Source organism: Artemia sp. Qi Xiang Cuo, chromosome 20, assembly GCF_049724085.1.
Source record: "Artemia sp. Qi Xiang Cuo chromosome 20, ASM4972408v1, whole genome shotgun sequence".
Taxonomy (NCBI): Eukaryota; Metazoa; Arthropoda; class Branchiopoda; order Anostraca; family Artemiidae; genus Artemia; species Artemia sp. Qi Xiang Cuo.
In genome coordinates this window covers 13,513,135-13,565,493 of record NC_142813.1, presented here as the reverse complement: position 1 = coordinate 13,565,493, position 52,359 = coordinate 13,513,135, and the positions used below count along the sequence as shown (strand labels likewise).

Sequence of the window (52,359 nt, the reverse complement as noted above, 5' to 3'; positions counted from 1 at the left end):
TTATTATCCCATGTACACTAAAATTTATATCACAAATATCGCAATAAATAAATGAATATAATTTTTTATATTCTACAAGCTATGTTTAAAGTATCAAGGACAATGAAAATTTAATCTGATTATCGGAATTGGCTAAGCGAAAACTTAACAACCATATATGTCTTAAAATTTAGAGTAAATTCTGAATTTAATTTTTAATGAAAAAGATATACAGTTTATGGTTGTAGAGGTTGCTAAATTAAAAAACAAACAAACAAAAAGGCTGAGAAAAACAGATGGCAACCAAGAGCTTAAGAAGGTGTCGCTGTTCTTTGAAGGTTTAATTTTCTTAAATGACCAGTAGATTGTCAATATTTGAATTTTTACGGACAAAAAAGTGATGTCAAATTTAATCAATTACTTTGGCTTATTTATGTTCACGGTTCAACGTGACAATGCGGATAAAAATATGATTCTAATAGCTTCATAATTTTGAAGCAACCAAAAGAAGATCGTAGGGGATCCTGGTTTTAAGGTATGAACAGACCTAAGATGGGACCAGGGACATACATTTTTTATTTTGATGTCCTTGGTATTTGAAAAAAAAATTTCTAAATTGTGAATCATAATTTGTGATTTAATTATTTAAAGATGAAGTTTCTGTGCGAGCATCTTGCATGAAACCTTTCAAGTTGTTTTTGTGAATTTGAAATTTTGTTATACCTTTCAATTTTGCAATATTATATTATTTTTTTTTTAGCTATATTGAGTTCCTAGCTATAGCGTACCAAGGAGGGGTTTAACCAACCCCCCTCAGTACTTATGCATGATATGGTACACAACGCTATATACTGTATAGGGAAATGCTACAGGAAACCAGTCAAACGGGTATTTGCAGTAGATAAATGGATCGCAAAGCCATTTCATTTCATTTACATTTACATTTCATTTACATGTCATTTCATTTACAATGAAATTTAAACTATTGTTTTTGGGGTTTAGGGGGAAAAAGGTACCTAGGTTAGGTTAGAATTGCTTTTTCAAAGTTCTTTTTTCAATAGATTGGAGTTATCTGTGATATAAACCTTGGGAATATAATAATATAATAATAATATATATTGAAAACCCGTCGTATACAATAAATGTACAATGACAGAGTACACAAAAATACGAAAAGAGGAAACAAAACGAAAATAATAACAACAAAAGCAACAACTTCTTAAATAGTATACAAAAAAGTACAAAAAGTGGAAGCTGAAAGATAGCATACTCAAAGATTACAACAGAAACAACAACTTCTTCTAAAACAGCAACAAAGACAACAACTTTTGAAAGGAGAAAAAAAATAAAAAAAAATAAAAAGGGAAACAAGAGGGAAAATTAAACAAGCAAACTTGCCCACTTGTGCTTTAGAATTGCTGGTTTTGTTTTTTGCCGGCTAATAAGTGTTTCAACAGCTAGATTTGGGTCCGCTAGGTTGTAGCGCTGAATCAGAAAACTATTTTTTGTCCAAGGATGCAATTTTAGTAGGTACTTTGCAAAACGGAAAAATATAGAGCGGATTTTAGACTTTTCACGGTTTGCCAATAAATTCCAGAAAGGGATCACATATAATATATGTGGCAGAGCGGTAGCGTTGTGAATACTTGCCAGTAGTGGACGGTTAAAGCTCAGAGTGGATTTAACGATAAAAGCATAGGAGCTGGATATTCGCCGTTCAAGATGTGAGATCAGGAGGGAACGGGTATACTGTAATGAGGAACCTATTGCAAGCCCCAGATATACTATTTTATCAACTGGTTTTACTGAGCAATCACCTAGTGTGATATTAGTAAGAGGGTCATTCTTCCAATTATAAAGCAAAACCGACTTTTGGGAGTTAAATCTCAGACCGACTTTCTCGTAGTTGGACTGCAGACATGAGAATATTTCTGAAAGGCGGTTAAGCGTCCGGCTGAGATTCAGCGTGTCATCGGCATAGCATACTAGGGAGATGTCAATGGAACTGAGAATGCATGATGAAGGACAGCTGTCTTGAGGTTCAATAATGTAGTTATTGAAGAAATTGGGGGATAAAACTGCTCCCTGACGGGCACCTTTACGGACTGGTATCAAAGCTGACCGTGGGGCTGGCGGAAGGCCTTTATCGGGAGGAAGCTTGAGTCGCACGCGAAGGTGAGAATAAATATCACGGAAAGCCCGGATGATATTTGAGTTCACTCCTCTTTTAGCTGAGTTTAGCAACATACGTGCATGAATCAATGAATCAAACGCTCTCTGCAGGTCTAAGCCCCCGATCGCAAGACTTTCTCCTGATTTGTGTGCATCCAGGAGTGCATATGCTACGACATGGAGCGCTTCTGCACAACCAATGCCGCGTTGGAAACCGAATTGTCTTGGTGGACTACAACACAGTTTTCCAAACTCATATACGAATAAAAGTTCAAATAACTTGCAGAGAGAGGTAGCAACCGTGATTGGACGGAAAGAGGAGCATTGCATGGTAACTTTTCCTTTTTAGGAACTGGCGTAAGATCTCCAATTGAGAAAGTGGTTGGGACAATACCCTGAATGAGGATAATCTGTATTAGGAGGGTTACATGACTAATGAGAGCGGGCCCACCACTTTTTAGATGGAGTGCACTGATCCCGTCAATCCCCAAAGGAATGTTTAGGTTTTAGGTGAGAGATGGCCCTACATACAGCTCCCTCCGTTACAAGATAATCACTCCGAGGACAACTATCTAAGAAGTCGTCCAACTCAGCTTCGTATCTTTCGTTGAGGGCTGGGTCAGGAGGCGAAAATTCTGACCCACAATATGCGTACCATTCGGAATCAGGGATAGCAGATGCGGATAAAGACTCATCTCTTTTAGAGGAAAGAAAACGCCAAAGGAGAGAAGGATTAATTTTGGCCCGTGTAGATTCGATATCAATCATCTTTTTTCTGTGAGCTTTTAGCTCCTATGCGAAGTTTCTTTTTGTGAGCAGGCGGATTGAATTGACTACCCCCGAACGGGGACGTCCACAAGAAACCCAAAGTTGAAGCCAAAATTTAGACTTAGAATGGATATCCACTAACTCTGGATTTTCAGACCAGCCTGGAAGGGTATGATGACGGGGTCTACTTAGAGGGACGGCAGATCTTTCAGCACAGCGAAGGGCATGGCCAATTTCTGCGCAATAAAAGTCAACTGATAGTTGTGTTTCCTCCCTTGAAAGAGCAGTTAATCCAGAGAGAAGATGGAAAGGGACACGGATCTTACTAAGGACTCTGGCGGCTTCTTCTTGAAATAAAACCGGGGTAATTTTACGCCAATCACGGCGAGACCTAGGAGGTGTTCCTTGAAGTAGATACAACACTATCTGCATTCAAAATTTCTTGCGTCTCTTCGTTATTATATAAATGAAATATATTATATGAATTGTGTAATTTGTTACAGTAATTATTCACCTTTGTAACTCAGACGTTGTCATTAGTCAAGCAAAATCAAGCCAATGCTTTGCCTGTTGAAGAGGTAGAGGTAAAAGCTCAATCCTTCGGTAGTAGAAAGCTCCCTATTTGTTTCCAAAAAAGTCATGGTAGCCACATGCGGTAAAAATCCACACCTCTTTACCTCTCTTGATGGCCCAGTTTGACTCCCTCCCCCCTACACACACAAGGTGAGGGGGGAAAGGGGGGTGATTCCACTTTACCATGTAAAATCAAAGTTACTGTATGCACAATGTGGCAGCTTCTAAGTCTAAATCCTTTAGAGAAACAATGGGAATTTCCATCTATCCCTTCTTTCCTAGTAAAGGTATCAATATCAAGGACAGAAATTTGGTCATTGTGGGTATTAGTAACATAAATTTCCACGTATAATGAAGTAATTGTCCTAAAAATCTTATGCAAGGGCGGCGCAGATCTTACCCGCATATAGGGAAGAGGAAACAAAGACAATCCCAAGAAAAACGGTTTGATCCTTCTTTTTCGTAAATTTATTAGGTCTCTTCTTCTTCTTCTCTAGGTCCCAGAGGATCCATTCACATCTTCTTCTTCTCTCAAATTCTAGCACTGATTACTTGCTGTCCTTATTTAGGTTAAGATGGTATCTACAAGTATAAAAACTACGATGCTAGTAACGAAGGCGCTTTAGGATCTTTATCATTAAGCTGTATAATTTTGCTTCCTAATAGAGGGGTAGAAAACAGCTAATGAGGGCATCAAATGATACAGGGTTATTCAGCTGATGGCTGAAATTTCCCAGTCTTTCAGAATCCTGATCCAATGGATTACAATCAAAGAAAAGGTCTGAGTGATTTTCAGAAGTCTCGAAAATTCGAGCTCCTGTCAGTTCTTGGACTAGGGAGATCTACTGCCTTGTATGCTAGAGTACCAGCGACTCCATTATATTTAATTCCCTTGTCGCCAGGGATGTGAAGAAACTGAAGTGAATTACTGCTTGAAATTGAAAAAAAAAACTTTTTTGGTATATCTTTGGGGTTATAGTCATCAACATGGTAATTTATTTTGTTTAATAGATGAATAAGAACATTTGAAAACGATGAATAAGAACACTTGTTCAATATTTGAATAAGACAGCGAATCTTATTGAAATAAGATATTCTTTACAGATGTCTCAAGATATTTGTTGCCAGTCATACTGGAAATAATCCTACAGAGTGCAGTTGAATTGCTTGAAAGGGGGGGGGGGAGGGGCAAAAACTTTCATGTGTAGACCAGAAATACAGGTCGCGGGACCACATTGTGAATCTGTAACAGAACCTTGAATATAAACACGCATATGAATAGGGAAAGTATTATTAACGTAATTTTCAAAGATTGAGATTTTCAAAGATTGCGTTTGGATGAGGGGAAGTCTTGATATATACATTTTTGCAAGTACACTATACGATATCAAAAGATAAGAAAATCCCCCCTCCCCGCGGAAAAGTTCTGCTCCATGGAAAATTTGCGCTTTCTGCGTAGCTACCATCTCGTAACCTGAAATTAGCCGTCGAATGCAGCGAAATAAAAAGAAAGTAATTTCCAGGGAAATTTCCCCTGCGGACCCCTCCCTCCCAGCGTATTTTTCAATCTAAATATATATGAAAATTTTCCCCGCAGACAATTCATTCCCTCTAGAAAACTCCACAGAAATCCCCCCCCCTCACAATTTACCCCAGGAAAATCTTCAACACCGGTAAAATAACGATCATATTTTTTTAACTTAAAGATTTTTGAAAAATTAGGTAAGGACTAATAACTTATCAGTCGGGCATTGTTGGATAATTAATATTCAGAAAATGTATATAATACGAATGGAACCAACTGTCAAGCATTTATGTTCAGGGGTCTTTAATTTCAGTCAGTGCTAAAATCATTAATAGATCCTTGGGGAGGGGGGATTTTATGCTAAAACTTTCGCAAGAGCTTACTCGACAACTTTTTAAAGTTTCTTAGCGATCGGATGAACAGTGTAGTAATGTGTGCCGGACACACAGGCAGACATAAATTCTCGATTATATATATATATATATATATATATATATATATATATATATATATATATATATATATATATATCATTTTCTTAATTTTTATTTATGTTGTTGACAACCTCAAAGAAAAGATGCAAATGTTCCTACGAAACCTTTTAAAGAACATTTTCTAAATATAAAATAATGACAAGATTGATGACAAGATGATTACTAGTTTGACACTTCTGACAATAGCCAATTATGACGGCACTTTTTTCCATTCTTTCAGTGATGGTCTCAATCAAGATGTTGATCTACTCATCGATTAGCTTTAAAAAAATCCCAAATTCGATAATAATGAAAGCGAAGAAGAAGAGACGATGCAATTCTTGATGACAATGTACAAAAAAAAAAACAATAATATTGGTGTCATCTTTAATTAGTCAAACTAGGCGTTTTGACCATCTTTTTGGAATCAAATTCATCTGAAAGCTAGCATTTTGTTAAAGTTACCTAAGTCTTACCAAACGAGCAATAATTATATATTCATTTATTTATCTGCAATTTTTTTCAAAATCAACAATATATTTTTTCCCCTTAAATTGACATACTATCATTTTCGAGAGTGAAAAAAACTATCTTGGTTAGTCACGACTTTGGGAAAATTCGTTTAAGGCCTTAATTTAAAAAAAAAATCATGTGAATGATTTCAGAATTGTGCCCCCAACCACGTATTGCACTCCCGACCAAAGGCAGAGAATTAGGAGATCGGTACCTGCTCTACGCAGACTATTGGTCAACATACGAAAAAGATGGTGTTAAAAATACTCAAATGTCCAATACCCTAATGGTTTTAATTTCTAAAGGGAATACAATAAGATGAATTACGAAAGTTGTTTTACGAAAGAAATTAAAATAAATCGTGTTTCTTTCACCGAGTGACGCTGGGTCCCCTGGTACCAAACCTGGAAATTATAAACTTAATCTATGCGAAGGATAAGCAGGCAGTCCTACGACCTATAAAACTGAATTTATATTAATCCTACGACCAATAAAACTGAATTTATATTAATAAAAAGATAAAAATGGACACGATAAACAAAATAATCGATAAACTGTTACTTCTTTTTTCGATCAGCTGAACACTTGGGGCAGAACCATTTCCCTTTCGGCTTTGTAAAAAGACCCACACAAGCAAAATGAAACCATTCAATGGGGCACTATGGAATAAAAAGAAAATATTAGTAATTAAATAAGTAATATTAATATAATAAAATATCAATCAGTAAAAAATATTAGTAAAATATAAAAAGACAATATTATTGGATTCAACATCCAATAATGGCACAACTAAAACAGAAGATTTTTTTAAAATGCTCGTTTTGTCATCGGTTTTCAAGAATGTATTTAACCCCTGTTCACATGTGTGCTTAGCAAGACAAGTGCCTAAACGCCACTGCTTTAGATCAATCGGGGTGCGCTTATAAAAGACGAAGTAAATTATGAAGATAAAAATGATTACGCTTAAACATTGATGTCTAGCTAAGCACTCGTGTGAAGTAAACTTTAACCACTGTGGTCTAAAAACTATTTATGTGCTATTACCTATTACTATCTACTTGTCATCAACTATGGCATCGCATCCAATAATTAAATAAATTGTATTAAGACAAAACGTGAAATTCTGTGTGATGTTAGATTTTGGAAAAGTATGACACACCTTTAATAATAATAATAATATATAAAAAAAAATTATTCCCCTTTTAAAGTTTATTTGTACGTTCGACCCCAGATAGAGCTGTCTTCAAGCGTCATTGCGTCAACAGATAGGAAGCTTATGGTTTTAAGCAATAAAGAAAAAGAAAAAAAGACGAAATTTTCTTTTTCAAAATGTTGGAAACATGCAAGATCCTCTTATATTACATGAGATAAGCAGTAGATCCAGGGGAAGGGTTTTTAGGTCTGTAAAGTTTTTGACAATCTTGAAATTTCGAGATTTGCCAAAAATTTTGACAATTTCCCCAATAAGTTCCCATATTTTTCAGATATTTCGGCTGCTTGCACGCTTTAAAAAATTCTCTTACAGCACAGATATAAATTTCTGAAAACAAGCTTGATGTAGAATTACATCGCTGATAATGCTGCTTTGATAGCAGAGACAAACTAGAGTTTGACCCCAAACAAATTGCAACACAAATGATTTTTACACCATGTTGTACAAAAAAAGCTGAACAACAAATACAAAGTTGCACATTCTAGGTCGACGCAAAATTATTTTTTTTTTTTTTGCGTATCGTATAAGTTTTCTCACTTTCCTAACAAAAAATTAAGTTCTGGTAATTGTTCGTTTTCTTGAACTGAATTATTATTCCGATGTAAAAAGACGAGATGAGTGCAAAAATGAAGTCAAACTTAACGTACGGTATAAGTTTCATAATCATCAATATGAGATTTATACGCTTCTCGTTGTCCTGACCCCCTTTTTTACCAGACCATCTTTCGCTGGCTAAATTGTCGGTTTTGAGATCTAATAATTAGTTAGCCTGAATCTTACCGCCCCTGGCTCCATCACCTGATGGGTCGGCCTAAAAAAAAGTGATTGCAAGATCTTTATTGAAACATTAAAAATATTAGAAAAGGGAAATCATCTATGAAACTAGTTTTCAGCGGCCGAAAATATTTGCCTGTCTTTTAAACTCATACATTTTCAGGGAAATAAGTAAATAAAAATAACTATAATGCAGAAGATATTCGTTCTCAGACGGGGTTTGAAATTGAAAAAAGAGATTATTCCAAAAGGGGATCTTACAATTGGAAGACCTTTATTGTCATTAAATAAAAAATAACAAGTTTTTTCAACCGAAAGTAAGGAGCAACATTAAAATTTGCTAAAACATGCTTTTCTATGTACTAGTAAAAAAGCATAATATGTAGCTACGGAAGATTTCCGTTGAATTACCGTGTGAACAGGGATAAGCTGAACCTTGAACTCATAGAACTTTTTTGTAGATAGGGCCTTGAAACCTCTGTTGCAAACGTTTCTGATATGCTGAATTTGAAGTTTCATTGAAATCGCTCCCCTGCGTGGGGTGGACAGCTAAACGAAAAAGTTGTAGAAATGGCAATTGCCTCGTACAGTGACCAAATATACGTATGAAATGATCTAGTCTAAGAAACAGATTTCAACTACTTTGATAAGGTTATAGCCCTATGCTTTTAAGGAGGGAATCATAAATGCAACTTGTGTAAGGTTAGAAGTGGCGAACACAGACAGAGCAGTACAAAAGAAATAACAATAGAAGTATGTTTCATAGCTACCCTACCAACACACCTGCTAGTAGAAACAGACATTGGGGACATAGGAAACCTCCTATTACTAAAGGCAACATCAATAACGAAAACATATATTATATATTATAGTTGAACCACTTTCAAAGTCTGGTAACTACAATTTTTGCATACTATAAAAGTAGGAACTGTTTTCAAGCAAATTTCCTCTTCAATAGCCCCAATTTTTGGCTTAAACTAAATATATATTTACAAGTTTGGACAGCCTAACGTTAAGGGTCATCTATTAGCACAAGATGCATTTCAAGGCGCGATTATCTTCTTAGTAGATGTCTGTGAAAAGAAAAAATATAAACCAGTACTTTGATATAAATTTTCAAGAGTTTTACTACGTACGATTGGATACATTAGCTTACCATTTCAGACTGTAGATCTTTGGCTGAAATGATGACGCAACCAAAATGATCTCTTACCTTCAAATATCAAGTAAATGGGAAAGGAGAACATTCGCAGTGAAACTTTTTTAGCTTTTTAGTGGCCGATATAGCAAATGACTTTTTGTATCTATAGATGGCAAGATATCAAACACTGGCATTAACTTGACTTAATATATGATTACTCGGGGTAATTTCCAGTTGTGACTTTTTAGCTTACGGCTTTATCCGATATATCATTTGGAAAAAGCGTGGGACGAAACGTTGATATAATTTATAGTGTCGGGCGATATCGAATATCGATATCGAATATCAAAACGTAAATATCGATATCGAAAACGATATTACTGTGGCTTTTTCTGTTATCTACCTGAGAAGGTCCAGCAGAAATGATCCAACATTGAAAATTGTTTCGCAAATGGCCGAGAAGAAAAATAACCTATTCAACATAGTGACTCATACATGAAAATACACAGCATGCACAACTGTATCCATAAGATGGCATAGCCCGTTCTCAAACTAAATTTAGTGAGGGTGAGCTCTCAAATATTGCTGAGAACTTCCAAAAGACTTGGCTAGATAAAATACCTTCTAAGTTTATAGGCCTTGTTCAGATCATACTCTTCACGATTGCCGCATACCTCAATCCGCGTTTCTAGAAATTGTATATTACCCTGACGATCTTCTCCAAGTTGAGAGTGAAATAGCTAAATACATGGATTGGGCCTTACTGGAATCTGTATCAGTAGATACAAGTGCAGAATCAAGAATCGAGCCGGTTTTTTGGGGATCTCATGATGAAGTTTTAGTAGTCAATGCAAGACAAGCTTCTTCAGCAGCTGCATCTGTCAGAGCTCTCTAGATTTTCAGTAGGGAGTCTTTAGTTCCAAGAAAAAATGAGCCACTCAAGCCGAGGAAGTTTTGTAATATGGGTCTCAGAAATACCTGTACAAAGTCGTATTCTGAGAGTGGATTCCAAGCCTGATTAACTAATCAAATAGTTCGTGGTAACATGCTGTGAGTAAAGAGCAACTCGGCCAAATAGCAGCCGAAACTGTAAAACACGGGATTTTTATAATAATAGATATATCAACTTGATTGGATTTTTATGTCGACTCCAGATATATAAAATTCATCTAGTTTTATGCACCCATCAAAAGCTACGAGCCTGAGAAAATTTCTATGATTTTTGAAAAAGGGCGGGAATTCCCCTGAAAAGACAATACATCTTAATAAAAGTCACACATTCGGCATATCAGGGAACCATACTGTAAGGGTTTCTAGCTTCCATCTGAAAATATGTGACATTTTGTAAGTTTTACCGGAAGAAAGATCACGGATGCGTGTTTATTTGTTCTGTTTTTTTTTTTTTTTTTTTTTTTTTTTTTTTTTGCAAGGATGATCATATCGAACTAATAGTCATATAAAACCAGAAGAGGGCTCGCTCGAACGGAAATTACAGTTCTTGCCCCACATTCCGTGACCACACCGATTGGAGGGCAACTAGATTCCCCCTTCCTCCCATGCTCCTTTTTTTACCAAAGTCATCTGGTCAAAATTTTGAGATAGCCATTTTGATTAGCATAGGCCTAGTTGAAAGGTGAAGTATAGTTTTTATTATTCGGAAGTAAACAGAAATTTTTGGGGGAGAGTGAATTTAATGTGGGGGGTATCTTACAAGGGAGAATTTTTCATGGGGAGGGAAGTTTCCGAGGAAGAACTTTCAAAGGGAAACTGTACACAAGAGAATTTGCCAGGATCCTTATACAAAATTCTTTTAATTTATCTATTTTCTCTTTGCAAACTTAATTTTACATATGCAGATATTCCGGGAAAATTGCCCAGGGAAAACTTTCAAAGGAGTTACGATTGTTCGAGAGATTTTTCCATGAGGGGGGGGGGATTTTCCGCGGGAGAGATTCTCCATGGGGGAATTTCACGGGGACAAACTTTCCATTGAGACATTGGGTGGGGAAAATTTCCAGTAAAAATTTTCCACGGAGGGAAAATTTCCGGCATGTTTTGAAAAACGGTTAGAGATTAGAAGAAAAACAAGTCTTTTTTCAAACGAAAGTAGGCAAAAAATAATTTTCTTGGCGGAATTGTCTGCAAGAAGTTTTTTGGGTGAGCTTTCAGCAGGGATGGAATTGTCTGGGGGATGAGAGGATCTTACGCAAGAGTAACTTTCCAAGGAGGAATATTCTTGGGGGGGGGGGAGAGATTTTCCATGAACAGAAACGGCGAATTTTCTAGAATTATTTGATAACGATTTGAAATGAAATAAAAAACTAATTTTTCAACTAAACCTAAGGCGTAATATTTAAACTTACAACGAACAAAAATTATCTCGTATATGAGGACAAATTCCCCTCGCTCATCGCTCCTTATGCTAATTTTTACTTTTTGCCCCAATTGTTTAAAAAGAACTCCTGAAACACAAGAGCCATCTAATTAAGAGTAAGGAGATTGTTAAAATACAAAAAGAAAATTTGACGTGAAGAGCAAGGTATTGAGGAGGGGTTATACCCCTCATAAACAGAACAATTTCTGTTCTTTTCAGTTTTAGTGCTGCTCGTTACTTTCAGTTGAAAAAAAAAACGATTTTTCTTTATTTAATCACTAAAAGGCTGAACCAATTGTCAGAGGAAAATATTGACACGTTGCTGATTTGAATAGCCAGGGACTTCTTTTTCTTTATCCTGAGCCGAGGAATTCCAAATCAGGATTTTGTAACATTCGTTTACGTAATAAAAGTTTTTCTGTATTTTATTAAAAATTTCGAAAAAAATGTAAAATGCTCTTTTTGTCATTGAATTTTGCCAGACCCTAAAGTTAATCTGAGCAAAAAAAAAGTGATAAGAAATATCAAAATCGATATATCGATTATCGATAGTAAAAATATCAATATATCGATGTATCGTTCAATCAAATTATCGCCCAACACTAATAATTTATTGCGTACGAAGGTAATGGAAGTGGTGAAGCTGCCTTCTGTGCGTTAACCAGCAAAAAAATTTATCAGCCCACTTATTATTTTTTTTACCAACAATCGACGAATTGATGGACAGCTAAGTGCTAAAAGAAACATGTCAAATGAAAATAAAAAAGTGCACACTGATGAATGTGAAAATCAGGTTAATTTGAATTTTGGGCTTAGCTCATCACTTTATGTCAGAATAGTTGCATTCTGATAGAATTGTTAGAAATAGGTCACAACGATGTGAAGTGTAAAATCCCAAATTGCTAACTAGGAAACTTTTCTCTAGTGCTTTGTACACAAGACTTGCTTTTATTATGGGGCTCAGTTCTTCAGTTAACATTGGAACGGTACTTCATATACAGAAAAACAAACATTTACCGACAGTTCATTTTTTTTAGAAAAAAAACTGAAAAAATTGACACGAAAAGCGTCGACCTAGAATGTGCAACTTTGGATATATTGTTGAGCTTTTTTCTTCTCTACAAAAGTGTAAAAAAGTTATCTTTGTTGAAATTTTATCTGTGTCAACACTTATTTTTGGCTAGTTTGCCTGTACTATGACTGGTTGACCCATCCCACTAATTAATATGAATATGAATTAATTAATTAATTACTAATAATAATAATAATATTTATCCATCACACCCGTCAATTAATAATAATAATTAATACGGAACAAAATGCGTCAGAATTTAAAAACTTTGCCGTCGATACATCTGAACCGGATCAAAAAGACTTTTCAATCCACAAACAATTCAATCTCATCTATGTGCTTCAGTTAACCACGAAACGCATTAATGTGCTTCAGAAGAAAGGAAATAAAAAAAATATATTAAAGGCTATATTCATTTCTATAGGTTTCAATCTTTTCTTTATTGGAAACATGTCGCCCCCTCAGAGAAATACAAAGTAAAAAAGGAGAAATATAAGATAAGAACATGTTAGGCCAACTAAAAAAGGAAGACACTCACGTCAGGGTTGTCACACCCAATCATTTCTCCATACGAAACCTGGTGACATAAACAATACGTTGGCTCATTTGGATCAACAGGCATATCCAAAACATCTGCAGGATGAGCAAGTGAAAGCGCCATCCCATCTACTGCAGCAGCTGCAGCCCCGCCTTTCTTCCCCTTCTTCTTTTGACTTATTGGTATCAATTCCTCATCCTCTGACATGGCTTCTGCTCTACTAACACGACCTTTCTTCTTTTTCTCCTTATCCGCAGTTTTCTTACGGCCTTCTAAAAAATTAATAAGTATCTTTTAACAGTAATGAGATGTAAAAACAAAAAATAATTCAATAGAACTAACAATACTCGCATGGCGTGGGTTTGGCGACCCTTTCTTAAAAAGTCGCCAGTGAACAACTACTAACACACGTTTACAAAATATTCACTTTCTGGAGTGTCTCATTTTGGAATATTTCAGTTTTGCAATATCTCACTTAGCCAGCGTTGAGCTTATAGCACAGAGATGGCCAAGCTTCACAAAATGTGTGGCTGAATTCCAACAACCTCTCGTTACGAGAACCAACATAAAAAAAAAGTAAATCTATACCAGAAATCAGAGTAGGAAAGGAACCAATTAGAAATATTGCAAATGATAAGAAGTATTAATAAATTATACAATTTAGAATATTATATGTATTTTTTCCAATTTCAAGGAATTATTAACATCATTTAATTTCTTCGTTTTATTTAGTCAATAAAAATTCATTTTCAGTCAATAAGAACACTGGAAAAGTTCCCATCGGAAACACTGAAAACACATGAAAGCCTGGAAACTCAGCTGACACAAAAAACTAAACACATGTATTATTCCCAACTTTATTACAATTTTAATGAATTATTAAACGTCATTTAATTTCTTCGTTTCATTCAGTTAATAAGAACACAGGAAATATTTCCAGTCTGAGAAATATTTCCAATATAACAGCCTGGAAACTCTCACTCAGCATAAAAAACTAGACAAATAACAAACCTTTTTAAGTAACCAAAACAGAAAGAGAAGAATGACTGAACACATTAAATGTAATTTTTTTTGTCACTAAATGGATTGCCAAAAATAAAATATTCTTTACAGGTTACTTCAAACGGATATTTGTTTTCTTTTTCACTGAAGACAGGTTAGCAGCAGTCTCTGCCGAAATACTTTGCTTTATTTTGTCCGGCTGAAAATCATCCACGTTTGGTTTTTGCCTTTTTCTTAATTAATTTTTGTTTCCGTTCTAATTGCCCATAAATCTGATACAAGGGCGCAAATTCAACCACTCAAGAGGGCCAGGGTGGTATCAGGAAGTGTTAATGATTGTTTCCCAATAAATAATATAAATATTTTATTGGACAATAGTCAATACTTACAAATCATTGGTATTGGAAACTGAAACATCTATGAAAATTTAATTTATGATTGTATGAGCCAACAGAGCTTGATTCCAGGAATAACTATCAAAGCTGCTGACTTCAAATGGCAGGAATATCAATCAGATGCACAAAGTGATTACGTCTTAGATCCAAAGCTATATTTGACTTATTTTTCAAGTCTTAGTTTCAGGCTCAGGTGAGTAGGTAATTGCAAATATTTACCACCGCCAAACAATATCGATTTTCGATTTCTTACTGATAGAACAGCTCTTACGCCTTTAGTTACAAGACCAAAAGCTTAAGAAAAAAAAAACATGAATTCCATAAATTTTAACTTCAATTATTACTTGATGAGAAAACCTATCAGTTCATAATTGAAGTCGAATTCAGCATATCAAAGAGTGGTAGATTACTAAATTGTCATACAAAGGAGGATACCGAGCAAATCCCTTTATTTATAGCACTTTTACCGAGCTTAAAATTAAATTCTAGTTAAAAAATTGTATAAAATAGTTTTAACTTTTAAGTTATTATATAATTTACTGAGACATGTTTGCAGTTAGGCGAAGGAAGATGCCTTTGAGCCCATTCCCCTCCCCTAAATTTGGGATTTGACATAATTTGGTCCGTTTTTCTGGAGGTATTTTTGAATTCAGCCCCCCCCCCCACTCTCTCCCTGGAAATAACAATTACATATGCATATAAATGAATTTACCACAGATTAATGTTCTTCATACAAGTTTCAAGTTTAAAATTCAACACAGGAGGAGCCGAAAAAGAATCTGAAAAATTTCATGTGGCGATATGAATTTGAGGAAGAAGAAACATATATTCTGACAATGTTAAATCTCAGAAGAAAAGTTCCATTCCTCCTATATAATGCCACATGCAATTGTTATTTGGTTTGCTTTTGAACCTTTTCAGATTATAACGCCTTTTCATTACCATTTTTATTCCTCGTTTCCCAATTTGAATTTTCGAATTTTCTTTTATTTTAATAATACTTTTTTCCTAATTTGTATAATGCAATGGAATCCTTTGAAAAGCTTTATTACTTGAACTGTATAAATAAACTGTTTTTCTTTTATTTTCCATTGATGAACACAAAACATTTTGACACGAACTCCATATATCACAAATTCATTGATAAATTACTTTATAAAAGCTCTATTCATAAATCGTATCTAAGTCCACTAATTAAATTTCGGGAATATGTGACTATTAAATGATAGTGGAAAACAGTGCTATCTATTAAAAAAAGGATTCATTATAGATGGCATCAATATTCAACTCACAGACAATGTTTAATATAGTTTGGGAATATAAGCAAGGAGATTAAAATTAAGAGCTTAACATAAAACTCATTTTCTGAAATACGTTTTTTTTTGAACTAGTGAATAAGCAAGAACAAGCATTAAAAAACTCATACTTTAACAAAGATGTTCAGGTTAAGACTTGAGGAGGGCCGAAGCTAAGAGGGCATTGAATAAACTGAATTTTGAGGGACCTTTGACACTACTCCAACATTAAAAAGCTTCAGCATCACATTGGGTCACACTGGGACGCTACTGCCTTTGCAGTGATAGTAACTGATACAAATCCTTCTCTGTTTTTTTTTTAAAGAAACTTATTAGACGGTGGACATGGTTAAATCCTATATCAAGTTGCAGGGTCAAACTGCAAGATCTTGTTGACGGTGTTTACAGCAAACGGGATGTCAGACCATATGACCATGGCAAGCAGAAATTCAAAATTCAACTCGTAATTAGCAATTGAGCCGTCCTAACCGAATGGTTACCGCTCCACACTAGAAATCCTGAGCTCAGGGGTTCGAGTCCTGGCGCCACTGGTGATTCGGTTTGGAACGGGGGTCAATGGTGTGGCTCAGTAAGCTCAGCCAGAGTCAACCCAGTTCTAAATGTATACCTGAAGTAATTTGGGAGGAAAACACGGGAAGCGTCTGATGATTTGCCCCCAACCACGCACTGCACTCCCGGCCAAAGGCATTGAATCAGGAGATCGGTACCTGCGCAACGCAGACCATTGGTCAGCATGCGAAAAAGTTTAATTGAAAGTAATTAGAAAGACTGGCAACTTCACTACGCAATTGGGATTGCTAGATGTCTCAGCCATGGTTAATAAAGCCTCATGAAGGTTTCTTGTTTGGTAGCCAACTGCTCTTACGCTCTCAATTCGGCACTCCCATCTTGTATCCGATAATTACTTTGCAGTAAGATAGTGAACGTGCTGATGTAATATCTTCCATCTACTTGTGCAACCAGAAAATATACAATAAATCCTCTGCAGCGTGCCAAAAAACGTAATCCTTTGACCAGTCCAGAGGACCAAGTCCTCAAAAACACAATTTAGGTTATGAAACCCACATTGATGTGTAGAAAGCCTTTGGATTGATCTCTAAAGTTTTGGCTTACACACCTTGGTTTTTCCCTTTCTTATGGACACCATTGTCATAACCTAGACCTCTACAGTTTCTAATGACTAGTCAATGATTTGGCAATGCTCCCAGGAAAGTATCTTTCAATCCTTTTCTAGTCGTATCTTCAGCATTGAATGTTTTTTAACTCCAAAATTTTTATCAGTAGTATCAACAAATCGGATAACCGGTCTAATCTGTTCCTTACGGCTGATATCAGGTGCACAATCAAGGATAACTGTAAAATACTTGGACTGATTTATCGTCTCAATGATCGGTTTTCTAAGTGACCAGGTCAAGATCTAAAGATAAGGTAAAAATAAAAAAAAAAAAAAAAAACCAAACGCCTCTGTTTGAAAACCGAGGTTCAGAGTGAAAATCAAAAGAAAAATTCAATAATTAGTATGAACTTCCTTTTCACAGAAATAGAGCTATTTGATTTTCCAGAAAATCCTTTACACCAATACTTAATCTGGAACTAATTTAGAATTCACTGCGATGACGGGAATGACATATGGTTGGCACCAGTTGGCCCTGTGACAAGGGATACTAGCAAGGCCATGTATAGGGAGGGATTAATGGGTTTGAGCCCCCCCCACAAAAAAAGGTCTTACTAGGTTATATACAGAGCCATCTATTTTATATACAGAGTTATTGTAGCTGAGTTTGCATATTTGCCTTTAATGGGATAAAGCTTCTGCATTACTTTGAGGGTATTTCCAAACTGATTTCTACACTCTAATTATAGATTTTTAGTTGAGTAGTATTTGAGGGACCTTCTATAATTCTTATTATAGGTCTTTCTCTCTGTTTATTCTCACCAGCACCATCTTCTTTTTTCATATAGACTGGCACGCCATCTATTGTGCTATTTTCATATAGCGCCATCTTTGTTGCCACCCGTGTATCTGTTTCTTCTGAATAAGTGAAGTCACATAGTTGCCAAATACAGCATAGCTGCCAAATACAGCATAGCTGCCAAATTTAGACAGTATATTTTGCCATTTTCGGCGATATAATTCAGGTTACATTTTTGCAGAGACAGCCTGTACAGAAGTGAGCAACAACGAATATTTAAGAGGCCACACAGTGCTAGCGGAATTTTTTATCCTTAAACTGCTGGAATAAGGTGATTCGTGTGTTGCACTTCCCACGGGTCTTATCTACCGCTAAATCTTTAAAGCTTGTAACGCTGGTGTTGCCAAATTAAACTGAAGGTTTGCTGACAAAATAACATTAATATGGTAGAACTCTGCCTACGTTGCAAGAAAAATGTAACAAGGGCTCAAGGAGGAATTCAGTGCCAAGACTCCTTAAAATGGCTCCACTTTGGTTGCGCAGGTCTTGTGTATACTAAGGAAGCTGCTGACAAACTCCGAGGACAATGGCAATGCTATAGTTGCAAATCTTCTAGCAACGACCAATATAAAGCAACTCCTCCACCAAAAGTACAAAATACTAGAGGGACTCCGAGAGAAGAATCCACCAAAAGCCAAGGTCCCTCGGTAAGCCAGCCTACGAAGCCCAAAGAGATTCCTTTGGGCACTAGTTTCCCAGATAACAACACAGAATGCAGCTACTGTCACAAAAATGTCGACATTACCACCTCTTTCCTCTGCTTTTTCTGCAACGAGTGGGAACATGCCTCTTGCCGAGGTATAAATGCAGATCTCGCGCTGGTCATGAAGAGAGAAGACAGCGAGTGTCTTCTGTTTAAATACGAATGCCTCTCCTGCTCCAAGCGTAAAGTAGCACTTCTACAGCTTCAAGTGTGACAGCTAATATAAGCTCAACCTCATAGACCTCATGAGGCAACACCTTCGAATCATAGTGAAAAACCCTCACCTCATGATTTCCAGCCGACAATAAATGCAATTATTCAGGTAGAAGTAGAAAAGGAATTGAGAGAACAGAAAAAGATGAATTTTGTGGTCATGGGGCTGTCTGAATCTACTGCTGTCAAAGACATTACACAGGTTGTCAAATTGACTCAAGAAAACAAGCTCGGGGTAAATATCACTGAAGGGGAGATACCAGAAACTGCCCGGATTGGAAGACCAAAAGAAGATGGTACTCCACGCACTTTGTTAATTAAGCTAAAAAAAATCCAGAGAGATTGAGATGAAAAGGCAAAAAATCCTGAAGACAGCTCCAAATCTTAAGAAAATTCTCAAATAAAGAAACTCTTAACAAAGTATACATAAAGCCACATCTCACGTCCATGCAGAGACAAATGCTCGCCATGAAGAGACGACAGAAGAGGAATGCTCGTACCCAGTGCGATCATTAAGTGGAGATGCAGAGCCATTGGAGGCGAGGTAAAAGACTCCAACAAAGAGCAACGGCAAACATGAAGTAGAATGACCAAAGCCAAACAAATGCCACCATCCTTCAAGCCTAACAAAAATGCTACTAAAGTAAAAATACTAAAGATATTATATTTAAATGCTGATTCACTACCAAACAAATTATCAGACTTAAAAGTAGAAATTGCAGCAAAGAACCCAGACATAGCAGCAGTGGTCGAAGCTAAGCCTAAACCCTGTCAATATATCCCAACTTTACCAGAGTTGGCCATCAACGGCTACAAAAGCCACACCTTGAACATAGATCAAGAAGAAGGTCGGGGAATTATTTGCTACGTCTTAGACAATTTATCAGCCCAGAAAGTGTCATAAAAAACAAATAGACAGGAAATTATTTGGCTTCAGATATCAAACACAAATCAAGCAACTCTAAATTTGCTGTAGTATATAGAAGTCCAAATAGCACAGCCGTGAATGACCAAGTACTCTTTAAAGATATTCACGCTATATGTCAAAGATTAACAGAACCAAATCTCATAATTGGAGATTTCAATTACCCTAGCATAGATGGGGACCTTCCTCGCGTCCTAGAGCATAGCGGGTCACCCTCACAGAGAGAATTTCTTAAGGTAGTGATCGATAATTACCTAAAACAGCTTATTAAACAACCAAAAAGAATCTAAGGAAGCGACAAGCTAAAACAACAGGACCTATTCATATGCAGTAATACAGAACTAATAAAAAAATTTACTATAGGTCCTCCTGTTGGAAAAACGGACCACGCTAATATTTACTTAGAGGTGATAATAAGTTGTGAAACTATGAGAAAAAAGAGAAGTGGATGTATTCAAAAGGTGATTACAATACCATGCGAACGGAGCTAGAAGTTTTCAACTGGACTGAAATACTAAATAACACATATCTAGTAGAGGGCATGTACATAAATTTTGCATCCGTAATAATAGACCTCACAAAGAAGTATTTACCAATAGTAAAAATATTTAAACGACCGCCTCTAAAACGAGACATCCTTGACCTAATAAAAACCAAGCGGCAAGCCTGGGAGACGCTCAAGCAGACTGATGCCGAAAGTAGTCGTAGAAATTATCGCAAAATCACCAACAAAGTCAGGAAAGCCAGAAGACAAGAAGCAAGCGAAAAGGAGAGGAAAGTAGCCGAAAACTCAAAGATCAACCCCAAGGCGTTTTGGAACTTCGTGAACTCAAAAAGAAAAGAACAGCCGGTTATTCCCGATCTTAGAAACTCAGCAACAGATTTAACAATCAGTGACCCAATAGCTAAAGTCAACCTACTAAATCAGCAGTTTTTCACAGTTTTCACAACAGAGATGGACAAAGATGAAAGTCAAGAGGAATGTCAGCCACTAGACGCAGGCAAATTTGAAGAAATAGAACTGACAATACAAATGGTCTACAAAAAACTAAAAAATCTAAATCCTTACAAATCAGAAGGTCCAGATGGCCTACATCCTAGAGTGCTCAAAGAGCTGGCACAAGAAATTGCAGCGCCATTGCGCTACATTTTTGTCAAGTCGCTACAAACAGGGAACCTGCCTGATACATGGAAGCAAGCAACAGTGATACCCTCTTCAAAAAAGGAAGCAAATCAGATCCAAGTAATTACAGACCTATCAGTTTAACCTGTATCACATGCAAAATACTAGAATCTTTACTCCACGATAATATATTACAGTACCTACTCGAAAGGAGCCTCATTTCATCCGCACAGTTTGGATTCCTCAAGAAAAGATCAGCAGAAAGCCAGCTACTTGTCGCTACAAACGCCTGGAGAAAATATATGGATAGTGGGATGCAGGTAGATATTTTATGCTTAGATCTCAGAAAAGCCTTTAATAAAGTCTCACAAAGTCAACTTCTTCGAAAACTAGTCTATCGGTGTTGGCGATACTATTCTAAAGTGGGTTCTCAACTTTCTGAAAGGAAGATCTCAGCGAGTGAAACTGGAGGGATAGCTTAGCAGCAATGAGACAAAAGTCACAAGTGGAGTGGTTCAAGGTATTGTTCTGGGGCCTTTACTATTCAATATGTACATAAATGATCTCCCAAATAACATAGATTCAGAGATACTGCTTTATGCAGATGACACGAAAATCTTTCGCGCAATAACAAGCCTTGAAGGTACAGAAATACTACATCAAGACTTAAACAAAATAGCAGAATGGATGAAAAAATGGAGCATGGAAGTGAATACAGAAAAAAGTTGTCATATTCGGCTAGGCCCAAAACACATTTCTCGGCACTACTGCTTTGAAGGACAAAAGATACCTATACAAGAAGAAGCTCAAGACCTGGGAGTAACAAATGACAGCGAGATGACTTTTATCAAGCACTACGAATCAATAATCTCTAATTCATCGCAAGTCTTGGGAATTATTCAAAGAAATTTCTCTCTTACTGACTCAACACTGTTTTCTATACTCTTCAAATCGTTAGTGAGACCAATGATCGAACACGGTCATACAACAACCAGACCATTTTTTCAAAAAGACAGCAATGCAATAGAAAAAATCCAAAGAAGGGATACTAAATTTGTTCCATCACTTAGAGAATTATCATACCAAGACTGTTTGAAAAAATTGTCGCTCCAAAGTCTCTCATACCGATTTTTGAGAGGAGATCTTATTGAAGTATATAAAATATGCAACAGATACTACGACAACATCCCTCCAGAAGAGAGAATAACATTAAAGAATAATAACCTGAGAGGTCATGAGTTTAAGCTAACCGAAGAACGTTTCAGAAGAGATGTTGGGAGATGGGCATTCAGCAACCGCATTGCCTCCGATTGGAACACACTGCCATCAGACACTGTTAACTCAGATTCAATCCATACATTTAAGAACAAGATTGACAATCATTATAGTGATAAAGCATTTGATTATTTAAATTTTTGTAGATAGAGGCGCAAGCCTGTTTTCGCAATACATTATTATTATTATTAAAACATAAAAAAAACATATAATTTTTTTTATGCGATTTCTAATTTTGTTGTACCCTCCCCCTCCCCCCCTCCAAAAAAAGAATAAAACTACCCCCTCCAAACAAAAATCCTGGATACAACCTTGGATACTAGGTACCTTTACACATCCAACCATCGTGACGCTAAACTAGAAGAGATTGAATAAGAATATTCTTTATTAATGGGTCTTATTACAGGCATTATAACTGGATACATAACTCATGGGATCATACATTTTATAGTTAAAAGTAACCAGTGAAAAACTTCGAGTTAAAATTCAAAACTCATCAAATCAGATAAACACCTTCTGTAGATGTCTTATTCATTCCGACTGACTAACACAAACAGGATATAAAATGGAGTGGAAGCGTATGACTTATGCATTGAATCTAATGGATAAAAATTTGAGTGATAAATAGATAGATTGCGGCGAAGGCCAGCCAACATTTTTCTCTTTTTTTCAACTGAGAACATTTTTATAAGCCAAAAACTTAAACTTATTAATAATTAAACTTACAAGCAAGTTTAACCTGAAACTAGGATTGCTGGATCATAAGCCAGGCCCCGTTCTATATTACAATTTAAAGAGAACTATGCGTAGGGCCCTCAAAATAGCGGGGCCTAGGGTGGTCGTCCTTTTTCACCACTCCCTAGCGCCGGTCCTGGACTTCAGTGTTCTGGAAGCATTTAATCTATTTTATACCCTATTTTAAACAAGGAAATTGGTTTAAGCATCAATCTAGAAAAAGACCAAACTTCAGGAAAAATATATATGTCTTTGAAGTAAAGCCCTTAGAAGCTCTCGTCATTTTAATTATTAGACTATTATTCTTTATCAGAACAGATGGACGTCCGAGTATTTTTGACATCATCCCTATGAAAAATCTTTATACAAAATTAATTATGACCCTAAACGAATTTTCCCAAAGTTGTGACCTATCTAGATTGTTTTTCCACGCTGGAAAACGAACAGTGATCTTATTACAAACAATCTTACCAAACGAACAATAATCACTGAACAAGGCTCAGTCTCATGTTATTCAAATTATATTGTAATTTTCCGGCCGCAAAGCATAGCATTCAATGGGAGGCAATCAAGAATCCGAGATTCCCTTCGCAGCTAACAAGCAGGAGTGTATTTCTCTAAAAATTTGAAATCAACTGATTTGTCAACAAATAAATTGCATTTTGAAAACCCTCCTACTTATGCTCAAAGCTTTCAACCTTCAAGGGTCTCTAACTTCAGTCAGCAAACAATTTATGAAAAATATTTAGGGGGTTAAGAGGGAAAACGAATTTTTGCAAATATCTAATTTGTTTTTTTGTTTTTTCACACAAGAAAATGGTAACATATCAATTTTCAATGAAAATTATAACACAATTTTGTAAAAACATTACAAATACATGTAAACAATTGCCCGTTTAATAAAATACACATGGGAATGTGTTCATACATAGGCTATGCGTAGGATGCGTAGGATGATATCCTTTTGAAAAAAAAATAGAGGGAAGAAATCGAGAGAATATAGAACTCAAAGGTACTTCGTTAGGAACTAAAAGGCACATGCTAGTTCTTGTTTTATTCTATATAGATGTCTGTTGAAATTCCTTTTAACCAGATACCAAAGGCCTGACAAAGGGTACGGGGGAATAGTACTGTCGAAAAAGCAATCCAGGACAACATGCCTCAAAGGTAATAAAACAATAGGTGTCTTGCACCCTTTTAAAACATAAGACAGAGGTACCCCTCTCAGAAGGAGCATCCCGAGCCTCAGTTCATAGGGAGGGGAGGGGGGAAATCTTTGTAAACTTTACATTGGAGGGGGTGCCCCCCCCTGTCGGGACGCCCCTGCCTCTCAGACCCTGGACTTCAATCTAGATGAGCTTACCCTTAAGCCTAGAAAATTAAATTAAATTTTCAAAATTAAATAAAAAGTTATACAAAATTAAATAAAAAAATAATTAAATATTCAAAAAATATATGACTTACTCTGTGTTACTGGGACCTCTTCCTCTTTTTTATTTGCTTTGGCACGATCTTTAATTTCGGATTCAAATCGAGCTAAGTCTGAATCGAGCTTACGTATATGTTTGTCAACCTGAAAGACAACAAACGATGAGTGGAAATCCAAAAAACATTAGAAAGTATGATAACATTTTTACACAGCAAATTTCCTGATTACCCAACAAACATACGTGAAATATATGGCAACAATGGCCAGGAAAGGTTTGGTAACTTTCTATATGTACGAATGTCATTAGCCGAAAAACCCGTTCAAATCAAGTATTTCTGTGTTTAAATTACGAAAGTGAAATTTTAACGTAAGAGGCATCTAAATAAAATATTATTAACACTTTTTCAGAAATCACTTTTTTTTAGCAGAACTATCGAAGCAGCTTTTGAAGTTACATTTTGGGTATCCCAGTTTTAAAAAGCAATTTTTCTTAGCAAATAATTGAAGGTTACTGCATTATAAATAGATACTTTAAAAAGGTATTTTCGATGAGCTCATATCCCTTTGATAGCACTTAGTTGTTTTGGTTATTAACATCTATTGGCATGAATATGAATTTGAGAAAGGCTTAGAAACAGAGTAACATAGGAGAGCATTCCCTCCCCTAAAAAAATTGAACAACAACTAAAAAAAGAATGTGTTCTCACCTTTTGAGCTCTGTTCTTTAGACTGTACTGTACAAAAAAACGAGACAGTACTTCAGACCCCCCTTCCAAGTTTTCTTACAATGTCCTCACATTTTCATTTAGATCAGATAAAAAAAAACTGTCAAAACAAAGAAGATTATGGTTTATTAGGGTCAAAATTAGGATATTTCCTTGATAGAAAAGGACAAAGAAAACTACAGATAAAATATTGTAGTAACTTTTTCATTTTTTTGAAGGCCAGGAGTGAACCCTAAGCATTGATAAATAATCCCAAGAGCTATATTTACTCAAAGTAGAAACTCCAAAATTAATAGGAAAGTAAAATTCGATCCAAATTTAGCATATTTAGATTGTTGCTTCGGATGGAAGGGGGGCATTAATCACCTGAATTCTAGGATCACAACGTCTTTTCAAAGAAACACTAAAATCAAATAAATAAACAGAATCACAATTTTTTTTCAATTATTTCTAAATTTGTATCAAGTAGCAGTTTTTATGAAACAGAAATAAATTTTTCAGTTCTTCTATCTACTGTCAAATAATTCCTTAAATGCATTACTTCCTCTCTAGATCAATTCCTATTTATTTATAAATGATTATAAATAATTATAAATAAGTAAATTATTATCATAAATAAATACCCATCAGAACTAGACAAATTCAAAACGATTCTTATTTTAGTTTCTTAAAATATGGATTTTAATTAAAGGTCTATGTTTCTTTCGACTCAGCCTGAAATATACTGTACGTAGGTTAATTTTTCAGTTTTATTTTTAGAGTTTAAATAAGAATAAATCCCATTTTGAATAGACCAGTAATAAATACATAATATTGTTTATTCCAAATTAGCAAAGGGAGAGGTGCAAAAAATCTGAATTTTTGGGGTTGGGTACCTAGTAGACTACACACCAAAGAAAGGTTTAAGCAAAAAGTGAGAAAGATAAAAGCAAAAAGTGAGAAAGATAAAAGCAAAAAGAGATAAAGAAAAACGGCAAATATCCTTCTCATAGATTTTTGTGTTTTTCTTTACACTTTTTCATGGGAGACCCTTCTAGCTCTTCTTTGGTAGTCCTATCCTCCAGCCTCACAGTAGTGAAGATCTGCAGTGTTACTAAAAGAGCCTTTTATTTATGATTAAGTAAAATAATTTTTTCAACTGAAAGTAAGGAGCAACAATAAAACTAAAAACGAACAGAAATTATTCTGTATTTGAGGGGGCTGCCCCTCCCCCCTCTTTATGCTAAAGTCTTGAAGTTTATTAAAAATAATTCTGATTCAAGTTCAATGGCCCTTGTGTTTCAGGAGTCGTTCTTAAAGAATTGTGACAAAAAGTCAAAATTTAGCTTAAACAGTGAGGAATTGAGGAGTCAAATTAAACCGTGAACCCCCCCCCTTTCTCCGTGTAAAATCCCCCCCCCAAACTTTCATTCACATGGGAAGTTTTCCCCGTGGAGCCCCCCCCCCCACAAAAAATTCCCCGTAGAAAATTTCCGTACATTTCCCAATAACAAATATTATTTGTAAACAATGGACAAATGCCATAGTTTAAAACAATTTCCCCAAGGGGCTGTGGGGGTCATGTCATTCCCAGAGGCATAGTTATGGGACCATTCAACTATGCTAAACCAAATTGCTCTCAAAACATCTATTGGATGTCTTTGGGAGAAAAGAGGCGTGGGGGGGGGGAGCTTTAGTTATCCTCTAATGTTTTGGGTCACTTAAAAATGGCCTTTGTGCTTTTAATTTCTGAACGAATATGCCCTCTCCCAATCTTCAAGGACCATTTGTTTGACGCAATCAACCTAGAAAAAAAAACTTCTGGCAAAAAAAAATTAAAATTTTTCGTAGATTAGAGTTTGAAACCTCTACAGTAGGGTTCATTCATAAGCTGAATCTAATGGTGTAATTTTCCTTAGTATCACTTTTCGAAAGTATTTTCCCCTTTTTTCCAAAATCAGGCAAATTTTCTCATGATCTTAGCTTTTTAAAGGTAATAATAAACTTAATAAATTTAATACATTTGAAATCAGTATAAAAAGATCTTTTGAAGTATCAATTGTTATCAAAATTAATTATTTTTAGTCTTAGCCACTATTTGGCCCAGTTGTTCCTTACAGTTCATTACCACAACTTTTTAATTTCTTTCAAATGAGCCCTTAAACTTCTCTCTATGTTGTTTCAGCAGTCTGCCAGTGGCGACAGAAAAAAAAATAAAGGAGGACATTACTGTATCCTATGTGACAGAGTGACTTTCCTTGTTGCTCAAGATTTAATTCTCCCAAAAGGGGCTTTTGGCTATGGTGATTTCAATTTGGTGCCGTTTTCATCAGGGTACTATACCATTCTTTTAAGGTTTTTCAGGTTCTTTTTCTATTTTTTCAACATTTTCATAAATTTACTTTCGAAACGAACTTGTATAATTGAGATTAATCGATATGACAGCTACCATTCTTGAATCAGCTTGAAATGGCGATCCTTACTCACTTGACAGTTTGTTCTTGATACACGTTTTTAAACTTTGGATTACTATGGGCTAGAGTAGGCAACCAGAATTTTAGTCTATTCATTGATTTTCGATTGTCATGCTGATGAAAATTTCATTCCAGGTTCGCTGGATTTTGTTGATCTATACTGAATTTAATGTAGATACCGGTTCCTATTTTAACTGATAACACTTCTGAGTGTTAAACTTTTTCAAGTTCAGCCTTGTAGATTCTAATCTCAATTAAGAAGATAAATTAGAGCTACACTTGCTCACCAATCAGTGCTAATTTGCATAAGAAGACTCCTTCATTCTTGCCTTGCTTACTTATGGAATGTTTGGTGTTAATTGTTCACCCAGTTTCATAGTCATAAATGGTAACTATGACTATCTGCTAAAAGCCAAATTATGCACCAAACATTAACTTAGCATGACATTGGGCTTTCACCATCACATTCTTCCTCCTCAATATAGACAATTTGTAAACAAAATATCATACAAACTAGACTAACTACACCAGTGGGCTTTTACTTCAAGAAAATTTCACTTAGAAATTCCTCAGGTTCTGGAAAATTCTTCCAATTTGCAAACTAAATACTATACGGAATCGACTAAAAAGAAAGGCTGTGAGCAGATTTTTCCTTCAAAACAATTTCATTTTAAAATACTGGAATTTATATATTGGCCAATTCCCCAAAATTAGGCTATTTTCATTTGGCACCATACTAATTAGACTAACTAGAAAGGCTACCAGTAGACTTTTACTTCAACACAATTTCAATTTGAAATTTTGGAATTAGAATTCTAATAATTGGAATTCACTTTTCTCCAATATTGACATGCTTCTATTAGCTTATTACTGTAGTGAATAAATATACTCTATATGTAACAAAAAATTATCAAACCCAAGAGGCTCAGGTTCATGAAAATTTAGGGGGAATAATTTTTTCCATAAGAAATGAAGACACACAATTTTTTTTTTCAAAATTTTCATGCGAGTAGGGGGCGTGGAACATTTTGAATTTTTATGTTTAATTTTTTTTGTAAAATGCAGGAGGTGACAACTGCCTCCCCCTCTCCCCCTCAATCAACACCCCTCTCTGACATAAATGCAATAGCCTTGGTACCCAGTTCTGGGTTCAGCCTAAAGTTAGTTACTATACTTCTTTTCTTTGTATTTTTCTAATGCAAGCTTTTCCCAATGACATGAAATAACCAATTGGGCTTATTGCCAATAATCATTTTCCAGTAAATCTTTATGATGATGATGATGATGAGGGTCAATACTTTACCACACCTGTTGAACTCAGGATGGTGATAAATTTGTATTTTCCTCCAATGCTACAAACCACATGAAGAATAAAAAAAAAAAAATCATCAAAATACAGTTACCAAATTAAATCATCAATGAATAATAAATAGCAAATTGCTACTGTAAATAATTGTTAGCAACAAACAAGGTCACAGAAGTTACCATAGCATAAAATTGCATTTTTGTTGAGTAAGACTATAGCAAAGATTCAGAATTATAGAGAGTGGGTGTGTAAAATTATAGCCTAGAATGTGACATTTGTATTTTTTACTTACTCCCTCCATGATTGCATCTCCAAAAAGCTGCCTAGAGAAATCTGGGGAGGGTAAAGAGGAAGGATGAATGAAAGCAAAAGATGGTTGGCTCCCAACCACCTTTACACCTCCTAGCAGAATGGCTGCAAAACAGAGGTCAGTGCCTGTTTTGAACGTCAGGTCTGGTGCGATATCCTTTCCCTGGTTGAAGAGAAATGATCTTTTCAGAGAACAGCATTTTGAATCACAAGTGGCACCAAAAACCAGACAAATTACAAGCAAAAGACAGGTGTCTAAGCCAATTATTTATTTGTATAAAAAGAGAAAAATAAACTAAAAAATTAAATACTAATAAAATAGCTAATAATTCACAAATAAAACAACTTACCAACTCGTAAGTTTGTATAGCAAGTTGAACTTTATCATCACCCAATTCTCTTGCTTTTCCATACTGCTTCTGAATCTTCTCAACTGTCTCTTTTTTCTTATCACCAGGGATATTTAAAGAATTTTTAATAAACTCATTTGACATTTCATCTATGTCTCTTAGCATAGACTGTGCTCGTTGATCTAAATCTCTCATCAGACTAAAATTTCTTTGAAGCTCAATAGGAAGAGACTCAAGACCTGAAAAAATAGAACAAGTTATATAGAGAAAGGTGACAGAATAAAAAAGAAAAATTATGAGGAAAAGAAAAAGAACTAGTTTGCTGCATGTGATTTCTTTTTCTGTATATTTTTCATTTTTTGTTTGAATTTTTTTATATTTTTCTTTATTTTTGTATTTTTTTTTCTTTGGATTCTGCATTTTCTCATCTTCTTATATGATTTCCTAGTGCTCATCAATTTGTTTAATCGAATTTTTTCCACTTTTATTCCAATTGATAGAAGTTTCTGGATGTCAGCCAAAATATTCAGGCTTTTATTAGTATTTGCATAAAAAAGTTTTTTTTTCTAAGTTCACTTTCTTAATTATAAGCTTTAACCCTTATTATACTTCCATTTACCTTAAATTACCTTAAACTGCAGCTTGGAGCAATCTAGGAATTTCTCCTTTTAGAGCTCCATAGTTGATGATTTAAGTTGTATTCAAAATTCTTTAGTGACCAGGTACAGTACACTGATCAACAGCTTCCCAGTTGAGTGTACACTCCCGGGAGGACCACTCATCATTCAGTCTTTGTTTAAAGATGTCCACAGATTCAGCAGTAACAGTTTCTTCAGAGAGTTTATTCCAACTGTTGACAATTCTTGAGGAAAATAATTGAGAGCAGACTCTGGATAGGGTAGACTGCTTAACAAGTTTCAGGGATACCTGCAAGGTAGCACTAAAGCTTGACATACTTGAGAGGAGAAGCGGATCACATCCAGCGTCATCGTTTTTGTCAGACATTTTGGAACTGCTATTCAGCCTTAAAGAAAAGGAAGAGTTGCTGCTGTTTGCAATACTTGATCCATCAGACATGCCTTCTTTTCCAACAGACCCCCCTGCAATAGCGGCTTCACGCCTCAACGAGTGCGTCCAGATGCTTAACTTTTTAGTCAAAAAATGGGAAACATGTTTGCAGAGTTCAAGCCCAGTTATCTGGCCATTGAGGCCAGCTCGCCAATCCCCCTCTATTCCTGTGGTGCTTTCAAATATTCCTAATAATATTTATATGCAAAACCATACAAATCAGCATGATATTGTGAAGAAGCTTAGCTGTGCTGACAAGGTGAAACATATTGTTAGTTGCTAAAATAGACTGGTAGTCCACATGGTTGATGAAGATTCTGCAGTGGCTGCAATACCTAATAGTATGAAAATTCGGGCTAAGATTATAAGAACCGAGTACGCAGGTATTATTAAAATGGACACTGATTTTGATGTTTCTCAAATCTCCATGCCCATTGAAAATGTAATCTCTATGACATGCTTTGGAAATTCAAGAGTTGTGCAGCTGAAGTTTAAAACAAATGATGACCATGATCATACATTGAAGTTTGGAGTGAAGATCAAATATTGTCTATTTGGTGTCACTTGACTAATCAAAAACCCTAAGTGGTCTCTCAACTACCAAGAATTTGGACATTTTGCTCGGAAAGTGTCAAAATCCAAACAAGTGTAGTAGATGTGCATATGATCATAGTAATAAGGATCATGTGTGCCAAGCAGACATAAAATGTGCAAACTGTGAAATAACCGACAGAAGTAACAGCTTGATTTGTGTAGAAATGAAAAAGCACCTTCCCACTCAAGGCCAAAAACAATGTTACAGCCCTAAGGTGTTAAAATTTATTTCAGAATTTTGTCAGAATATAAAGGGTACCCATGAAAAACTAGAAATTATTGAAAATTTGTATAATACTTTTGATACTGTGTCTTGCTGAGCATATTTTGAGTGAAAATAATGCATTGTTGTTAGAGCATTTGCCTAATTCTCAGTTTTTTCTCAGGCCAGCAAATATTAAAACTGGCAGACCTTTGGGTGGTTTAGCTATTGTGATAAATAAAAAGTTTGCTGATTCTTTGTTAGATTCAAGTGACATTTATATTGCTGTTGAGCTAGGATTTTTTGTATTGTTGTGTATTTATATGCCAACTAATTACTGTACCCATACTTCTGATAAGAAGTTTGCATCAGCTTGTGCATTACTATCAAAGATTCTCCATAAAATTCAAGCTACCAAAAGGTGGCTTGACATCTGTGGTGATTTCAACAAAAATCTGAATGACCTTCACTGCCGCTAACACATGTGTTTCTGTCATCACTTCTGCTTGGCATGTCTGTCCTTCTTAAATCTAAACCTTTCTCTTATGTTTATAATTCTGGGTCAACCTCAAACCTCGATTTTGTCCTGTCTTATCATTCCTGTCTGAACTTCAATCTACTACGATTACCATTTCAAATGATATCCTAGCAAGTGACCATCTACACCTCCAGTTCAACATTTGCATGTCCCCTTTGCAAAATAAAACAAAACCCTGTTGGTTTAAAAAAGTATCATGGGATCACATAGATATATTGTCCTTTCAGTACACGCTTGATTCTTTGCCAATCAAAATCCCTTTGCACCTTCTGTCTACTTTACTGAAAGGGAACTCACTGGACCTTGATTGCTTTCTAGCTGAGTTGACATATGCTCTTAAGGTCACCTCTTCTGTATCTGTACCTTTGACAAAGGTCAAAATAGGGACATAGAAACATGATTGGAAATATGATGAATTGAAAGATACCAAGCACCATCATAAGTTTTGGTTTCGGATTTGGACTGACTGTGATCATCCTTGCTTGGGTGTTGGTTTTTCAATTCTTAAGTCAACCAAACATGAGTTCTGAAAAGCTCTCTGCTGTTGTAAAAATAGACAAGTTCAAATGGCAACACATGAGATAAAAAATAATCCCCAGCAGCTTTGGAGGAGAGTTTCAAAGCTGACATCAAGTTCCTCCTTGCAATCTAACCCTACTGATGTCACTTTGTGGGAAAGACATTTTTCTTTGCTTTTCTCCAATGATCCTCCTCCGGTTGAAGCTACCTATAAAAATGCCCTCCTCCACCATATGTCAAAACTTGACCACCAGAGGAACTTTGTCATCATTACACCTTCAGCTGTCCAGATCCAAACTTGTCCAATAAAAACCTGGTAAAGCCGCAGGATACAATGGGATACAAACTGAGCACCGCCTATATACTACCCCACTTCTTATATAATGTTTGTCACTATTATTTAAGACTTGTATTTCTCAGCAACATGTTCCAACTGCCCTTTCCAAAGGTCTTGTCGTAAAGAAGGGCAAAAACCCAAAGGTTTGTGAATAGTACAGACAATTGGTAAGCTTTCTGAAAAGCTTATCTTCTAAGAAATAAACACAAAGTGTGACCATGGGGAAAATCAGTTTGGATTTTGTGAAGACTTGGGTGTGCAAAATGCAAAAGCAACTTTTTTGGCTATTTTAGACCACTATAAGATGCTGAAAAAGAATCTGTATGTGTGTGTAATTGACATTTCAAAGGTGTTTGATTCCATTATCCATTCACATGCTATTTTTTCTCTATTGAGAAGTGGAATAAGCCCTTTTATCTGCTGTCTCTTACGGAATTGGTATGGTAATGCATCCATACAGGTGTGGCTAGGTAGCCAGCTGAGCAAATCCTTCACTATTCAGAAAGGTGTGAAACAAGGCTCTGTGCTTAGTCTAGCTCTTTTCAATAATGCCATCAGAACCAATACTAAAAATATTCCTCCATTTCTAATTGAGCCCCATATTGATATCGGCCACCTCTGTTATGCAGACAATATTCTTCTTCTATCAGATGATCTCCAGGTTATCCAAAATACAGTTCATACATTTTGCTCTGGTCTCAATTAGATTGGGTTTCAAGTTGCCTCCTCTAAAACTCAGCTTCTTGCCTACGGTTTGTCTTATCAACCTTCCATTACTATCAATGTTGGCCCAGAAACTATTTCTGCATCATCCTCTCAGAATTATTTAGGTCTCCTGTTTGGATCAAATGTTAAAAATACTAAAACACTTGTTATCTTGACATTGAAAGAAAAGCTTAGAAAATTGTACATGCTGCTTGCTCAAGTTAAAGGCCAGTTTCACAAAATAATTTTTTGCAGACTTTATAAAAACATTTTTGCACTGCATGTCTTCTTCTTGGACCCTTTACGGAGTTTTTTTCACAATATCTGAGCGGAAGAAAATTAGATCTTTATTCTTCCGTTTTTGCAAATATCTTCTGCAATTGCCACTTTGGACTTGCAACCGGTACATTTCGAGTAGATATGGCGTTTTTGATATCACATACCTTAAATTGCAGCTTTGAGCAATCTAAGGATTTTTCCTTGTGAAGCTCCAGAGTTGATGATTGAAGCTCTTTTCATTGTTGTTTAGGGACCAGGTGCAGTTGAATGATCAGCAGCTTCCCAGTCAAGTTTCCACTCCCTCACAGATGACTCAGCATCAAGCCTTTGCTTGAAAATGTCAACAGAATCACCAGTAACTGTATCTTCAAAGAGTTTGTTCTAATCGTTTACAATTGTTGTGCAAAATAATTGAGTTTACACTTTGGATAGGGTAGACTGCTTCACAGGTTTCAGCCAATGACCTGTGGTTCTTGAATTAGGACCAACAATGGGAAATAATGCTGGGAGCATGTTGGCCTTCATTAGCTTGTAGGTTAGAATGGTGTCACCTCTTCTTCTCCTGTATACAAGTGTTGAGAGTTTCAGTTTGACTAGTCTTGCAGTGTAAGAAAGCTCCTGCATGATGGATGCCTACGCAACAAAACCATGGCTCATTTAATGGGCTACAGCAGATGTCCCATGGCCCCATCATCCCTAACTGGTATATACTGGATTCCTCCATATTGCTAGCAAGTGCAATTTAAGGTAATATCATTTTGGTAGCATGTCTCTGCACAATCTCCAAAACTTTTATATCTTTTTTTGAAATACAGGGATGCTAGAGATATTCCAACTTCAACCTTGGGTCAAACTAGTCCTCTGTACAGAAAACTAATGACTTTGGTTGAGCAAGTGGAAAGGGTACACTTGATCAGCCCGGAATTGAACTAGCACCAGCAGTAGACTTCTTAACATGGTTACTGGATTTTAATTCATTGTCAATCATGAATCCAAGATCTTGCTCATCATTTACAGAGGGGATTGGGTGGCCTGAGAGAAAATAAGAGTGACAGAGATTCTATCTTTTTTTTTTTTGCTGAAGTGAATGACATGGCACTTGGCCAGATTGAATTCAAGAAACCAAGCCTCAACCCATTAACCAAGCAGTTCAAAATTATTTTGTAGAATGGTGTGGTCTTCACATAAGAAGGCTGGTCTGAATAGCTTTAAGTCATCTGCATAGTCTTAATTTATTGATAGTAAAAAGAGTCTGCTCAAAACTTAATTAGAAGAAGAAAGAATATGGTGAAGAATATCAAGGATCCAGAGCAGGGATTTCTCTTCAAGTTTGACTGCTTGTAGCTTGACTACAAGGCTTTTGTAACAAACTTTGTTAAGAGCTTTAGAAAAGTCAAGCAGAATCATCTCAGCAGGCACCTCTGTATCAACTGAATTTAGTGATGTGGCCATATGATTCAAGGAGATTGGTATCAACAGAAATTCCAGAGCAAAAGCTATGCTGTGCAAGAGATTATTGGCTTCAAAGTTCTGGATTATGGCAGATTTGACTGTTCTTTCAAGAACCTTAATAACTGATGATGTCATGCTTATAGATCAATAATTTTCAGCAAGGTCCTTTCTCCATTTCTTAAATATTGGAATACGGGCAGTTTTCTAGTTGAGTTGTAGTCTAAGAAGATTTAAAAATAAGTTAAATAGCAAGGAAAGTGGTTGAGAGTTTGACATTCATGCAGGATATGTTTGACATTCATGCAGGATATATCATATCAGGATATGAGTAGATATATTAGTTTTAAAGGATGTAAGTTCTTTCAGAACTATTGTATCAGCACAGTAATTAAAATTAGTTCTATCTCAAGCAATATATCATATACAGGACTAGGGGGCAAACAGTACTGGAATCAGAGGGAAAAACAGATGAGAATTGTTGGTCTCTTCTGGGCATCTGGTATAATTCTACTAAGATGACTTATAAGCTCACAATATCACCTGACTATGATAGAAGCTCCATCTGGTGCCACAATTTTAAATTTCAGCTAAGGATTAGCAACAAGTTGACTATTATGCAGCATATTAGGGAATGTATGTCTGCTGTGAAATAATTGAGAAACAATTACAACACAGTCACTGTTACCAACAGGTGCTGATATTCCATTAATACATGGAGCTTTATCTGGAAAATATGGATGCTTTGGTACAATTATTGTTTCTTTTGTTAGCAAAAAAGTTATCTCTTAAGCAAATACACATATAAACTAGGCAGATATAATTGACATACAGACTTTTGTTGATATAAAAACAACAACAAGTCTTTCAACTGAAAGTAAGGAGCAGTATTAGAACTTAAAACAAACTGAAATTGTTATATGTATGAGGGAGGTTGCCCCCTCCTTGATACCTTGTTCTATGCTGAAGTTTGACTTTTTGTTCCCATTATTTAAAAATGGCTCCTGAAACCCAAGGACCATTTAATTAGAATAAGATTTTATGACTGTCCTAAAAAAAACTAGCATAAAGAACAAGGTATTAAGGAGGGGGCAACCCCCCTAACATAAATAAAAAATGTCAGTTCATTTTAAATTTTAATGCTGCTCTTTACTTTCAGTTAAAAAAAACTTGTTTTTAATTTAATTTCTGATTGTTTTTTGAATAATGCTGGAAAATCCAGTTCTCCTCATGGAAAGAACCTCCAACATACCCCCCCTCCCCCAAAGAATGTCTGTATGTTTCCCAATAACCCATATTTTATGTAAACAATGGGCAAAGTTCATAGCTTACAGCCCTTACCCCAGGAACCATGGGGGGTTTAGTCATGCTCAAAGATGTAGTTATTAGATCTTTCAACTATGCTGAACAAATGGCTATCTCAAATTTCTATTAGGCAACCTTGAGGAAAAATGGAATGGTAAGGGGGCAAGCTACACCCCAATGTTTTTGGTCACTTAAAAATGACACTAGAACTTTTGATTTCTGATCAAATGAATCCTCTCTCAATTTTCAAGTATCACTGGTTTGATATGATTACCCATGAAAAAAAAACAAAAAAAAACATGTATTTGTGATCTTTCTTCTGAAAAAATGCCAAAATTCCAGATTTTTGCATATAGGAGTTTGAAACCTCTACAGCAGGTTTCTCTAACAGTGTGATTTCCATTAAGATCACTTGATATTTTGAGGGCATTTCTCCCCTTTTAAAAAAAAATGGGCAAATTTTTTCACGCTTATAACTTTTGATGGGTAACATTAAACTTGATGAATTTTGTATATTTTGAGCAAGCATCAATATTTAATCAGGGACTATTTAAGTGTGAATAAATTTTAAGTATGCATGTATGAATGTATAAGTCAGAAGTATGCATACATTTTTTGGGTGTTTAGGGGAGGGTTGAATTTTCTGCAGGAAGAATTTTCTATGGGGAGAGAGGTTTATGGGTTTTAACTTTTCAGGGGAAATTTTGTCCTGGGGAATTTGTCAAACAGATTTTTTTTAGTTGTCTCAACTTTCTCTTTGCTGATTCAACTTTAGACAAGGATGTTAAGGGTAATTACCCTGGAAAAATTTTCACTGGGATTGAATAGTCTAAACAATTTTTCCTTGGAGAGGGGGGATTTTTCTATGGAGATGGAGCAAGATTACCTGGCATTATTTAAAAGACCATCAGAAATAAAAAAAAATGTTTTTTTTTCAATTGAGATAAGGAGCAATGTCAAAACTTGAAACAAACAGAAATTATTACATATATGAGGGGGATTTTCCCATCTAGAACACCTTACTCTTTACAGTAAAGTTTAAATTTGGTCTCAATTATTTAAGAAAGACTCCTGAAACACAAGGGTCAAGAGTCCTTTAAATCAATAAGAAGATTTTTTGAAAGTACTACAAAACTTAAGTGTGAAGAGCCAGGTGTCGAAGAGAGGCAACCTGCCTCATTTATATAATAATTTTTGTTTGTTTTAAGTTTTGATGTTGCTCCTTACTTTCAGTTGAAAAGACCTGTTTTTCTTTAATTCCTGGTGTAAAATCATGTCTACTTGCCAAAGAATATTCATTAATTTGGAAAAATTACTGCAGATTTTCTTGCTCTAAATGTGATTACTGCCTTTCTGTGCTTTATTTTGGTAAAATTCTAGTTTAGCTACTTTCTTCTATCTTGGAAAGGGGTTAGGTTAGGAAAATGAAACTTTCACAGATGGGTCTATAGACTAAAGTATGTCCTAAGGAGGTATTCTGAAGTATCTACCTCCACTCCTTATCTCTCTAGAAGGCAGTGACCTTTGATGACCTTTAAAAATATTTGTGTTATAAAAGTGAAACCTTGCAAAGCAGATTTTCTGTTTAAATGAAGTACAACAAAGCTGTTTTCAGCATCACAGCTTTAGACATATTTTCAGACACCATGGGTTGGACACATGTAGTGCAACAAGCACTTTTAAAATGTGGGTTCTACTGCCAAAGAAAACGGTTGGAACCTGCTCTGCTGAACATGGTAAGATTGAAGGGAAGAAGTCAAAAATTGTATAATATGAACTTTTATACTGATGTAGACTCAAATAACCTTGAGCTTTAAGAAGAAAAAACAATTAGATCAAGAAGTACAAGGATATTTGTTCATTAGTTATGCTTCAGTTTTTTATTGATTTTTACTGTTTTCCATAAAAATAATTCAAATTTTATTAGCTGTTTCTATTATTACATTTCAACTGTATCTTAGAGAGATGCATAAATTGGTCTTATTGTGAACCTTAGATCCACCTGTGCCTCTGGAGGCACACATGGCATCAAGAAGGAGCTGCCAATCTTCCTGCAGGTTTGCTGCTGCCAGTATGTCCCCCCACAAAGGTTGGATTGATGTATGCAGGTTACAGAGATCTGTCTGGTACATTCAACACAGGGTGGTTCTGGGTCTGCCACTGCAGTGTGGACCCAATGGCTGCCAATGGAACACTGCATTTGGTAGTTGGAGATTATCCATACATAGTATGTGCCCAAGGTATCTCCATCAGCAGACTCATTTGATATATATCTCAAGAGGCTGGCCAGTCTTGTTGTAGATGGAATGGTTTGTTATTCTCTGCTTCCAACAGATGTTGAAAATTCTTCTGAGACATGTATGTGTTTTTTAAAGCAAATATTCTTCTCTCTAGTTCCTGGTTCAGGTGCCAGGTTTCAGCTGCATAAAGCAGCACTGGCATAACATTGCTGTTGAAGAGACATAGCTTTAGCTATATAGAGAAGCTTTGGGACCACCAAACTTTCCATAATCTATTGAATACCCCATTGGCTTGGCTGATTCTTGTGAGCACTTCTTTTGTGGTCAATCTGTTGCTACCTATTATGCTTCCCAAATATTTGAAATGAATGACTTACTCTATGTGTTGGTCTCTGCAAGTGATGCTCAGGGGTGAATCTGTGGTAGCCAAGCATTTTGTTTTCTCATTATTTATTTTCAGGCCAACCTGGCCACCTCTCTCCCTCACTTTGTCAAGGAGTTCTTGGAGTCTTTGCTTGCATGATTCCAGGATGGCAATGTCATCAGCAAAGTCTACATTGCTGAGGTGTATTTCTGGATTCAGCTGGATTCTGTCTGTGCTTGTACCTTGCAGTATGTAATCAATGATGATTACAAAAAGTAGTGGTGACAAGACCCAACCTTGCTTAACTCCTGACAATGTGGAAGAAACAAGTTTGGCTATCTGGTGTCTTTACACAGCACTTGCTATCTTCATAGAGTGCAACAATCAGTGAAACTATCTTTTCAGTGATTCTGTAGTGCAGTAGGATCTTCCAAGACTTTGGCAGTCTACTGAGTCAAATGCCTTCTCAAAATTGATGAATATTATATAGATTTTGAAGGGCCACTCTCTGCTTTCTTCCATCAGTAGCCATAGAGTAAATATCAGGTCCACACATGAATTGTTTGGTCTGGATCTATGTTGCTTGTTGAAAAGGTGTCTGCCAAGCTGCAAGCTGATTCTCTGCAGTAAAATGTGCATCAGCAATTTGCTAGGTATGGAAAGCATGCAGATTCCTTGCCAGTTGCCTGGGAGGGACACATCACCTTTCTTAAAGATCCTCACAAGGGTGCTGCATTTCCAATCTGAAGGTATTTTGGCAGCTGTCCAGATTACTGGAAATAGCACTGTCCAGAACTTGAGGGAGGTCAGAACAGTTGCTTTGATCATTTCTGCAGATATCCTGTCTTTGCCAGGTGACTTCCTATTTTTAAGCTTCTTTGCTGCTGCTATAATTTCAGTGGATGATTGTGGATCAATGCTAATATCTAAGGAAAACAGTGTTGTTGCTGGGATCTCTGGGGGATCATCTGGTGGAGGTCTATTCAACAGCTTCTCAAAGCTGTCAAGTAGACCCATCAATGTAAACTTGGGTAAAATTTCATCAACTGTAAACTTGGGTTTGTAGTTCATTTTTAAATTCTACCACCAATACAGTGAACCCTGTGTTTGAACTTGGTATTAAAGCAGGTTCCAGATTTAGGAAACCTGGGTTTAAACACAATGGCTGAAAGTGGTTGATAGCAGACTTGTGTAGAACCCAGACTTCTGGAAACAACTGGTGCAGAGCTGGGTGTTAACCTGAGTTGGGACCTGGTGCCTCAAAATGCAGCTTTGCTCAATCTCAATTTATGAGGTTTAAAAGATCTGCATATACATTTCCTAAATTTAGAAAAAAAACCATTGATATGGCTTAAAATTCTACTCAAATTATAAGAATTGCACTTTCAGAACTGAAACCAGAGAAAAAGAAAGTGATAATTTAAAATTAAGGTAAAATGTTGTTTGGTCAAATTTTCAATAGGCATAGACCTTAGGAATATTACTAAGAGTCTTAATAAGACTTAGGAATCAGAAGAGGGTTAACATAGAAGCTTGCCAATACCTTCTCAAAGTAGCCTATGTTTCTGACCCTGGATTCATTACTGAAAGTTGCCATCTTTCTGAAAATAAGTGACATAAAGCCTGATTAATTAATTAATAAGGTAAAGCCTTGCTTTTGGGCTTAAAGGATGAAATAGCAGAGATAAGGCAAAAGCTGAAGTAAACAGAGTGCCAGAGCATATTTCATTTATTTAGAAAACAATTTTGTTTTTGTTTTTACTGCAATATCAGCAATAAGCACTTTTGGTAATGTTTTTTTGTTATTCATATTATTGACTTACAAATAAAAGTAAACATACACCCAATACCTTTTTTATGCTCTTTCCAAATATAATAATCATTTTTGTCGGAAATGAATTTTACCCCAACCCCTATATATACCAATTCAGGGTATATATTTGCACATTAGGGGGGGGGGGGGAAAGTTTAAACTTACCTCTCATTTACATTAGAAATAAAATTTACCCCACCCCCCTAATGTGCAAATATATACTCTGAATTGGTATATATAGGGTGGGGGCAGGGGTGGATCCAGGATTTTTTTTTTTGGGGGGGGGGGGGCACAAAAGGTAAATTTTTACCAAATCATATTATTGACTTACAAATAAAGCAAATATACCACTTGATGCCTTTTTTTATGCTCTTTCCAAATATAATACTCATATTTGTTGGAAATGAATTGTGTCCCCACCCCTATATATACCAATTCAGGGTAAATATTTGCACATTAGGGGGGGGGGCAAATTTCATTTCCAGTGTAAATGGGAGGTAAATTTAAATTTTCCCCCACCCCCCTAATGTGCAAATATATACCCTGAATTGGTATATATGGGTGGGGTAAAATTCCTTTCTGGCAAAAATGATTATTATATTTGGAAAGAGTATAAAAAAAGGCATCAAGTGGTATATTCACTTTATTTGTAAGTAAATCTTATGATTTTGTAAAAATTTACTGCACAAAATAGGATGAACCAAAGAAAAAATTTTAGGGGGGGGGGGGGGAATAGGTTGATCCAATAAACTTGCATCAGGAGCAAGTTTAATTAATGCAAACTTGAGTTAATTAAGTAAATTACACTACTTTAAACTATGCTCAGGGGGGGCACCCCCCTTGCCCCCCCTGGATCAGCCTTGGCGGGGATTCATTTATTTTGGTTCATCCAAAAAGTTCATTTCTGACAAAAATGATTTTTAGCCTAGGCCTATATTTGGAAAGAGCATAAAGAAAGGCATCAATGGTGGTATGTATGCTTTATTTGGAAGTCAATAATATGAATAATGAAAAATTTACTGCACTTTTAGCAAGGAGATTCAGTCCCATGCTTTGAAAAGTCAGGCTAGCCTATATTTACAGTAGGCCTATTCTAAGATTTTTACATTGGTTTTCAGAATTTTATAGTATTTCCTTTTGAGTAGGTCTAACTTCACATTAATACCATTGGTAAAATTATACTTTAGCTGCTTTTGGCTATCTTGGAAAGGGGTTAGGTTACAAAAATGAAACTTTCAGGGATTGATCTAGGTAAAGTTCTACAAAATCAAATTATTGAGTTAGGACTAAAGTGAATACACCATTTGATGCCTTTTTTTATGCTGATTACAAATATAATAAGCATTTCTATTGGAAATGAGTTTTAGCCCCCCCCCCTATCTATGTCAATTCAGGGTTAGGGTAGGTATATCCTATATAGGGGGGGGGGGCTGAAATTCATTTCTGATAAAAATGCTTATTATATTTGTAATCAGCATAAAAAAAGGGTAAAATTCTACTTTAGTTACTTTTACCTATCTTGGAAAGGGGTGAGGTTAGGAAAATGAAACTTTCAGGGATGAGTCTACAGGCTAAAATATGTCCTAGGAAGTATTTTGAAGTACTTATCTCCTTTCCTTCTCCCTCTAAAGGATCCTGAAATTTGCCTACATGACAAGTCTATGCCTATTGAAATTTTGACAAAACAACATTTAACCTTAATTTTCAGTTATAAGTTTCTTTTTCTCTGGCTTTAGTTCTAAAAATGCAATTCCTGTTATTTGAGTAGAATTTTAAGCCATATCAGTGTTAATTTTCAAAATTTAGGAAATATATTTGCATATTTTAAAACTCTATAAATCAGGATTGAGCAAAGTTGTGAGGCTGAAAACAATTTTGTTGGACTTCATTTTAAGCAGAAGATCTATTTTACAAGGTTTTACTTTTATAACACACAGATTTTTAAAGGTCATCAAAGGTCAGGACCCTTAAGAGGGAGAAGGAGTGGAGGTAGGTGCTTCAAAATACCTTCCCGGGACATACTTTAGCCTGTAGATCTATCCCTGAAAGTTTCATTTTCCTAACCAAACTCCTTTCCAAGATAGTCAAAAGTAGCTAAAGTAGAATTTTACCAAAAAAGGCATTGAATGGTGTATTCAATTTATTCCTAACTCAATAGCCTAATATGATTTCATAGGACTTTACCTTGATCTATAGGTTAAAGTATTTCCCAGGAAGATATTTTGAAGTTTTTACCTCTACCCTTCTCTTTCTAGAGGGTCCTGAAATTCACCTACATGACAGATCTAGGTAAATTTCTACCAAATCATATTATTGACTTACCCATAAAGTGAATACACCACTTGATGCCTATTTTTATGCTGATTACAAATATAGTAATCATTTCTATCAGAAATTAATTTCAGCCCCCCCCTATATATGCCAATTCAGGGTGTATATTTCTACAACCTAACCCTGAATTTGCATATATAGGGGGGGGGGGGGCTGAAATTCATTTATGATAGAAATGATTATTATAATTGTAATCAGCATAAAAAAGGCATTGAATGGTGTATTCACTTTATTCCTAACTCAATAATATGATTTGGTAGAAATTTACCCAGATCTATACCTATTGAAATTTTGACAAAACAACATTTTACTTTAATTTTCAGTTGCCAGGTTCTTTTTCTCTGGCTTTAGTTCTGAAAATGCAATTCCTGTTATTTGAGTAGAATTTTAAGCCATATCAATTTTTTTTCAAAATTTACAAAATGTATTTGCATAGCCTATCTTTAAAACCTTATAAATTGAGATTGACCAGCATAGTGAAGCTGAAAGTATTTTTTTGTACTTCATTTAAGCAGAAGATCTATTTTGCAAAGTTACACTTTTATAACACACACATTTTTAAAGGTTATCAAAGGTCAGGACCCTCTAGAGGGAGAAGGAGTGGAGGTAGGTATTTCAAAATACCTTCCTGGGACATACTTAATTATGTAGCCCCATCCCTGAAAGTTTCATTTTCCTACCCTAATTTCTTTCCAAGATAGCCAAAAGTAGAATTTTACCATACTATCTTCTCTATCCTACTACAAAAAAGGGTTAGGCTAAGGAATTGCCTAAAAATAAACTAATATGCCTAGGCCCTACTCCAAGGTTAGTCCATCTAGAATCTAACCTCTTCTTCCAAGAAATTGTAGCGGTACTTTAGAATCATTTGACTAGCATACTTACTATCTAAATAATGCTCAAGATAAGCTGCAGCAGTCATTCTAAGAAGCTACAGTTAGATTTTCATGCAGTTCTTCAATAAAGGCTTTAAATAAATGTAAAACTGCGATATCACTGACGTAAAAGATTCGGGCCCTGCTACGCAGATTCCAATGAGCCAAATTGCGATATTCAGAAACACAAACAAAATGTTTGAAATACAGGCGTCCAAATGAAATAATTTTATAATACCAATAAATTTTTTGCTTGTGCTCGTATATTCTCAGTTTTTATTACTTCTAGCACGCACTAATGTTATTATAAATATCCAAAAGGCACCCAGATACTCAACCCTTTTTTTTAACATTGTATGCAATGTTCTTCAGTGCAATCGACTGTTACCTCTTTATATAGATCAAACGCAAAGATGATATATCTGTATTTCCAGAAAGATGTCGCTTGCATACAACATATAATTTTCTAGGACAGTCTTTAAAAATAACATCTGAACCAGCAACTACTGATATAATGTATTCCAGCTTACCAGCACATGTAAAAATACCTTGTTGTGTCTTTGATCGGAGACGTCTTGCCCTATATTTGACTCCTTCACATTATTTGTGTTGATCGATGGTATGACATAAAAATTGACTGTAAAGAGTCGGAGGCACATATTTGGAATAATTTCTTATTTAATTTCTGTCTGTTAAAAGCTTCAACAATACTCATTACTTTTGTCCTATAAAAAAAAAAAAACCTCCCGACTTTAATGAGCTATTCCAACTCTACAAAAGCTTTCCTGTCCTGGGAAACATATTCTGGAGATATAGATAAATCTTTCGTGTCCTTCTTAAGCGTTGTATCCGTCTGAGCCTGGTTTTATATTCGAGTTTTTCACTGTCCTGGATGCACTTGCTTTGAAAAGGTCATGCGGGATTTCTTTTCTTTAAATTTTGATTATTTTCCCATTTTCTTTGACTATTTCATGCCTTCTTTTCAATTAGTATTCAAAGTTAGACCCACCCTCCATGCAGATTACCTTGTCTTTTGATTTTGGTTTGTTCATACTATCCGGGTTGCAGCGGTAGCTAGCAACCTAGTAAGAGACGATCACGTCCAATGTTAAGAAATATAAAAACCCATAGCTCCTAAAAAAGGAGTCAGATCAAAACAAAAAGTACACCATTAGAACCGCCTTGTCCGAAACCCCTGTATAGGAAACTTTCTGTCCCTTGGCTTGAACAGCAATGGAAATATATTGGCTTGAAAATCAAGAAAATTGACTTTAACCACGTTATTCTCGTCAAAAGGGATATTTTTTTCCTTTTTTTTTGTATCCAGAGATAGCTTGACACTGGAACATCGTAGAGGGTTGTTCAATTGCTCATTTTAAAGGAAATTAATTGGGTTAAAAATCTATAGTAACTAAAATAAATTATTTCTAAAAGAGAATAAATTTTTCCAATAAAAACTGTATTTTTGATGCAGTGACGTCATAATTACTATATAAGATCATCATAGTTTTATATTAGAGCTATGACGTGAATAGAGTGACGTCATAATTAGTATATAAGGAAAGTCAAAACTGAAAATTCTCTCATTCTTGATTAGAATAATGGTTAGATCAAAGCAGGCTATACGCAAGTTGAAGAAAGAGTACTACACAAACAACAGAGATAGTAACTTGAAAAGAAAAAAGCAAAGGTATTCAACCGACCAGGTGTATCGAGAAGTAATAATTGAGAGAGCAAAAAAAGGTATTCAACCGACCAGGCGTATCGAGAAGTAATAATTGAGAGAGCAAAAGAACGGTATGGTAATGATGAACATTACAGAGAATATAATAAAGAACGACCTCTTACCTATACTAAATTTTATACGCCACTTAATTATAGTATAGGTTAGTAATTCAACAGATAGCATGGCACTGGAACATTGTAGAGAGTTGTTCAATGGCTCATTATCCGGGTTGCAGCGGTAGCTAGCAACCTAGTAAGAGACGATCCGGGTTGCAGCGGTAGCTAGCAACCTAGTAAGAGACGATCACCTCCAATTATAATAAAGAACGAATATTGTGTACTAATAACCATATATGACTTAATTAGCGACGTGACGTAAAAATTGAAAAAATTAATTTTTATTTTATTTTCGTTTTTAGTTCAGAATCGCTAAAGTTATAAACTGAAAAAATATTTATGGTGTCTGAACAATAGTTTTAATCTTTTAATTTAGACTAGAAAAATACCTGAAATTACAATAAGGAACGAACTTTAACCCATAGTAACTTAAGTATTAAATCAAACGGTTCGTTGTCATAGTAAAGAGCTGTGTAATGGCTCATTTTAAAGGAAACTGCTGTATATAGAAACCTTTTGTAATTAAAAAAAATAATTATTATTATAAAACAAATTATTACGATGTGGTAAAGAACTAACTCTAGGCGATAGCAACTAATTTAATTTTGAAAAGAAAGAATTACAGCAGAAACCTAAATGGTAGTATAAGTAAGCTACATTTAATAACGACCGTCCACCAGGATTTGAACTCGGATCGCAGGATTCAAAGTCTTAAGTGCTAACCACTACACCAAGAAATGTTCATATAAGAAAGAATTTTAACAGTATATGATAACTTAAAGACCAAACTCTATCCATCAGTATTGTCTATCAGATCGTTTTAACGAACTTTATAGCAATTTTATACATTAAAAGACGATCATTGGAATAAGAAATTATTGCATACATTGGACTTAGTTAGCTACTTGATCGTTTGAGGTTCGTCTCTTACTATTTCAAACAAGAAAAAGCCGTAGGCTTTTTCCTGTTTGTAATATCCGGGTTGCAGCGGTAGCTAGCAACCTAGTAAGAGACGATCACGTCAAATGTTAAGAAATATAAAAACCCATAGTTACAATAATTACAATAAAGAGCGTGTATGGGCGTGAGGAGTGGTTATATCATCATAGTAGTAGCTATAGCTGCAATCTAGTAAAAGTCCAATTGCCAAAGCCAAAAGCGGTGGCGTAATCTTGTGAAAGTTCAGGGTTGCAGCGGTAGCTAGCAACCTAGTAAGAGACGTTCACATCCCGTAGTAAAAACAAAATAGCCCATAACTCCTAAAACTACAGTCAGATCAAAAAAGAAGTCCAAAATTAGAATTGCTTTTTCCAACACCCTTATTTAGGAAAATAACAGCCCTTGGCTTGAATAACAAGGAAAATATATTGGTTTGAAAATCAAGAAAGTGGCTGTAACCACGATATTCGGCATCTAGAGCATTTTTTTTCTGTTATTTTTTCACCCAGATAGCTGGGCACTGGAAAATCATAAAGAGCTGTTTAATAGCTCATCTTAAAAGAAATTGCTACTTTTAGTACCTTTTGTAATTAAAAAACAAAAAGTTTTTAAAATAGCATAATAAAGATCAAACTCTTCCCTATACTAACTTGCATACGCAACTTCACTATAGTTAAGATTACAGTATTTATATTATACATCATTATAGATTATAAAAGGTTCAAATGTTCGAAGATTATACAGTTAAAAATTTTCCCACACCGGGAATCGAACCCGAGCCTGTTAAGTGAAAGTTAACTATCCTAGCCACTAGACCATATGGAACCATAGAGAAGCATGATTTAAGAGCCATATGCATATTATTATTTCACCATACCTACAATAAAGAACGAACTGTAGTCCATAGTAACTGAATCAGGGTTGCAGCGGTAGCTAGCATCTAGTCAGGCTTCACTTCAATTTTCCCGCACTATTAAACAATCCGACAGAACTAAATCACCTGCGTGTTTAAACTGGTTTTTTCATGACGAGCTGCTAGGCTACCAGTCCAGTTCCTTTAAACCTGGTTTATTTAAACGACTCTGTTAAATCCAAAACTATGAAAAATAAAATTAAATGAAAAAATAAAACTCTGTTCTATATACGTTTAACACTATAAAAGCATGTAAATATAGTTAAATAAGCTGTAGTAATTTTTTTTAGTTTTTAACAAAAAATCTAATTTGCGAATTAAACTAGAATAAAACTTTACTTTACTTCTATGTTCAGAATCGCTAAAGTTATCTTGTAAAATGCATAAATATTAATGGTATCTGAGCAATAATTTTAATATTTCAATTCAAACTAGAAAAATATCGGAAAATTTTTGAATCAGTTTTATTTTTTGTTTGATTTAATGAACTCAACATGTCATTTTCTATAGAAAAGAATGATCTATAGACGACACTAATTTGACCATTAAAATAAATATCAAAAAGTGCAAAATTGCGTTTAGCTGCTGAGCAAGGAAAAGTAGCTCTTTGTAAGCAGTTGATTAAAAATGGTGTCAATATTGATGCCTCTAATGACTGGAACGAGACACCGCTACACTACGCTACTAAGAAAGGAAAAGTAACCGTTTCTAAGCTACTAATTTCCAATGGCGCCAACGTAAATGCCATAAACAACATTTGGAACAGAACGCCCTTACACTATGCTGCAGAGCCAGGGAAAGAAGCTGGTTGTAAGCTGCTGATCTTAAATGGTTCTAATATAAATGTCTCCGATTTTTCAGACAACACGCAGCTACATTTTTCTTTTAAAGGAAAGCTGTCTGTTTGTAAGCTGCTTATTTCAAATGGTGCCAACGTAAACGTCTTAGACAATAGTTTGATCAGAACACTCTTACACTATGCTGCTGCGGAAGGAAAATTAGGTGTTTGTGTGCTGCTGGTTGCAAATGGTGCTATTATAGATGCCTCCAATTATTGGAATAAGACACCACTATACTATGCTGCTATGAAAGGAAAAGTATCTGTTTGTAAGCTGCTAATTTCATGTGGTGCCAATAAAAAGGCTTACGATAGATTTTATGCGAAACCATCACACTATGCTGCTCGATACGGAAAAGTAGTAGTTTGTAATTTGTAGCTATTGATTTCAAATCATGTTAATTTAAATGCGTTGAATTGTCTGAATAAGACACCGTTACATTATGCTGCGGAGCAAGGCCATATAGCTGTTTTTAAGCTACTTATTTCAAATGGTGCTAATATAAATGCTGCCGGGACTTCAGCCGGGATCTCACACCGCAGGACGCCGCTACACATTGCAGTTTTAAGCTTTAATGTCGCTCCTTACTTTCAGTTAAGAAAAAAACTTAAATTTAATTTCTGAACGTTTTTGAATTAATGCAGCTTTGATTTTGGCTAACCGTATATGAATAATTAAAACGGAATTTTCATATTAATTTTGCTTTCTTTTGGCTAAATCGCTTTCTCGAAATTTTGTTCTGACGTACCTCACTCTTTACGCTAAAGTTCGAATTTTGTTCGAATCACAAACCACTGAATCACAAAGACCGGGTAATTATAATAGATAGCTCTTTTGAAAGCACTAAAAAAAACAAAAAACTTTAGCGTAAAGACCGAGGTATTGTCTAAGGGGTGAACCCCCTCATATACATAATGTTTTCTGTTCGTTTGAAGTTTAAGGTTGCTCCTTACTTTCAGTTGAAAAACTTATTTTTTTATTTAATTTCTGACCGTTTTTTTAAATAATGCTGGGAGACCCGGTGCCCCCTTCATAGAAATGTCCCTTCCCCCAAGGAAACAACCTCCATGGAAAGATTCTCCCCCGTAAACAGAACTGTGGGGGATTAAGTCATCCTCAAAGACATATTTAGTAGATTTTCGACTTTGCTGAACAAAATGGCTATCTCAAAATTTTTATTGGGTGACTTCGGGAACAAAATGAGCGTGGGAGGGAGCCAAGTTGCCCTTCAATTTTTTTGGTCACTTAAAAAGGGCACTGGAACTTTTAATTTCCGTTCCAATGAGCCCTCTCACGATATTCTAGGACTACTGGATCGATACGATCACCCCTGGGGAAAAAAACAAATAAACACGCATCCGTGATCTTCTTTCTGGCAAAAACTATAAAATTCCACATTTTTGCAGATGGGAGCTTGAAACTTCTATAGTAGGGTTCTATGATACGCTGAATCTGATGGTGTGATTTTCATTAAAGTTCTATGACTTTTAGGGTTTCCCCCCCCCCCTTTTATCGAAAATAAGGCAAATTTTCTTAGGCGCTTAACTTTTGGTAGGTAAAATTAAACTACATGAAACTTATATATTTGAAATCAGCATAAAAAATTTGATTATTCTGATGTATCTATTGGTATAAAAATTCCGTTTTTTAGAATTTCGGTTACTATTGAGCCGGGTTGCTCCTTACTTACAGTTCGTTACCACGAACTGTTTGATTGACGAGATCCTTGGGTTGTATTATCTATTCAAAAATTAAGTATATTGCATCATCATCATGATTTATTTTAATATTAAAGCTATTATGGGTTAGAGTTCATTCTTTGCTATAACTAATTTAAAAAAAAACTTTCCGGAAAATAAGTTTTTCATAGAAAAGTAAAGCCCATTTTAAACTTAAGCTCAGCAGATACAGATACCTTCTAAAATTCAAACTCAAAACGACTAGAAATTACTGTTTAAGAATAAATGAAACCAAAAACGAACAGAAATTAGATAAACAATCATAGGAAAAACATACAACAAGTAATAATATAAAATAATAAATAGATCTTAAAGCGAGTAATGCTTAGATTGAATATGAAAATCAAGCCTAAAACGAAAAAAAATATTTTCCTATTGAAGTATAAATGAAACTTAAAGCGAAGAGAAATTAAATAATCAATCAATGCAAACAAACATACAATAGATATTAATGTAAATTAATGAATAAATCTTAAAACGAGTGAAAATCAAAATGAGTATGCAAATCAAGCTTGAAACGAACAAAAATCACTAAAATCAAGAGTTTGGGTATGATCTCCTTCTCTCACTGTAAAAGTCTAAAACCTACTGCGTCACTGGCGCTTTACTGAAAACTATATGCGTCTTGAACAGACTTGGAAAGTATAAACAACATCAAATTGAATATTTGAAGTGTAATGATATTAATTGTTGAAAGATCCATCAGTTCAAGAATTTTTTTCACTGTAATCGTCTTTTTATTTTCAATGCTATAAGAACTGGAAAAGAAAATATTTGTAATATAGATCTTAAAGCGAGTAATGCTTAGACAACACGATAAAAAGTTTACCAAAAAAACAATTCTTTCGCTTACATATCAGCTAGAGTAAAAAATATCTTTTTTGTATCTTCATTAAAAATAAGAAAAAAAATTTCTTCAAAAGACTTTATTCCGAGAATATTTGCTGTATAAGAAGAGAAAATTCAAGTATTGCAATAAAAAGAAAAATTGTAAATGAAATAAAATAATGAAAAATAAAAATAAAAAAGCGGGAAAAGTGTTATACTGGTTATATTATAATGTGAAAAGGCTACGAAATAAAGAAGTATATAAAAAAACTAGAGAGAAAGTTTCTTTCAATTTTTTATGTAGAGAAAAACACATAAAAAATGATCAGCTAAATGAAAAAAAAAACATTGAAATGTTAAGTGATTCAACAACTGGGTTAGAAGCCTACAAAATACGGCTAGAAAATGGAGGATTTGACTTTTGAGGAAGGTTGATGATGGCGAAGGACAAGGTGATTTCAATGAACAAAGAAAAAAGAAAAAATTACCCTTTCCAAACGACCTTTTTGAAAAATCTTCACTTCGAAAAGGAAAAAAAACATCCACTCTCCCCCCTTTAAATTTTGGCATCCCTAAACTTTGTCCCAGCTACTATACAGTTGAAATAGCAGCCGAGCAAAATTCAGAAAATCATGAATTCGACCTTCCACAAGAAATCTAGCACAAAAAATTACTTGCGATGTTAACATCAGCATTACATTAAAATGACACACTACTTTTCACTGTGGAACAATAGATCAATGCAAAGAATATGATTAACAATATTGATCAGTATTGATTCAAAGCTCAATGTGCAAACATCTTGGTTAAATTGGATAATGCCGAATGAAATCTGCAAGATGAAAATTTTTCAAAAATTTGGTATTGCCAACAGAAAAACACACAAAAAGGCATTCAACTAAATGAATAAATAAAAACACGTTTAAACACTAACGGATTCAATAAATAAAAAAGGATCAAAATTAGCATCCTTTAAAATACATTTGGAAAATGGAGCATTCAATTTTTCGGTGATAAGGTTGGCATGGTAAAGGATAAAACAATAAAAAGTTTACCAAAAAAAACAATTCTTTCGTTTACATATCTGCTAGAGTAAAAATATCTTTTTTTTTTATCTTCATTAAAAACATGGAAAAAGCTTTCTTCGAAAGACTTTATTCTGAGAATATTTGCTGTATAAGAAGAGAAAATTCAAATATTGCAATAAAAATAAAAAATATAAAATGAAATAAAATAATAAAAAATAAAAATAAAAAAGCGGGAAAAGTGTTATACTGGTTATATTACAATGTG

The 52,359-nt window shown here is 35.2% G+C and overlaps 1 protein-coding gene across 1 annotated transcript; it reads right to left on the bottom strand.

Moving 5' to 3' along the window:
• Window positions 1-6,494: 6,494 nt before the first annotated feature.
• Ing5 (inhibitor of growth protein 5) lies at window positions 6,495-44,070 on the bottom strand. The gene is made up of 5 exons (XM_089105960.1): window positions 43,977-44,070; window positions 29,348-29,586; window positions 24,240-24,348; window positions 13,116-13,387; window positions 6,495-6,662 (listed from the first exon to the last, which is right to left on the bottom strand). Exons 1-5 carry the CDS (start codon window positions 44,011-44,013, stop codon window positions 6,561-6,563), a joined length of 759 nt encoding a protein of 252 aa, XP_088962086.1. The 5' UTR covers window positions 44,014-44,070; the 3' UTR covers window positions 6,495-6,560.
• Window positions 44,071-52,359: the final 8,289 nt, after the last annotated feature.

Bases quoted from the DNA above. Each gene is read 5' to 3' on its own strand.
- Ing5 (XM_089105960.1), bottom strand. From the start codon at position 44,013: ATGACTGCTGCAGCTTATCTTGAGCATTATTTAGATA. The intron at 29,587-43,976 runs GTAAGTATGCTA...CTATTTTTTCAG, and splicing joins TCTTGAGCATTATTTAGATA to GTCTTGAGTCTCTTCCTATT. The intron at 24,349-29,347 runs GTAAGTTGTTTT...GTTGTCTTTCAG, and splicing joins CTATACAAACTTACGAGTTG to GTTGACAAACATATACGTAA.